This window comes from Dreissena polymorpha, chromosome 4 (genome assembly GCF_020536995.1).
Source record: "Dreissena polymorpha isolate Duluth1 chromosome 4, UMN_Dpol_1.0, whole genome shotgun sequence".
Classification (NCBI taxonomy): Eukaryota; Metazoa; Mollusca; class Bivalvia; order Myida; family Dreissenidae; genus Dreissena; species Dreissena polymorpha.
In genome coordinates, this window is record NC_068358.1 from 53,113,350 (window position 1) to 53,185,438 (window position 72,089).

General features: G+C 35.8%; 2 protein-coding genes across 6 annotated transcripts; both read left to right on the plus strand.

Moving 5' to 3' along the window:
• The first annotated feature begins 3,242 nt into the window (after positions 1 to 3,242).
• On the plus strand, positions 3,243 to 39,512 carry LOC127876090 (histidine--tRNA ligase-like). Of its 5 annotated transcripts, XM_052421009.1 has the most exons (17): positions 3,243 to 3,427; positions 6,151 to 6,206; positions 6,345 to 6,524; positions 10,270 to 10,446; positions 14,075 to 14,161; positions 14,707 to 14,826; positions 18,677 to 18,772; positions 22,063 to 22,188; positions 24,072 to 24,179; positions 27,837 to 27,935; positions 28,906 to 28,999; positions 30,558 to 30,685; positions 30,985 to 31,057; positions 33,457 to 33,647; positions 36,466 to 36,582; positions 38,465 to 38,611; positions 39,211 to 39,512. In XM_052421009.1, the coding sequence occupies exons 4-17, from the start codon at positions 10,354 to 10,356 to the stop codon at positions 39,277 to 39,279; spliced, it is 1,548 nt and encodes a 515-aa protein (XP_052276969.1). In that variant the 5' UTR covers positions 3,243 to 3,427; positions 6,151 to 6,206; positions 6,345 to 6,524; positions 10,270 to 10,353; the 3' UTR covers positions 39,280 to 39,512. The 5 variants fall into 5 exon arrangements, with proteins under 5 accessions (XP_052276969.1, XP_052276967.1, XP_052276970.1 ...); XM_052421007.1 differs by lacking the exon at positions 10,270 to 10,446 and having other exon boundaries at positions 3,245 to 3,427; XM_052421008.1 differs by lacking the exons at positions 3,243 to 3,427; positions 10,270 to 10,446 and having other exon boundaries at positions 6,164 to 6,201.
• An 8,101-nt stretch (positions 39,513 to 47,613) lies between these two features.
• On the plus strand, positions 47,614 to 49,606 carry LOC127876110 (uncharacterized). The gene has a single exon (XM_052421045.1). It carries the CDS (start codon positions 47,802 to 47,804, stop codon positions 48,600 to 48,602), a length of 801 nt encoding a protein of 266 aa, XP_052277005.1. The 5' UTR covers positions 47,614 to 47,801; the 3' UTR covers positions 48,603 to 49,606.
• Positions 49,607 to 72,089: the final 22,483 nt, after the last annotated feature.

The following is a 72,089-nucleotide window of genomic DNA, read 5'->3' on the forward strand; positions in this document are numbered from 1 at the left end:
CAGAGGCTATTCGCTATAAAATCACTCAATGTGTTATGGTCTCATTATGTATCTCCTGACCAGACTGAGAGATGCGCAGCAGAATGGGCTATTTATATGATGGGCGCATATGGAATAAGACCCATTTTTGCATGACGAGGGTCATTACAAATCTCATTGCGAATTGTAAATGACACATTTTAGAACAATGCTTTTCAATACAAAATTGAATTCAAAATAACAAACTTGTCAATAAGGGCAGCCTATCAAGGCGTTCAGGAACGATTTCCAGACGTGCTGACCGAGTACGGAAAACATTGTGGCTGGATAATTAAATTATTTTCCTCTTATCGTGACACTATACTATTTCGGTAATGTTTGTTTTCTCATCTTGAAAGCAAAACTGTTTTTATCGATAGTCAATTATATATTCCCCGGACGATTTAGTAAACGAGTACTGACCCTGAAATTCTGCGAGATGGGTTTTAACGCGTTATTATACCTGGGCCACAATTTGTGTCGTTTGAACATACAGAGAGTAGTCCGGAATTCCTTATACTGAACACTGCTACATCCTTTGCGCTGAGCACGGACACGGTGATGTAGCCCAAGTTCAGAGGTTTTATCTCGAACCAGCCTATGAACTATTCGAAAATATTCACGCGTGTCTGCTGGCGTTATGTAAAAGTCATTGAAGGTGAAAAGCTGGGTAAAACAGCTATGCCGAAAAAGCGCATTAGTGCTCTATACTTATGTTTAGGTCAGAGTTGTTGACACCGTGTGAAGTGCTAGGGTAACAAGTAATGCATAAACAACAAAGTACGGGTCAACAGGGCTGTCTTTATGACTACCTCATTTGTGAGTAAAAAGTATTGCTCGCAGATTTATTTTTTATTTATTTTCATCAATTATCTTATTGTATATTTTGAATTTGTATATGGTGTCAAAAATCAAAAGTTTTGTACAGGGAATTTACATCATGAAATTATATTCTTAGTGAGATAGGTATTCGATATTCCAACAATATTCATTTAATATGACGGTGATTGCAAATTGTCTTTATATTCAGTTCTCATTACCATTGTCATCATACTTTCTATGCTTTCAAAAAGGGACATGTTGTTGTTAGACTTTTGTCTAAGTTATCTCTATAAAATAAATAGGATAATAAAAAGTGCACACACATCTCGACCCGTGCGTTATGACACACACTTTATAAATTTGAATGGCGTGTGTTCATTTCAAACTTGCGATTAATTTTGAAAAATGAGCTGCGTCTTAAATTATGCAATAGCGAACAACGTCAGTGCATTCAGCGCTTCGATTAAGTGTCACGTTGATATTTTATGTTTTCTTTCATTCTGAGCCTGAATTTGTGTTTCCATTTGCACGTTAAATAGTTATAACGATAACTTGCTGGTGCTGCGTTGGCCTTATTTCGTTTTTTATAAGCATCATCGTGCAAATCTTAAATTAACTTCATTCTATTATAATAAGGCGGCTTATGACGTAAGAATCCGACATGACGGTTTTTTTCATGCTTCCTGTAAAGCGTATCAGTAGATGATAGATGTATGCAGACCAATTATTCTCCCAGAAATACCGCTTAATTACCGGGTGATTGGTGGTAACTAAATTTAGATGCCATTAAATCCACTTTCAACATATTTTACAACCTTATATTAAAAGAAAGATATAGATTTGCGAAGCGACTAGTCTCAAAGGCATGGGGAAAGTTTCCATCTTCGATTATGCGTCTCGTGTCAACATAACATGTTTTCTCACAGAGAAATTCAATTGGTGAATCGTTCTTGGTGCGAACAATTTTCGTTTTCAGATGGCATTATTCTTTATCAGAAACGATTGAATGTAAAGTTAAAGTTATATTATATTTTTTTCATTATACATTGCATACTTGATTGTATAAAGTAAGACATATTTACAAAATATATTTGTTAATTTATATATTTAATTTTACCACAAACAAGGTCCACTTAATGTCAAATCATCAATCAATGTTGTTATGCAAAATAAACCTGATGCAATCAAGGTGAGACCAAATGCATATACACAAATAGTCTAAAAGAGAATCATGGCTGAATAATTGCACTTCGCAAGTTCTTTGAAACAAAAACTATATTTCTGTTAAAAACGTAGCTCTCGTTGTCTCTTAGCCATATGCTAGGGTTAAATAAATAATTATGCTAAGACCGGAGATGTAGATATACGATGGCCAGGCAGGAGATTGGGAAGAATGCCGATCTTCGTCATATTTATGAAACTTTGGTTTATGAGTTGCTCTGATATTACATATTTGACTAGATCAGCGAGCTCCGGAAATATAATATAAGAATACAATAATAACGTATTACACAGACGATGCGCTTAAAGGACGCCAGCTATAGCTGTGGAACAATCAGAAATATATAGGAAGATTAAAAGACGAGCTAGAGGTTGCAACCTTAATACCAGTAGGTGAATTAAATCATGAAGTTTTGATACGAAACGATGCACTAAAAAGGACGCCAGCCAGCTAGCTGGTGGAAAAGGGTGCACAATGTAGGCTTCTCGACCAAAGTTGTTATTTCTAAGCCGCGAATTTGCAGATAGAATGTGTTTCTAAAACAATACGCATGCACCTAAATTAACCCATTTATGCCTAGCGTCCTGAAAAAAAGGACATTGCAAACAGCGTAGACCCAGATGAGACGCCGCATAATGCGGCGTCTCATCTGGGTCTGCGCTGTTTACTTAAAGGAATTTCTGTAAGAAATATTCTAAATATAGAAATAAATATACTAGACATCCCTAATTATAGAAATAAATGGATCCAATTTAGAAGGATGGGAGAGTCCACTTGGCATAAATGGGTTAATGAGTATGGTAATGATTGAACAATGACATATTGAGGTAGGTGCTTTGAAAATAACAAAGAAAAGCCACATTCAAGCAAAGCAATTGCATGAGAAGTACACATTAACGATTGATATTGTCTTTGTTACATGAAACAACAAGAACTTTAATGGTTTCGATTTAACTGTATTTCAACTTTGTTTGGTTAACCAATCTAACAAGCACATAAGGAAAAAATTGAGTTAAGTGTAAAGCTTGCGACCCACCAAACATGGACATTTAAGTCACGTATGGGCTGTTTCTAGTCATGCCAGTACTAATATTTGGCCGATATGGGGCTTCGTTATATCGTTTCTGTTTGAAGGGCTGAGGCTTTTAGATAAGAAGCATTGACATTACGAATAATATTGCAAGTCACACGTTTGCTGAAAGCAATATATCTTTGTTAAAACACAACAGCACGGCGTATGTTAGCGGAAATCTTTTAGAAAAGTTTATATTCATCTGTACTGAAATGTAAGAACATCAACAGCGAGTGTTAAGATTAATATTTCTACACAAATTTAATTTCAATCGAATGGCAAAAGGCTTACATGTAGGTAAAACTTTTTTTAAGTAAATTCATGTATTATACTCTCTGCAATCTCAGTTGAGGGCATGCCTGTTTTAACTCAATGAGGCATTTTTATTTACGACTCTCATTGATCTTGATTAATATTTGATATTAATATGCCTGACCATTGGTGGGGACGCAATGGGAATTATTCGATGAACACATTTCTTGTTATATAAAAACAATGGACGGTTAGACTCGAATCTTGAATAGTATTTTAAGTCCGTAAGCAATCGCCCTTTAATTACCACGTAAGGCCACGGCGATTAATAAATGTATTTATTTATTTTTGTGTATATACAGATGTTTAAAAGTTATCATGCTCACAATCTTGCATACGCACCAGGCATGAGTTGCAATTAACCCGTGATTTGGGAAACAGTCCATAGTTCGAATACATGGTAATTAGTAATTGTTCAGGGTTGTCTCGCCATTATCTCTTATAAGAACGTTTCAAACGCGGTATTTGGCTGAAATATAAAACAAGCGTATGCATAATAATATGGCACGAATTGTGCATTGTAGGAACGGCCAAACCATGTTCATACGTCATTTAGTAAGATTAGAAGATCATTCGTCGTTAAGTCTGTTTGCCACTTACACTGCATTTCATATTTTATACGTACAAGAAATGTTTGGTCATACGTGATCGTTGAAAAGCTTGAATAAATGGTAAAAGGGACATAAATGCCACATTCCCTGTAAGTGAACGATAACCGTCGGATAATGAGGTATGTCGACAAACACACAACCATAGTACGACTTTTTACAAACTCTGACAAACTTACATTGCATTACCGGTATGCAATGTTAATATTAATGAACACTTTTTGAAACAGTTAATTGCAAACTAAGAAAACATTTGCAAGAGAGTCGCGACTACTGAAAGTGCATCATTGTGGTTGAAACACGCGCTTCTCATCTAAGCGACCGGGATAAAAACCCACGTCCGACGCACAGGAGGTTGGGCGTTAATCACATGGGACACATGGGGTTTCTTTCGGGTACACAGCCCCCCACCACCACCCCTTTCAGAACACAAACAGAGCACAATACTACACAAAATGTAATGTGTTTCATTAAACAAACTAAATAGGTAAAAATTGCAGCTGCAATTCAAATTTCCGTCCAACTTTCGTTATCTAGTACGTTACTAATAGATGGGAGTGCTGGGCCATCTCTGCTACGTGTTATCTGCAGTTTGCAAACCTGCATCACGATGTGATGTTCTGTAGAGATACATAAAACGTTTGCTATACGACACAACGTTTGCTGATCGTTAATCAAAAGATTTGACAATGTGCATGCCTATATTTGACTCGCCGCGTGAAATGAACCAGATGTGGTGTTTACACCGCGTGGGCGTGAACCTATTATCGTGTCGGAACGGTTGCATCATTGATCATTGCATGCCTTTAAGTTTACTAGGGGTTACATTAGATTTTAAACTAAATTTTGACAAACACATTTCCAACTTATGTAAAAAGGCATCCAGACAATTAAATGTTCTAAAGCGTATAGGTAGGAATCTTTGTAAACTTGGCAAACTTAATATATATTACTCATTCATTCTCTCAAACTTCAATTTCTGCCCATTAACATGGCATTTCTGTGGAGAAATAAAAACTCAAAAAATAGAAAACATACAGAAAAGAGCTCTAAGGTTTATTTATAATGACTATAAGTCTGATTATGAAGGGTTGCTTAGCAAATCAAAACTGCCAAGCTTAAAAATAAGAAGACTAAGACAAATGGCTATTGAAACCTACAAGATAATTAATAAACAGACACCAACATATCTTCATGATCTTATTAAAATTAAAAATAACTCTTACTCTTTTAGGTACACTAATACAGCTGAAATCCCACGGGTAAGAAGTACCAGTTATGGTCTTAAGTCTTTCCGTTCCGCAGCCCCCAGGCTCTGGAACTCGTTACCCCCAGCACTTCAGGGATGTGACGGGACTTAACCAGTTCCGAAGTCTGATAGGCTCGTGGGACGGAGAGGATTGCAGATGTTCTTGCTGTTGTACCTAGTATGGCTTGTATTATATGTTCTTGTTATTTGCTTTTGCCAGTTTAACCCTCAGTTGCTATTTTCAGCAAGTTATATTATTTTGTGCATGAAATTTTTGTATGTTACATATTAATGGCAGTTGCCCAGTGTACTTTCTTTTCATCAGATTTTCAGTTGCTATTTTCAGCATGTTATATTATTTTGTGCATGAAATTTTTGTTTGTTACATATTAATGGCAGTTGCCCAGTGTACTTTCTTTTCATCAGGCATGCAGTAACTTACTCTGCCTCCTTGGGTAATCCGGGACTACAAACTTCGCATTCAACAAACAGTTTCAATGCAACCAACACTATAGCATACCGAGAGCCTCATAAAACTTAAATTGTCTGATCAAAAATAGATCGATCGTGTCAAACAATACTGTGACCCAAAACGCGCGAATCAGCTGATTATAAACTAACATTGAATACATGAGTGGTCAAACCTGAAGGGACTAACTCGTAGCTGTAATCGATAACTAATAGATTTTATGAGAAAATGCTTGAAAACGTAAAATGCTAAATATAATATATTTGGTAAACTGCCAATACACCAAATGCCTTTGGTTGATATAGACTCCAATAACCCGACCCCATTGATTAGGCCTAACCAAAGCAACTATGTACATTCGATTACTTTTTATGCAAGATTCACAAGCAAGGGACGCTACTCTGGTGGATTTTCTGACGAAATTTGGTTGTAAGGTACAATTTTACGTTATTTTTATACACATATCAATGTTATACAGTTCCAACAAACACGCGTTAACTATTCCATCAAATATTTTGCAATGACGATAAATATCTCCTCATTTTGACATTAAATGCAATTATTATTTGTAGCCAACATTTCTCATGGGCGCGGCCATATTGGATTTTTCAACACCGGCGACTGACATATTTTCTCTCTTTTCTTATTAAATACTAAATATGGAAGAAACCCGCGAGCAAATCCAGGAACAGATCAAACATCAAGGAGAATTAGTTCGCAAATTGAAAGCTGACAAGGCAGATAAAGATGTGGTACGTGACCTTTTTATCAAAACATTCAACTTCAAGTTTAAATATTTGGCCTTTATTGAAATGATTCTCGTCTAAGGCTCAATTGGTCATTGCTGACTCAGATACTACTTTAATGTACCTGGGTACTCTTAAGTATACTCAAATATATCCTGGGTAGTGGGTACGGAAAATATACTAACACCAGGGCTTTTCATCAGGAAATTGGGAAGAGGCCCTAGCCTTTCAAATTGGGAATTTCATACGCGATATCTCGGGGCCCTCAATCTATCAAATCTGCGACCGAATTTCAGCCGCAGACCCCCACCTGAAAAGTATACTATTTCCCATTTTACGGGGGAAAAATCCCCTCTGATTTAAATGTTTTTTTTTGTTGTTTTTTTTAAAGATGTGTCTCATGATAATTATATCCAGTGTTTTTTTTCACTTATAGGGGAATGGTGGCGGGGCCCGTCCAAAGGGGAAAAAATGCGTCGTTTTTAGGAAAAGGGGAAAATTAAAAATTCACTTTTTTATATGTAATGATATTTATTATATTAATACACATGTTTTGTATGAATATAATATTCACAGCTGAATGTCTTTGTCCTTTTTCTTAAAATTAAAATATATATCAATGATTTTTTCAACATTTAAGTTTCAGACAGTTCAGCCTTCATGCACTGTCTCAGTTTTCTTAGCCATTTTGAGTCTAATTGATAAAATGGCAATTTTGAGCATTTATTATCAATAAAATGGACCAAATTGGAATGTTTTTATCAACCAATATTGACACAATATAGATACAGCAGGCCTTTTCTTTGCCATTTTTGGGAGAAAAAAAAATTAATGTGAAAAGTCCACTGATTTGGGAAAAACTATTTAAAACAATCTTTATAATTATTCAAAATAATATAATTTATAGCTATATACTTTTTGTGTTGGTATGAAATTAATTTGAGATATATTTATCATGATTATGAGACAGTTCTTTCTTTTCTTTTTTTTAACTTCTGGAGGGGATTTTTTTTACAAAATGGGGAAAAATGTTTACTCTTTTTTGAGGGGAATTGGGCCGAATATCGGCCCTGAAATTGCCATAGAAAAAACACTGATATCTCAATTCTTTTTCAATTTAATCTTGTCAAACATACTTAATTATGAAAACAGAAATGAATATAGTGCAAACATGTATAAATGTTATAGTGAGAGTAAGTAAAAAATCCCCCAAAAAGGGATACGCCGCGAAAATTCCCCCTTATGAGGGTAGCGACCCCCTTTCCCTAAATTGGATTGAGGGCCCTGTAACTGCTCATTTTGGGAAGACCATGTTTTTAAAAGTTTTTGAAACAGGGTCCGTTTCATTGCGCAGAAGTGATAAAAGACACATTGTGGTGCATTCTTTATCATATTAGAGCTCATTGCTTTCAATTTGGGAGATGCTCATTATGTCTAATTAAAAATAAAAAAAAAAAATTTTTTTTTTTTTTTTTTACAATTTGGGAAATTCCTCTATCAATTTTGGGGGAAAATGACCTTATTTTCAATTGGGAAGGGGCTGAAATAAGGGGCCGAATTTCGGCCCCTGTTATATAAGGGTGAAAAGCCCTGAACACGTACCCAGACAATTTGGACTGTACCAGAGCTATCCCCACCAAAAATCCGATGCCGTAAAACATGCTACAAAATACAAAACAAATTCTCTTTGAACAAAATCTGCCTTGACATGCTTTTTTGAGTAGGAGATCCGATATTATTGAGGCCATTTTACAGAATATTGTCATAACTATGATCATAATTAATTTGAAAAAAATAGCCAACAACGACATATTTAGTGTTAGAATTCCCGTGTTAGTTTAAGTATATTTTCCATACCCAGGGTACTTTTAAGTATACTTAAGAGTACCTGGGGTACATTTAAGTAGTAATGGAGCCTACAATGACCTCTCAAGCGTTTCTTAGTATCGCGCAGTAAAGGAATGGCAAAACAGAATTTCTGACTAAGTGCAAACTATTCAATAATGAAAGGTCCCTTCAAGGTCGATGTAATGTTAATGCTTTCAAAGAATATCACATTTAGGAGTCGTGCTCTGAGAAAACAGGGCTTAATTCATGTGCCTCAAGTATCATCCCAGATAAGGTCATGTGCAGTTTGCACAGGCTGATTGGGGACCAGATAAGGTCATGTGCAGTTTGCACAGGCTGATTGGGGATAACACTTTCCTATTTTATCATCCCAGATAAGGTCATGTGCAGTTTGCACAGGCTGATTGGGGATAACACTTTCCTATTTTATCATCCCAGATAAGGTCATGTGCAGTTTGCACAGGCTGATTGGGGATAACACTTTCCTATTTTATCATCCCAGATAAGGTCATGTGCAGTTTGCACAGGCTGATTGGGGATAACACTTTCCTATTTTATCATCCCAGATAAGGTCATGTGCAGTTTGCACAGGCTGATTGGGGATAACACTTTCCTATTTTATCATCCCAGATAAGGTCATGTGCAGTTTGCACAGGCTGATTGGGGATAACACTTTCCTATTTTATGGCATTGTTCATAAACATTAAATTCTAATCCTGGTTTCAAGAGTGGTCTTAGATTAGTTGGCACAGGCTAATTGCCGTAATCGGGTATGATACATGTACTTAAAGCGAGATTATACGATTTTGTAAATATATTTATTAATTTATATAAAATGTGTAATAAAAAATATAAAACATATATTTCAATATAAATTAAAATAAATGTTAAAAAGAACATGTGTTGAAAAATGCGAAATAAGCCAGATATTAAATTCTGAAATCGAAAATGTCTGTGCAGTCGATTTCGCCAGCATGTAAATCATGCATGTACGATGTGAATCTAACTTTAGTTTTAACTGTTTATTTTAAATTCCTGCAACGATATCTATTCATACGACACACAAACACTAACTAAAAAGACGAATGCTTCGGTTATTGTAGGAAAATATTTACAAAATATCTTTGTCACAATCGGCTCGGGCGCTAATTTGTCTTCGCTGCATTTTATGAAATTCGTCTTAAATGTATAATTTTTAACCAGGTTTTCCGAAGGAAAAAACTGGTTATTAGATTGGCGAATGCGGGCGGGCTTGCTGGCGGGCGGGCGGAACAAGCTTGTCCGGGCCATAACTATGTCGTTCATTGTCAGATTTTAAAATCATTTGGCACATTTGTTCACCATCATTGGACAGTGTGTCGCGCGAAATAATTACGTCGATATCTCCAAGGTCAAGGTCACACTTTGAGTTCAAAGGTCAAAAATGGCCATAAATGAGCTTGTCCTGGCCATAACTATGTCATTCATTGTGAGATTTTAAAATCATTTGGCACATTTGTTCACCATCATGGGACGGTGTGTCGCACGAAAGAATCACGTCAATATCTCCAATGTCAAGGTCGCCATGACTAAAAATAGATTTTTTTAAAAAACAAACTTACAAAGGGGGTTAATTTTGTTTGTTCATTTCAAAAGTTCAGTTTGAGTTTTCTCCCTTTATCAGATTTTTTTTTCACAATGAAAACCTGGTTTTGTGACAATTTTGTCCCTTGTTCTTGCCTGCTTTATGTTATTGTAACATTTGTCATCAATATATTACAATTTAACACATATACAAAATTGTATAATCTCGCTTTAAGACACATGCATTAAGCTTGGTTTTTCCAGAGCACACTCAGCACAGCTCATAACCACAGCTGCTATCTTTGTCAAGCAGTTGTATTATTTTTCATTATTTTACCAGATGTGCTGATTGGATTTTCTCTTCATTTGCATATCTACTGTGGCCCCTCCTACATTGATCATCTATATTCTTTCGTTTGATAAAATGGTGTTGCCTTTGTGCTCGTTCCACCGTCAACTGTTACTGTGTCGACGTTTGAAACTATCACCATGGCTGCGCTGTTACTCTGATTCGCAGGTAGGCAAGCTACATGTTTTTAGAAATATAGTCCTTTTAGTAATGCCAAAATTCGATTTTTCATAGGATAGGCAAAAATTAAATTAGTATCAAACATTTTAGATAGTCAAAATTGTACAAAAGCAATATCATATGCTAAATATATTTTATGTTGATAAAACTAAAGGCTTGTTTTGGTTGCCAAAATCTATTGTCTATTGATATTTTTTTTTAATCTTTGATTATAATATGCCACTGTAAACAATAGAATCTCTTCTTTACATGACACATACTGGCAACTTTTGGTGTGTTTTGTATTTGCAAAAAAAAAACAACAGAAAGTGCTTCAAGTTTGTTCTGTAAATTATATGCATTTCATAAAGTGTATATTATTGATGATATTACACATTGGTTTAGACACATTTTAAAACAATGCTTATTTCCTTTGCATGCATTTATTTGTTATGTTTGTTAAAATAATGTATTGATGAAATTGCTAAGAGATTATGTACAGATTTTAAATAAATATTTGACAATACATACCCCACATTGGATTTGAACACGGCAGCTACATAAATCACACACCTTAATGATTATTCACATCGCAACAACATGCATATAGCAAGACTTTAAATGTGCATTTTATTCACATAAAAATGTTACTTTTGATAATACACGGCTGGTGGCGCCCGTGATTAACGGCTATGTTTCAAAGTGTTTTTAAAATGAGACCTATGTATTCTGTACACTTTATAGGCGAACTTTTTATCTAAATTAACCTTATAGGCCTTTGACATGCCCCTTTAAAGAAACTTCCATTTCGCATTTATACAACCAGTTGATGTGTTTTGCAAATATCCATTGAGAATGTTAGCTTATGTGTAACAGCGGAAGTAGCAGTAGAATGGAGACCATACCAATTAAAATGAAATGTGCCATAATTGCAAGTGGTTACTCTTGAAACAGCAAAGCACCATAGTTAATTTGGTGAAAGATATGAGCTTGCTGGGCATATGTTATGTTCCCATATGATGAAATTGTGCCATTAGGAAAAGATAAGGGGCGTGGAGTCTCTGTATGAAAATTTGTGATTTATTATTGGTCAACCATATGCAATTTATAGATTTTTTTCAATATTATAAAATAATATTGGTTTGTGCAGCATTATTATTTTAATTACATATAGTTTAAAGAAAATTGCTTAAATGATGGCTACCTTGTGTGATGATAGTAAGTTGGACATATTACAAATGGATGGATATGGAGACATTCACCATTCAATATGCATAGACTCTGGCGTCAGAGATCCATCTGTAAGTTGTATGTTTAATAAAAAATCTTTTATATATGTTTTATACTGGTCTACTATGTTTTGTTGTTAGTATTAAGGGGTATATGATCATATTTGCTGAAATTAAATTTCAGGAATGCTGTGATGTTGTACTTAGGGTTGAAACAGACTTATGATCATAATCAAAAATGTGTTATATTTCGTACTCATCATAGTATCTTATCAACAAGGCATTGCTATGAAAAAGTTTTTGGCATTTTTGTCATGCCAGCTCCTCTGTTACAAAAATATGATCTTGCTGACTTGATCTCTTTTAAGAAAAAGCCACAAATAATGTTTTTATTTTTTTATTTATGGCATAATTACCAGTAATACTTCTAAATAGTTTTAGCAGCATCTTTAAGCATAATAATACAAATAATTCTCTGCGCCATATTTTCTATGATCACTCGTGAAATAACAAACAATCTTACACTGGCATGAACAAATATCCTTTATTTCTTAAAATTAATCCTTTCACAGCAGTTAAGAAAAATAATTGTTGGGAAGATTTTTATTTGTTGATCTTGCATCGATTGACATTATGATAATGTGTTTTTTAGCTCAGCTGTTTTTGGAGAAAACCCGAGGCGAGGTATTGTCATAGCCAGCTCGTCGTTCCGTCCGCGTCGTGCTAAAACCTTGCCATTTTGCTCTAAAATCCAAACGCTTCCACCTACAACTTTGAAACTTCATATGTAGATGCACCTTGATGAGTTCTACATGCCACACCCATTTTGAGGTCACTAGGTCAAAGGTCAAGGTCACTGTGACCTCTAAAAAAAAATAAAAAAAATTCTGACAAGCTTTTATTCATTCAAAACTGCACCAGTAGCCGAGCGTTGGCACCTGTTATGTGGTGCTCTTGTTTAATACAAAAATTTCTGTTATTCTTGGTAAACAATATAGATTATTGTTAACTGTCAAAATAAAACATTGAATTAACAACTTTGCCATGCAAATTACCCCTTAAAACGTCGGACGCATAATGTTCTTCTCAGTAGCTGCCCGAAGCCAATGTTGCGTTTGCTTGTAGATGTTTGGTTAGTGTAGAGGCAAATTCACATTGAATATATTGTCACACAAAATATAAAAACATGCATTTTGTATCTCATAAAATCTGTGTTACCAGACCACATCTGGTGTTGAAGTTTTAGGTTATGGAATAACTTTATTTTATGTAATATTTGTTGATTTTGAGTATTTAACCCTTTGCATGCTGGGAATTTTGTCGTCTGCTAAAATGTTGTCTGCTGAATTTCTAAAATTAGCATTTTCTTCGATTTTTTTCAAAGAATATTATCAGAATAGCAAACAGTTTGGATCCTGATGAGACGCCACGTTCTGTGGCGTCTCATCTGGATCCAAACTGTTTGCACAGGCCTTCAAAATTCGGTTCCCGCACTGAAAGAGTTAAATGGCTTTAAAAACTTTGATGTGAATTATGGACATTTGTTCTAGGGCTACAAGCTAGTGTATTTGACTCTTTAATACATATTATATATTATGTTATTGCATTTTAAAATATAAAAAATGGATTGTATTGTATTTTACCTTATTGCATATTAACAATACATCATGTTTAAACTATTCACGCTTTAACCAACTCTTATATCTGAGCGGAGGAACTACAGTTATTGGATAAATCATGTAATTGTGTACATAATATTTGTTATGCAGTATTGACACAGTATATAATTAAGTGGGATTATAATTATATGCTTAACGTTTAAACCAAAGTGCAACAAACATAATGTATTCCAAACTGTATGCAATTTTGTGTAAATCATGCCAGTCTCTCTGAACATATTACATAGAATGGAATTATGGTATCATCAGTATGTGTTAATACTGCTTGATTCTATGCTACCCTATGGTATATATTTTTGGAGATAAAACAAAACATTCCTGTTGTTGATAATCACACTAAACACATTAAGCACCGTTGACATGTTGTTTCTTTATTATACATGTAACTTGATTGACAATATCAACATGAATGTTTGACTAAAATACTTCAACAAGGTTTTATATTGGTAAGCTGCAGTTTGTGTTGAGACATTGGATTTTGCAATTGGGGCAAATGCAATATTTTTCAAATGTATAGTAACCAAATAAATTATATATGTAAATTGAATACAGAGCTTTGTGTTGTGACAGATATTTAAACTATTTGGTTGAGATCACTTTTTGAGATTATTGTCGTTTGAGATGCTGATATGAAGTTGATATAACCTGATTCAATAATACTGCTACTGTCTTAAATTTGTATTGTTTATGTGTTTAGTTTCTATTCTTGTCTTATTTCTCTTTGTCTAGATATCTCAAGAAGTGGCCAAGCTGTTGGAGTTGAAGGCAAAACTTGGAGATGAGCCTGCTAAAAAATTTGATCTTAAATGCCCAAAGGTTTGTTAACATGTTCATTCTCTGCAAATTTTAACCTAAGGGCAATATATTGGTTGGTTACATAAAGCGATGATTGCCTGCATGTACATTTACATTCCTTTATTAATTTTGTATAATGATTTGAATAAGATTCATGGAAAAATTATAATTTTATTACTTTAGGAAATGGGTGTGTCTAAGTGTGTGTGATGTTTGCAGATGAATAATTTTATCTAATAGGACAGCACAATTTAACATACATAAAGTGAATGGACTTTACTTTATGTGACAACTTAAGTACTTGTAGATTGTGATTTTAGTCCATTTACAAATGAATTGCGAGCAGTAGTCAAATGTATGAATAAAATATACTTCAGACCTTTCAGTTATAAGTTATCACTAAATAGTACATAAAAACTATGTATACATATGTAACAATATAAAAAATATGATAATTAATTTCCAGCATTTACTTACGCATCTTTTTACCTCTCTTAGATTTTATTCAGAAAGGTCAGGCATTTCCTCAATACAAATTTCTAATGTTTCTCTTGTTGATGTTGCAGGGCACGAGAGACTACAATCCCATTCAAATGGCAATCCGAGAGGGGGTGTTTAACACAATTATAAAGTGCTTTAAACGTCACGGGGCTGAGACCATAGACACACCAGTGTTTGAGTTGAAGGTACCTGCATGAAGGGCATTTATACTGAACACCTTTACTTATGTCAATAATATTTCTTTATCTGAAATATTATAACCATATTATCAACGTAAGTGGAATAACTGTTTGTTACAAGCGCAAGTGCATTTTGTTTGTTACCCTCCAAGGTATTCCTGGTAATGTTAGTGGTTGTAGATTTAATGGATATGGGCTGTGCTCTGTGAAAAAGGGGTTTAATGCTTGTGCTTTATGTGTCGTCCCAGATTTGCCTGTGCAATCCACACTGGCTAATCAGGGACGACACTTTCCGCTTTTTTGATATTTTTAGCTTAAAAAAAGTCTCTTCTTAGCAAAAATCAAGTTTAGACAGAAAGTGTCTTCCCTGATGAGCCTGTGTGGACTGCACAGGCTAATCTGGGACAGTACTTAAGGCACATGCATTAAAATTCTTTCTTACAGAGCATGGCTCATATTATTTCTAAAACAGGAGCTGACATTTGTCATGTTACATCCTGGAGCTAACATTTGTCATGTTACATCCTGGAGCTTACATTTGTCATGTTACATCCTTTAGCTTACATTTGTCATGTTACATCCTGGATCTGTCTATTACGCTGCAGGAGCTTACATTTGTCATGTTACATCCTGGATCTGTCAGGAGCTTACATTTGTCATGTTACATCCTGGATCTGTCTAAAACAGAAGCTTACATTTGTCATGTTACATCCTGGATCTGTCTATTACAGGAGCTTACATTTGTCATGTTACATCATGGATCTGCCTAAAACAGAAGCTTACATTTGTCATGTTACATCCTGGATCTGTCAGGAGCTTACATTTGTCATGTTACATCCTGGATCTGTCTAAAACAGGAGCTTACATTTGTCATGTAACATCCTGGATCTGTCTAAAACAGGAGCTTACATTTGTCATGTTACATCCTGGATCTGTCTAAAACAGGAGCTTACATTTGTCATGTTACATCCTGGATCTGTCTAAAACAGGAGCTGACATTTGTCATGTTACATTCTGGATCTGTCTAAAACAGGAGCTTACATTTGTCATGTTACATCCTGGATCTGTCTAAAACAGGAGCTTACATTTGTCATGTTACATCCTGGATCTGTCCAAAACAGGAGCTTACATGTGTCATGTTACATCCTGGATCTGTCTAAAACAGGAGCTTACATTTGTCATGTTACATCCTGGATCTGTCTAAAACAGGAGCTTACATTTTTCATGTTACATCCTGGACCTGTCTAAAACAGGAGCTTACATTTGTCATGTTACATCCTGGATCTGTCTAAAACAGGAGCTGACATTTGTCATGTTACATCCTGGATCTGTCTAAAACAGGAGCTTACATTTGTCATGTTACATCCTGGATCTGTCTAAAACAGGAGCTCACATTTGTCATGTTACATCCTGGATCTGTCTAAAACAGGAGCTGACATTTGTCATGTTACATCCTGGATCTGTCTAAAACAGGAGCTTACATTTGTCATGTTACATCCTGGATCTGTCTAAAACAGGAGCTTACATTTGTCATGTAACATCCTGGATCTGTCTAAAACAGGAGCTTACATTTGTCATGTTACATCCTGGATCTGTCTAAAACAGGAGCTTACATTTGTCATGTTACATCCTGGATCTGTCTAAAACAGGAGCTTACATTTGTCATGTTACATCCTGGATCTGTCTAAAAAAGGATCTTACATTTGTCATGTTGCATCCTGGATCTGTCTAAAACAGGAGCTGACATTTGTCAGGTTACATCCTGGATCTGTCTAAAACAGGAGCTTACATTTGTCATGTTACATCATGGATCTGTCTAAAACAGGAGCTTACATTTGTCATGTTACATCCTGGATCAGTCTAAAACAGGAGCTGACATTTGTCATGTTACATCCTGGATCTGTCTAAAACAGGAGCTGACATTTGTCATGTTACATCCTGGATCTGTCTAAAACAGGAGCTTACATTTGTCATGTTACATCCTGGATCTGTCTAAAACAGGAGCTTACATTTGTCATGTTACATCCTGGATCAGTCTAAAACAGGAGCTGACATTTGTCATGTTACATCCTGGATCTGTCTAAAACAGGAGCTGACATTTGTCATGTTACATCCTGGATCTGTCTAAAACAGGAGCTTACATTTGTCATGTTACATCCTGGATCTGTCTAAAACAGGAGCTTACATTTGTCATGTTACATCATGGATCTGTCTAAAACAGGAGCTTACATTTGTCATGTTACATCCTGGTTTTGTCTATTACGCTGTTTATGCATTTAACAATGGCCTCATTAATTGCTGTACTTGGTTTATGTTAGTAAGCAACAGTTTACAGGGCCCTCGTTTTGCACCTTTTACCACAGAATATCGTGAGCTTCCCCCTTTTTTCCCCTATTTCAGCTAAAAATTCCCCCCTCCTAATTTTTTTTTTTTTACTTTTATACCTATGTTGCCTGCTGGTATCATGCTACTAACCTTTGATTAAATTTATAACGGGGGTATGTATGTAAATCACATTAAAATATAGTAAGTGTAGGTGTTGAATGGTTGGTGAAAAGATCTTCTAAAATTCCCCTTTTCGCCCAAGACGACGCAAAATTCCCCCCTCTAAGGGCCCCGGCCCCAATTCCCCTAAGTGTAGCAAGGGCCCTGGTTTAGTAGTCCATTTTGATTGCATATTGAAAATATAGTTTTTTAGCACCTGGAAGGGTGATACAGTAGTCTGAATGTTAGTCAGTCTGTCTCGCATGCCATTACTGGAGATGTTTTCCTTAAAACTTGTTTCAAGTCCGTTACGTATTTATTTTAGAAATCTAGTTGTACCATTAAGAATTACAAAATCAAGTTACGAATATTATTTTACATCAGTTTATTTGATTTTTATTAAGTTCTTTTCGCGTATTAAAGATCTTATCGGTACTTATTTAGAATGGTTATTGGGTTTGTTTAATTAAGCGCATTTTTTTCCAATAAAAGCGGCGTGTACAGTCTATCTGTCAAAAAAATGGCTGCGCCCAGAGGACATCCTAAAACACTGCAAAGCGTGCAAAAAAAACACGCTTTACCATACATTACGCAAAGTGAGCCGAAGTTGAATGTTAAGAATGGCATTAAAGAAAAGATATTATATGATGACACCCATTATTATTTATTTTGAGGTCATTTAGAGAAGTTAAGAATTATTTTCCAAAACTTAGTAGTAACGTTAAGAATAAAATGTCAGAGTTAAGAATTCTTTTTGAAAAACTGGTAGTAACATTAAGAATTTCACAAAACCTTATCTGGAGCTCTGATGTTTAAGATGCACTCTAACGATACTGTGGTGTAAATCAGCATTAACATGATGTGCATACTCATTTGTACCTATATTATTGATATTATATAATTATATTGTTAGCACCACCAGTTTTTGAACATCACTAGTATTACATGCATTTCCTCTTAACCCTTGCCCCCAAGTAGAAAACTAAAAATGGCTTTTGCAACCAGCATAAAGCCAGAACAGCCTGCGAGTAACTTGCAGTCTGTTCAGGTTTTATGCTGCTTGCTGCTCATCGGTGACTAAGGTTTGAAAATGATGCCTTTAAAACTTGACTTTAGTAAGAAAGGTATTTGATTAAAGGTAACTTTCTAAGGGACTACAAAACTTAAAGTGTCAAAATACATATCTAAGTGGTAAAGAGTTAACTTAAAACAAGGGTTTTTTAGTAGAAAAAATACATGAGCATCCATTTAAAATGCATTAAATTGTTCTACTTCCATGATGGTATTGAAATACTGTTGAAACAATGATGCAGAAACCCAGTAAGTAATTTGTGTGGCCTGGAGCTTTAATATCTACTGTGATTTGTTTCAGGCCACATTGACTGGGAAGTATGGTGAAGATGCCAAGCTGATCTATGACCTGAAGGACCAAGGGGGAGAACTCTTGTCACTTAGATACGACCTCACAGTATCCTTGGTAACATGAATTGCAACCGGGAAGGCAAAAGTTTAGGGAGCATTCTTTAGATCTCCACCAAAGACCCTTTAAGTAGTGGTTTTACCCAAGAAATGGACTCTAGAGCATTTCAGTGAGCCTTAGGCTTTCGATGCAATTGAGTTGAAATAAATCAGTTTAAACTTGGCAGCTACATTGCACTGGTAAAACGATAAAATTGTATCGTTTTACCATTGAAAACAAAGTTTAAAAGGGGGTATATTTGAGTCAATCTTTCTGTTGGTTTATGTGTCAGTCCACATTTAATTTTATAAAGTTTTAGAATAAACTTCCTCCACATTTCTCAAGGCACTATACTGAAATTTGAAATATGTCAGCATAATAAAGTAGATACATTGTAACAATACACTTCTTATGCTCCAAAAATGAGGTGTTAAGTAACTGCATTGTCTGTCCATCTTGCTGTCTATCAGTTCTGTTTGCTTCTTTTTTTTAGTACAAATCTGGAAGTGTTAAAGGGAGTGAAATAAAACTACCCAGTAAATGTAACTATAGAGGGCTTTAAAGGGAAGTGCAAAGTACAAGGACTATAACACTCTCACTTTTGGTGTTTTCCTTTTTTCTAATTGTGCATTGCATAAATAATATAATCATCATTTAATGATATATATTCAAGGTAATGGTCATAGTATAAAACATAACTCTTTCTTCAAAATGTTCAGAGTTATTGCCCTTTACTAAATTATTTTCTGGGTAACAAAACGCCCTTGAAGTTATTGAATTACAAATTAGTTCATTGATAGAGGACATTAACAGTCACGTGACTCAAATCTTTAATCAGAATTTTTTTGTAAGTTATTCCTCTTTACTTATTATTGACATGATGTGTGTCTTGTGTTGAACATGTTTTTTAAAGTATTTACTGCAGTTAAAGTTACCTTTCATGTAACAGAGTAACTGTTCTTGATTAATTTTACGTTTTCCAATAAATAAGTCAATACAACATTTCTCTTTTCCAATGCTTTGAAGGTTGGAACATTATTTTGGATTAAAATAATGTTTTGTTGTCATCTATCACATACATGTATATCACTTGTTTAATCGCTAGTGGAACATTTAGTAAATTGCTTTTGAAATTAATTGAGCCATGTTCTGAGAAAACTGGGCTTAATGCATGTGTGTAAAGTGTTGTCCCAGATTAGCCTGTGCAGTCCGCACAGGCTAATCAGGGACGACACTTTCCGATTTTATGGTATTTTTAGTTTCAGGGAAGTCCCTCCTTAATACCGAAAATCAAGTTTAGATGGAAAGTGTCGTCCCTAATTAGCCTGTGCTGACTGCACAGGCTAATCTGGGATGACACTTTACGCACATGCATTAAACGCAGTTTTCTCAGAACGCGACTCAATTGACAAAGCAGTGTGGAGGTGTTAGTCGCATTCCTGATAAAGCTCTGGTAACAACATATATATGTAAGGTCATTTTGCACATTAAACTGACTACAAACATTTTGATGTGTAAAAATTTAATATGAATTTGTGTTGCATTGGCTTTATTAAATTGTAATTTTCAGATTTTTAGCTCATCTATTTTTTGAAAAAAAATTATGAGCTATTGTCATCACCTTGGCGTCGGCGTTGGCGTTGGCGTTGGCGTTGGCGTTGGCGTTGGCGTCGGCGTCCGGTTAAGTTTTGCGTTTAGGTCCACTTTTCTCAGAAAGTATCAATGCTATTGCATTCAAACTTGGTACACTTACTTACTATCATGAGGGGACTAGGCAGGCAAAGTTAGATAACTCTGGCGTGCATTTTGACAGAATTATGTGCCCTTTTTGTACTTAAAAAATTGCAAATTTTGGTTAAGTTTTGCGTTTAGTTCCACTTTTCTCAGTAAGTATCAATGCTATTGCATTCAAACTTGGTACACTTACTTACTATCATGAGGGGACTGGGCAGGCAAAGTTAGATAACTCTGGCATGCATTTTGACAGAATTATGTGCCCTTTTTATACTTAGAAAATTGACAATTTTGGTTAAGTTTTGTGTTTAGGTCCATTTTATTCCTTAAGCATCAAAGCTATTGCTTTCATACTTGCAACACTTACTAACTATCATAAGGGGACTGTGCAGGCAAAGTAATGTAACTCTGACTGGCATTTTGACAGAATTATGTGCCCTTTTTATACTTAGAAAATTGAAAATTTGATTAAGTTTTGTGTTTAGGTCCACTTTATTCCTACAGTATCAAAGCTATTGCTTTCATACTTGCAAGATTTATGAACTATCATAAGGGGACGGTGCAGGCAAAGTTATGTAACTCTGACTGGCATTTGGACGGAATTATGGGCCCTTTATACTTAGAAAATTGAAAATTTGGTTAAGATTTATGTTTTGGTCACTTTACCCCTAAAGTATCATAGATATTGCTTTCATACTTGGAACACTCACAAACTATCATAAGGGTACAGTAAAAGGACAAGTTGCATAACTCTGGTTGTCATTGTTACGGAATTATGGCCCTTTTTTGACTTAGTAACTTTTAATATATGGTTAAATTTTGTGTTTCGATCCACTCGAAGTATCAAGGCTATTGCTTTCAAACTTCAAATACTTACATGCTATCATGAGGTTACTGTACCTGGCAACTTGAATTTTACTTTGACCTTTGAATGACCTTGACTCTCAAGGTCAAATTATTAAATTTTGCTAAAATTGCCATAACTTCTTTATTTATGATTAGATTTGATTGATACTTTGATGAAACTACTCTTACCTGACATACCACAATAGACTTCACCCAAACCATCCCCCGTGCCCTCCCCCCCCTCCCCCCCCTCCCCCCCCCCCCCCCCTAATTTTTTTTTTTTTTTTTTTTTTTATAAGATCATCTCACAAATGACCACCACACCCTCACACTATACCCCCACCCCACCCCCCCACCCCCCCCCCCCAAATTTTTTTTTTTGATTTTTTTTTTTTTTTTTTTTTTTTTTTTTTTTTAAGATCATCTCACAAATTATCACCACACCCTCACACTATACCCCCCCCCCCCCCCCCGATTTTTTTTTTTTTTTTTTTTTTTTTTTTCGCTTTTTTTGGAAGATAATGTAATAAATGTCCACAACCCCACACTATACACCCCTCTTCACTCCACTCCTCCCTCCTTTGTGATTGAAAATGAGAGTCCCTTCACCTTTAAAAAGAAAATAGATGAGCGGTCTGCACCCGCAAGGCGGTGCTCTTGTTTTTTTCTGTGCTTGGTAATATGAGTGTTTTTTCTGCTTCCTTAACACACGTGTTCAGGTACCATTTGCCCGTTATTTAGCTATGAACAAAATCAACGCCATAAAACGATATCATATCGCCAAAGTCTACAGACGGGACAACCCTGCCATGACAAGGGGCAGATTTAGGGAGTTCTACCAGTGTGTATGTATCCCTTTTTATTTTCACAAACTCTGTTTTGTATTACTTAGTATTACGCTTTTGAACTTTAAACGAAATATGAGTGATCAAGCCTGTTACAAGCAGTTGCCGTGCAGGCCTTTTAGCTATGCAAATCAATTAATCATGCTGCCCTTTCTTTGAACATGTAGTCTTCAAAAGTTTCATGTTAGAAACAGTCACTGCCACAAAGACACCTTTTGTTAAAATAAGTGAGAATATCAAACAGTTTTGCTTATTGATTGGAAAATACATGCTGTCTATAATAATGTAAATATTGCTATAACACGACCCCGGTGTGCTTGTTACTGTTGTACACATACACTGTCTAAATCATGCACTTCCAGACAAGCACGTTATACAAAATAAAGGAGTTGTCTCATTTGAAAATGGAATTGTTCATTTCAGAAATCATATTCACCCAAAGCCTAATCTAAGTTGCAAATTGGAGTGGGTCAGTGCAATTTTACACACTGCCTTCAATGTATATTAAACAAAGAAAGGTTACAAATTTAAATAAACCAGTTTCATCTGACAAGACTGTGTTTCATGAATTGAAAATATATGAAATATTGGATACCTTATGGCATTTTGTGTTTATTCTGAACCACTGCAAAATACTTTTCCCAAACTAAACTTATAGTTGCCATGGTAATGCTAGTTCAGTACACACTTAGGAACACAGTTAGGGACACACATCAATACACACTTTTATTTTAAAATTCCTGTATATTCACTACAGTACATTAAAGAAAAGATATGAAATGAGACAGGCTCTGGAAAAACAGGCCATAATGCTTGTGCGTAAAGTGTCGCCCCACATAGGTTATTGCAGTCTGCACAGCCGAATCAAGGACAACACTCTCTGCCTATACTTGATTTTCATTTTAAAGAAACTTAATTTGAACAAAAAATTCCATAGAAGCAGAAAGTGTAGACCCTGATAAGCATGTGCTGACTTTACTGGCTTATTAGAAACGAGAGCGCCGATGGCGTTAAAAGCAAAGGTGCAAGATACAGGGAAGAATGGCGTCACGTGGTATAATGTAGTTCGATATCGCCATCTGCGAATTTCTCAAATCAATAATTTCAAACAATTACCGACTATTTAAATAGATAATCTTTCCATTTACATCAGTGTTTGAAACGCTTATGAAAAATAACTACCCAAGCCTTTCAAAATTTAAGCACAGACAGATCTGTATCAAACTATTCTTTTCACAAATGAAAATAGACACAACCCTATTCGTCTGCGTCAAGAATTTGTTGTCAAACTTGTGGTAAGCGTTAGATGCAGATGTGCACAACAGATTGAGTTCTGAATACAGATTTCTGAATGCAGATTTTTATAGAAACTCCTCACAGCAGTTACTTCCCTTGCTTCGCCATGTCAGTAACTTCTAGTATAAGGGAGGCCACTGCGTAGGAGATTGAGATTTATAGTGCAGATAGAATTGTTTTACGAACGAAATTTGTTTTAGGTTATAAGAAGATTTTTTGACATAAAACGGTCTTTGAAAAATTCACTAAAAACGGTGTCAGCAATATTCTTGGAAGAAAACGTTAGAAAAACGTTTCCAAATAAAAATTGTAAGAATGACCATATACTAAATTAAATAGATATTTCGTCTGATTTTTGATCAGGTAAGGCTTCATAAAGGGCAACCAATCGATGTGGATTTTCCGCTTATGGTATATACCATAAGCCTAGGTGTGTAAACGCACCTATGCTAAAAACAATATAATACATGTGCTTTTTGCCTGGTTTTCCAAATATGCAGCTCAAATATTTTACATTCAAAATTCGCAAAAGTTTTTTAGTTGCTTTAGATTTAAGTATTTATATTGATACTGTACTCTGTTGCCAGGATTTTGATATAGCTGGCCAGTATGATCCAATGCTGCCAGATGCAGAGTGTGTAAAGATTGTGGTAGAGATTCTGTCCCAGCTGGAAATTGGCGACTACAAAATACGAGTGAGTGTTGCCAGACAGTTATAGTTAAACAAGTTGAGTTTTAAATAATGGTGATTTATTAACAGTAAATTATTTATTTTTTTAAACCCTGAATCCGTTTTGGTTGGTATTTTTGAAGGTCTTTTTTGGTCTCATAACTTTTCATCTAAATTTCATTGGAAAACATTGATATTTAATTCAAATGCCACTTATTCAAAATATCACTATATCAAACCCATTAATCCAGTCCTAAAGCAAGTTTTTATATTTGTTCATCAGTTATTTGTTCCAAAGTGCTATTTTTAGCTCACCTGAGCAATAGCTATTGTGATCCGGCGTCCGTCCGTCTGTCTGTCTGTCTGTCTGTAAACAATTTGTAAACATCTTCTTCTACTAAACCATTGAGCCAATTTCAACTAAATTTCATGTGGAGCATCCCTAGGTCATGGGACAAAAGAATTGTTAAAAAAAATTTGATCACATAACCAAGATGGCCACCATGACCATATTTGGTAAAAACCTTAAAAAATCTTCTTGTCAGAAACCGCTCATCAGATTTTCAAAAAATTTCACAGGGATGACCTCTGAAGGCTCCCCTGAAAAATTTGTTCAAAGAAATTTGATTCGTCAAAAAACATGGCCGCAGGAGCTCGTTGAACTTTGCATGTTTATTTGTTTTTGCCTATTTTGTGAAAGCTTTCAAAAATCTTCCACATTTTTTGTCCAATCCTTTCCAAATTTGCACAGTGTCTTTATATCAATGAGAACACGAACCCTACAAAAAATGAGCATTATTGGTCCATGAAGTACAGAATTACCTCCCCTTGAATTGAGAAAATGGTGTTTATGCAATAAAGTCCAAATTTTTCATCCAATTCTTTCCAAACTTGTAAGGATTTAGCATGGTTCAAACAAGAGACACAACTACGGTTTATGCATGTTCTTTTTATTACAGATTTGCCTCCCTTTAATTCATTCAAAATCTCATTTTACAGCAGAGATTCCAAATCTGACCTGTAAATGAGCCCCATATTTACTGCCAGTGCTAGGTTACCTTTTCCCATTTGATCATTCTTAAGTATTGGTCTTGTAATGCTGCTACTGCTTCTGCTACTGCTACTGCTACTGCTACTACTACTACTACTACTACTACTACTACTACTACTACTACTACAGGGTTCGACACTAAGGCACGTCCGACAGACATTGTCTAGTAAGATCGGTGGTCGGGCTAGTAAAACTGCTGGCTAGCTTGTCCGACTGGTCGTACATAAAAAAATCTATACTGATTCATATAACTATAACTAACTGCTGTGAAAACCTTTATTTTTAATGTGTAAAATTACTCTCGTATCCGTTATTTACATTAAAACAAAACTAGTGTATTTAAATAAATGCGGAGCATTCACATGATGATTCATCGCTATTTTTAGATGCAAAGGAGAGCTTCCTGCAGAAATTGCTTGTTTCCATTGGTCAAGTTGTCAAGAATATTAATGATTTTCTGCAGTGTCGTAAAACTGTAGAGCATGATTTTACGACTTCTATCGAAAATCGGTATTGTCAATGTAAACATTTTTGCGTAGCAGACAAGAGAATGTAATATAAAGAATGGCTTTGTTCAAGTTCAGATTTTCGTCGGACTAATCAGTTAATAAAAAAGAATTCGACGCTAAAACTGACACGAGCAGTAAATATGAAGAAACACGAAAACGTCAATTTTATCCTAGATGGAAAATCCAGTCAGTTCCCATGGATTGAATTTGACGAAGGAAAGCAAAAAAAGTTTTATTTTATTCTTTTACTCTTTGCATAAAAAAAAATCTGGTGTTCACTGATTATTTACTGCTATTTCCTGATTAAACAGTTACATGACACAATTGTGTTCATTTGCTATGTCATTTGTGGTCTAGTAGACAACAGGTTCAGGCTAGTACATTTTAAGAGGAGCTGTTCCGACAGTCTTGCTGTAAAAAAAGTTAATGTCAAACCCTGTACTACTACTACTACTACTACTACTACTTCTACTACTACTACTACTACTACTTCTACTACTACTACCACTACCACTACTACTACTACTACTACTACTACTACTACTACTACTACTTCTACTACTACTACTTCTACTACTACTACTAGTACCACCACCACCACCACCACCACCACCACCACCACAACCACCACCACCACCACCACTACTACTACTACTACTACTACTTCTACTACTACTACTACTACTACTACTACTACTTCTACTACTACTACTACTTCTACTACTACTACTACTACTACTACTACTACTACTACTACAACTACTATTACTACTACTACTACTACTACTACTACTACTACTACACCACCACCACCACCACCACCACCACCATTCACAGTGACAAAAAACGTATTCACACAATGGCTGCTACTACAACTTATAGCCCATATAGGGGGGCATGCATGTTTTACAAACAGCCCTTGTTTCTATGGGATTTTAACCACAACTGTTCATGTTTATCTCCGACACATATTTTTAGGTCACTGTCATGAAGTGACACGGTGAGCTTATGTGATCGTGTGATGTCCGGCGTCCGTTGTGCGTGCCTGCGTGTGTCCGTGCGTCCGTCCGTCAACAATTTGTTTGTGTAGACAGTAGAGGTCACAGTTTGCATCCAATCTTGATGAAATTTGGTCAAAATGTTTATCTTGATGAAATCTGGTTTGGGATTGTATTTGGGTCATCTGGGGTCAAAAACAAGGTCACTAGGTCAAATAATAGAACAACCTTCTGTAGACAATAGAGGTCACAGTTTTCATCCAATCTTTATGAAATTTGGTCAGAATGTTTATCTTGATGAAATCTGGGTTGGGATTTTATTTGGGTCATCTGGGGTCAAAAACAAGGTCACTAGGTCAAATAATAGAAAAACCTTGTGTAGACATTAGAGATCACAGTTTCCATCCAACCATTATGAAATTTGGTCAGAATTCTTGATGAAATCTGGGTGGGATTGTATTTGGGTCATCTGGGGTAAAAATCTAGGTCAAATAAATAGAAAAACCTTGTGTTGACAATAGAGGTCACAGTTTTCATCCAATATTTATGAACTGTGGTCAGAATGTTTATCTTGATGAAATCTGGATTGGGATTGTATTTGGGTCATCTAGAGTCAGGAACTAGGTCACTAGGTCAAATCATAGAAAAACATTGTGTAGACAATAGAGGTCATAGTTTTCATCTGATCTTAATGAGTCAGGTGAGCGATTCAGGGCCATCATGGCCCTCTTGTTGTAATATAAAAGTCTTTTTTGGCAACTGTTTGTAGAAATAAGTTGATCTTGTCACTTGATCAGCACCAGATTGGCCTTTAGTCATTTCATATCTTGTATTTTAATTGGTATAAAAAAAATCAAATTATATCAATAAAAAGATTGTTTAACTAGTTAATCGTTTTTAACATACCTGTTAACAAGATATAAGAAGTTATATTTTAAAAAAGTTTTTTTTTCAAATCTGAAATAATAGACATAATGGACAATATTGATTGCCATTTTTTGCAATAACTTTTTCCCAAAGTGTATTCTTAACTGAATTTTCTTGTTCAATTATCATTTTAATGTTTGTGCTTATATATCAAAATTCTGCCCAGTTTCAGTGTAAGCCCCTAATTCTTATTCAAGGTCAATCACCGAAAGTTGTTGGATGGAATGTTTGCTGCCTGTGGAGTTCCAGAGGACAAGTTCAGAACCATTTGTTCAGCTGTTGATAAACTTGATAAGGTAGGGACGGACTGGTATAAAAGGATATTAATGACTGAGCTCACCTCAATTTAGGACAATATGAACATGGTAAGCTTTTTTATCACACTTTTACTGTCAGTCATGTTCTTGGCCATCAGTTATTATGTGATCATTTTAGAAGCAAAATAATAAAAAAACTTTCATACAAATAGCCTGAGCATTTTTTAGCTCGCCTGTTTTCGGAGAAAACCTGAGATATTGGCATAGCCAGCTCGTCACCCGCCATCCGCGTTGTGCTAGAGCCTTGACATTTGTCTCTAAAAGTGGTTCCACCTACAACTTTGAAACTTCATATGTAGATGCACCTTGATGACTTCTTCACGTCTCACCCATTTTCGGGTCGCTAAGTAAAAGGTCAAGGTCACTGTGACCTCTAAACAATTTTTTATTCTTACAAGCTTTCATTTATTCAAAACTGCACCTGCAGCAGAGTGTTGGCACCCTTTATGCGGTGCTCTTGTTAAACTTTTAAACTGATTGTGTTTGTACTAATTATTAGTCTCTCTTTGTTTAAAAAAATCATCCAGTGTAATAATCTCGGGTCTCCCCTGTGTAACTATCAACATTTTCTTAAGATAATCAAATATTTTCATCTGCTCTGAATCATCTCGCCACCCTACATGAATATCCGTAGTAATTCAGTATGGGTTTATTCACGAGGCTTAGTGCAGTCAATTGAGGTCAGTGCAAGAGTAGGGTTGTGCAAAAAATTGATCCTTTGCAATATGAGGCCAGCATAGCTCCATACCAGCCTGAGCATTAGCGCTTTAGTCTGAAGTTGCCAATTTGCTGCAGCCACACAAGGTTTCATAGTCTCATACGCAGGCAGCATAGCTCCTTACCAGAATGCGCAGATGTGCAGGCTGGTCGGAAGCTATGCCGGCAGCAAAATGGCATAAGATCCTTTTGCAATGACACTACTCACATTTGCTGTTGTGATTGTTTACAGACGTTCTGGGCCGATGTGAGAGCAGAGATGATTGATGAAAAGGGACTCGACCCCCAGGCAGCTGACAAGATTGGATTCTTTGTGAAATTCAGTGGTAAGGCAGCTGACAAGATTGTATTCTTTGTGAAATTCAGTGGTAAGGCAGCTGACAAGATTGTGTTCTTTGTGAAATTCAGTGGTAAGGCAGATGACAAGATTGGGTTCTTTGTGAAATTCAGTGGTAAGGCAGCTGACAAGATTGGGTTCTTTGTGAAATTCAGTGGTAAGGCAGTTGACAAGATTGGATTCTTTGTGAAATTCAGTGGTAAGGCAGCTGACAAGATTGTGTTCTTTGTGAAATTCAGTGGTAAGGCAGCTGACAAGATTGGGTTCTTTGTGAAATTCATTGGTAAGACAGATGAAGAGATTGAATTCTTTATGAAATTCAGTGGTAAGGCAGGTGACAAGATTGGATTCTTTGTGAAATTCAGTGGTAAAGGAGTTGACAGGATTGGATTCTTTGTGAAATTCAGTGGTAAGGGAGTTGACAAGATCGGGTTGGTAAGGGGACATACATGATAACTCATTGCATATCATACTTGAGCCTCGCTGTGGAATAACGGGGTTTTATTGCATTTGCGTAAATTATTTTACAGATTGGTCTGTGCAATCTTCACAGGGACGAAGCTTTCTGACTAAAGTGCATTTTCTTTTTGAAGGGACGTCCTTCAAACAAAACTACAATACTAGAAGGATAGTGTTGTCCCTGATACGGGACATACACCATTTTTCAGAATTGTTAAGTGTACAGTGCCTTTCTGCCTGCCTGTCTGCCACATTGCCTGTCTCCCTCTCTGCCTGTCTCCCTCCTTGCCTGCCTGTATGTCTCCCTCCCTGCCTGTCTCCCTTCCTGCCTGTTGGTCTTCTTCCATGCCTGTCTGTCTCCCTGCCTGTCTCCCTCCTTGCCTGCCTGTCTCCCTCCCTGCCTGTCTCCCTCCTTGCTGTTGGTCTTCCTCCATGCATGTCTGTCTCCCTGCATGTCCCTCTTCCTCCTTTGCCTGTCTGCCTCCTGCCTGTCTCAGTCTGCCACCGTGCCTGTCTGTCTGTCTCACTCACTGCCTGTATTCCACCCTGCCTCTATGTCTTCCTCCTTGCCTGGCTCCCTCCCTGTCTGCCTATATTCTTCCCTTTCTGCCTGTCTCCCTCCATGCCTTCCTGTCTCTCCCTGCGTGCCTCTGTTCCAGCCTCCCTGCCTGCCTGCTTCCCTACCTGTCTATCTGTCTGCCTCTCTCCCTCCCTGCCTTCCTGTTTCCCTCCATGCCTGTCTCCCTGCCTGTCTGTTTCCACGCCTGCCTGTTTCCCTCCATGCCTGTCTCCATCCCTGCCTGTTTCCCTCCATGCCTGTCTGTTTCCATGCCTGCCATTTTGTCTCCCTCCCTGCTTTCCTTCCATCCTGTATATCTGTCTGCCACCCTTCCTGCCTATCTGCCTATCCCAGTGTATCTGTCGACCTGCCTCGCTTCCTGTCTGCCTTCCTCCTTGTCTGTCTGCCTCCCTTCATGTTTGCCTGTCTGCCAGAAATTTGTCTGAAGGTGTTCTCCTACAATTTGTAAGTGATTTAGCTGTGCGATGTTCCTTCTCTGGTGGTTTATATCTGTACTGCACATGTTCAGGAGGTCTGGATGTGATTGAGGAGCTGTTGAAGGATGCCAGCCTGGCCACTCAGAAGGAGGCAGTGGAGGGACTGCAGGAAATGAAGCTGCTGCTGCAGTATTGTGAAATGTACAAAATAGCAGACAAGGTAGCCAGTGGTCAAATACTTAGGCATTCCTGATGATCATTTATTATAATGCATGATTTTAGGGGATATCCATGTACAATTCAGGTCACACTCCTTTAAAACATAGTAAACAACATATGCATTCAAAACAGTCAACAATTTGTATAACAAGATTTTAAAAAAAAGCCTAAAACCAAGTCTTTCCTGGTTGCATGTTCCATTATCTGTCATATAACTTTATTTCGAAATTTATAACAGTAAAGAAGAATCAGTATGTGTAATTTGGCCTTGTTACAATACCATCTCATGTTTCCTCCCAGGTGGTGTTTGACTTGAGTCTGGCCCGAGGTCTGGACTACTACACAGGGGTGATTTATGAAGCCTGCTTGCAAGGTAAGTCAGATTTGAAGGGTTTGTCATAATGGCTCTGACAGAACTTGCCGGTTAACAGGGGTAAATAACAGTAAGTAATACACAGAAACGAGTCACATCAGTAAAATAAATGCTTCTACCTCTGTAAACATTTAAGAAACTTAGTCAGACAATAATGGATTTTATCCTATTACCATATGAAAATCGATAGTATAACAACGATCGTATAAACTTTATCTTTATACTATCGCTATTTTTATGCCCTCGGTAAGGTGGCATATAGCAGTTGAACTGTCCGTCAGTCAGTATGTCAGTCTGTCCGTCCGTCCGAAAAAATCTTTAACATCGGTCATAACTTTTTAAATATTGAAGATAGCACCTTGATATTTGGCATGCATGTGTATCTCATGGAGCTGCACATTTTGAGTGGTAAAATTTCAAGGTGAACATCATCCTTCAAGGTCTAGAGTCGAAAAAACAAAGTCAAGGGAAGTAATAAGCTTTAAATGGACATAGTTATCTGACCTGCCAACGTATATATTTTTGTTAAATAAATCAAAGCGGCGCAATAGGCAGCATTGTGTTTCTGATAAACACATTGTGGTAAAAGGTCAAGGTCATCCTTAACCGTCTACGGTAAAAAATACAGATTTAAGGGAAGTAATAAGCTGTAAAAAGGGAGAAAATTATTCAATATTGAACATAGCCACTTTATATATTTGGCATGCATGTGTATCTCATGGAGCTGCACATTTTGAATGTTGAATCTACAGTCACGGTAGTGGCTTTTAATTATTTGCTACTAAAAATAGAGATTTGTTACAGACAATTATTTTCAAGGGAAGTAATTTGTATAATTATAAATCTCATATTATATATTTCCTTACCAAGAATTGAAGTTCTTTTCACAGTTACTGTACAGACTTATTATTTTGATTATTTATAACCCAAATGATTGATTTTTCAAAGTTTTTTTTTAAATGATATAATAATAATTTCTTTGATGTTCATTACATACCTGTGGACTTATGTCCATAGATACATGATCAACTCTGGCTATGATCTCTTTTAAACTACAGGCCTTGGTTGTCGGTGATGTCTGACATGGTCATAATTTACTGTGAGACACCCCCACCCCCCCCCCTCCCCCAGTTTGATTGGACAAAATTTAAGGGAAGTAATAACCTTTAAAGGGAGATGATTTCTATACCAAATGATAAATAGAAATTGTATTTCAATGAGGCGCAGTAGGGGGCATTGTTTTTCTGACAAACACATCTTTTGTTAGACCATGGTTTTCTGATCTCTATATTAAGAACACTATATGTTTCAATGTGACGTCATAGCAAATGATGACATTGAAGTAAACAAACACTTTGGAGTCAACATGGAAAACCAGCGCTGTTTCTTTGAATGTTAAAGTATTTTTACTCTTTTTGAACGATAAACGACCACAAAATAATAGGATAAATAGAATATTATGTGAGTGTCGGATAGAGATCAAGTTTATCATGCTCGGCTCGAAACTTTGTAGCGCTCTGCAAGCCTCGCACTACATGTTTCTCAGCCTCGCATGATAAACTTGATCTCTATCCGACACTCACATAATATTCTCTATATATCATAGCCTGCCTTGTTTTTCAATAACTGTTGTTTTCACTTTGATGGTTTCCAATGGATTTTAGTTTGCATTGTCTAATCTGTGGATAATAAGAGGGATAGAGCAGACAATATTTGAGCAAATACATTTGTTCTATTTATTCTGTCTGAAAGTGATTGTTTCATGGAACTAATTTTGTCAAGATAATATAGGTATGTCAGCGTTTTTATTCAATACAATTTTATTTTATTTACTTGGTTTGTACCTGATAACATTTAAGTCATGTTTTACAATAAAGAAGCAAATATTGATCTAAGTAGGTGCTCCATATACTGATAAACAACTAAGATGTGCTTTTCTGGGAAATATGTAAGTCGATGAAAATTAAAGACCAGCGTTGTTTGAGTGACGTACTTGTAAAAAAAGTTCCAATTTCAAGAATGCAATCAAACAAGGCCAGGCTTTTCCCAGAAATTTGTGATCAAATTAAATGACCTCTCTGATATGGCAGAAAAACAGCAAAAATAAGGTATATAATGAGGGTGTTGGAAAAACTTGGCATAATGCATGTGCTCAATGAGTTGTCCTAGATTAGCCTGTGTTGTCCACACAGGCTAATCAGGGACAACACTTGCTGTTTTTATATTGAATGTTTTATTTAAAGGAAGTCTCTCATCAACAAAAATGCAGTTATGCGGTGTCATCCCAGATGAGCCTGTGCAGACTGCACCGACTCATATGGGGCAACACTATACGCACATATATAAGCTCAATTTTCACAGGCTCAAATAAACAATAATTCAGTTGTTCCCTGGTTCAGGTTACACCCATCAGCCGACCAGCCCTGCTAGCGGTCAGGAGGAGGAGTCTGTTACCGTGGGCAGTGTTGCTGGGGGCGGTCGCTATGACAATCTTGTTGGCATGTTTGACGCCAAGGGCAAGAAGGTCCCCTGTGTAGGCGTCAGCATTGGAATTGAGCGAATATTTGCCATCATGGAGCATAAGGCTTTGGTAAGCATTGAAATTAAGCGCATATTTGCAATAACGAAGCATAAGGGTTTGATAAGCATCAGAGTTGAGCATATATTTGCATTAATGAAGCATAAGGCTTTAAAAATCACTGATAAAAATGTGGCATTTGTGGTGTTTATAGTTGTGTATACAAATATTTAGGTCAGGTACTGTTTACAGTCTTTAAATGTTAAGTTATACTCCTTTGGCACACTTATTAACCATTATATGCTGTAGTAGTGTTTTATCTAGAATGTGAAAGAGGCATGGCTTGACTGAAAAATGTTTTTTTTCCCCCTTTGAGTCTGACAAAAAAGTCATGTTGTTTATTAGAATTATGACTTCGAATAATGTTCAGATTTTGTATGGCCCCGGATCGAAAGATCGGGGGTATATTGTTTTTGGCTTCTATGTCTGTCTGTCTGTCTGTCTGTCTGTCATTGTGTCAGTCAGTCATTGTGGTAGTCACAAAACTTTAACCTTGGTTAAACTTTTTTAACTTGTGCAATATTGAAGATAGCAACTTCATATTTGGCATGCACGTGAATCTCATGGAGCTGCACATTTTGAGTGGTGAAAAATATAGGTCAAGGTCATCCTTCAAGGTCAAAGGTCAAATATCATTGTTTTTTTCTTTCTAAAACTTTAACCTTCATTAAAGTTTGGTCATAACTTTGTTAATATTGAACATATCAACTTGATATTTGGCATGCTTGTGTATATCATAAAGCTGCACGTTCTTAGTGGTAAAAGATAAAGGTCATCCTTCAAGGTCAAAGGACATATTTATGGCTTCAAAGTGGCGCAAAAGGGGGCATTGTGTTTCAGAGAAACTCATCTCTTGTTTAGATTAGGAACACTAAAAAATCCATAAAAAATGTGTATCCGAACATTTATGTTAGAATTAATTGCTACTTTATCAAATCCACTCATACTTGAGAGAAATAGTTTTAACAAGAAACGGCGAGGCAGAGGCCGACGCGTATCCCCATGCCGCATGTTTGACCCAGGGGCGCCCCAGGGTTGGTAATGGGGCCATGCATAGTTGAGATTGACCGTATTGTCATAAGAGAAGTTCAGTATCAATTAGAAATGAATCAGTGTAGAAATGAAGAAGTTATAGAAAAAGGCAATTTTGGGTGTGTGTGGCCTATGTGGGTGGAGCGCCTCAGGGTTGGTAATGGGGCCATACATAGTTGAGATTGACCCATTTGTCATAAGAGAAGTTCAGTATCAATTAGAAGTAAATTGGTGTAGAAATGAAGAAATTATAGTAAAAGCCAATTCTGGGTGGGTGTGGCCTAAGAGGGTGGGGCGCCCCAGGGTTGGTTATGGGGCCATGCATAGTTGAGATTGACCGTATTGTCATAAGAGAAGTTCAGTATCAATTAGAAGTGAATTGGTGTAGAAATGAAGAAATTATAGTAAAAGGCAATTCTGGGTGGGTGTGGCCTATGTGGGTGGGGCGCCCCAGGGTTAGTAATGGGGCCATGCATAGTTGAGATTGACCGTATTGTCATAAGAGAAGTTCAGTATCAATTAGAAGTGAATCGGTATAGGAATGAAGAAATTATAGTAAAAGGCAATTTTGGGTGGGTGTGGCCTATGTTGGCGGGGCGCCCCAGGGTTGGTAATGGGGCCATGCATAGTTGAGATTAACCGTATTGTCATAAGAGAAGTTCAGTATCAATTTGAAGTGAATCGGTGTAGAAATGAAGAAATTATAGTAAAAGGCAATTCTGGGTGGGTGTGGTCTATGTGGGCGGGGCGCCCCAGGGTTGGTAATGGGGCCATGCATAGTTGAGATTGACCGTATTGTCATAAGAGAGGTTCAGTATCAATTTGAAGTGAATCGGTGTAGCAATGTAGAAATTATAGTAAAAGGCAATTTTGGGTGGTCATGGTCTATGTGGGCGGGGCGCCCCAGGGTTGGTAATGGGGCCATGCATAGTTTAGGTTGACTGTATTGTCATAAGAGATGTTCAGTATCAATTTGAAGTAAATCGGTGCAGAAATGAAGAATTTAATATGAAATAACATAAAAAATGAGTAAAAATCTCTGACTCGACCCCACCCCAACCCCCATAACTTTTGACCCAGGGGTCAGATCAAAATTCCAAATAGTGCAGGGTCACACATATGCTCATAGCTACCATGTGTGTAAGTTTCAAGGTTCTAGTGCTTATAGTGTAGGAGGAGATAGTGGCCAGGCGGACGGACGGACAGACGGCGTATATAACCACAATATCCGCACGCTTTTTGAAAAGCGTGGGGATAAAAATGAATTTGTTTCAATGAATGTGTTCAAACCTCCAACCATCTTGATAAATGTTCTTCCCTTTGTAAAACAAATCTGTTTTCATTTGTTATCGCACCTTCATCAGTTATCCGCTTGGTATATGATGCATTTTCAAATTGAAAGTTCCCAGTCACGGCCTGTAAGGACAATAATATCAAATAATACAATATGAATGACTCATGGCTCTCATTACCTTTTTGGCAGACCAAAAAAACTGAGCCCTGATAACTTAGATAAAACACTAGTTATGTTTTATATAGTCACGCCTGCTTAGTTTAAGGGCAAACACTACTTAGAGCATTGAAATAGTGGACAATCTTATGGTGGGGTATTTCTGGTTGAATCAGATACTTAAGTATGTTGAAAGGTTTATAATAATTTATTTTTTATCTTTTTCATAAAAAACATACAGATTGAAAAGTATTTGACTAGATCACATAAGGATACTTAAAGAAACACTAGTAATTTGACATTCATATGTGAGAAATGTATGCATTTTGACCTATTTGATGTTACCAGGCAACAAACTTGAAGATTCGAACCACAGAAACAGAGGTTTATGTTGTGTCTGCTCAGAAAAATCTGGTAGAGCACCGTCTGCGTCTCTGTCAGGAACTCTGGGATGCAGACATCAAGGTGAGACTTGGTGCTTTTTTGACAATTTGATTAATGCCTTTCATAAATGAAGTAGAAGTATTTAGATTTAACCAAGTGATTTTAAATTAGCTCAACTGTATTGCATACATGCCAGACGTCCCGATCTCGGCGGGACAGTCCCGATTTTGGGCCCTTTGTCCCGGTGTCCCGATATGAGACGATTTGTCCCGACATTCGTAAATGACGATGTAAGGTCTATAGGTTCCCAATAAAATTCGCTATTTCGCTAACACTTACCACCGCTAATCCCTATATTGCCCCCAATTAACAATCCGATTCTACTTCTCGTGTGCACCAGTGTTGTTTATGACACCTTATCAGCGATTTATCGGCTAATTATTGATTTTATCAGGCATTCACACCATGGTGGTCTTCAAGATAGTGGTCGCTTATTGCTATCGATAGTTGTATTATACATGTAGTGAAATAAATGTTGAAAATGTGTTTGTTTTTGTCTTTGTTTGAAACGGTTTACAAAACAATTGTTTTGTAAAATTAACTCTACGTCATTAATGAGTCTTTTACATTCAATGTTTAGTTCCAAAATAGCGGGAATGGTATTGTTGTCGTAATGTTCCCGATTTTGTACTCTAAAAAGATGAATATTATCTTCGTTGTGTGCTATTGTCTTATTTAATAAAACTGTTGTTGCTATGTTTTAGATTTTATGCTTCATATCAGATGTTTTATGTCTTGAAATAAGTATCAAGAGTTTTTGTTAGTACTATACTGACTACAGTAAAGGTGGAATGATAGATCGTTTTAGGTGTCCTTACAATTTTTTATGGAATGTCCCGCTTTGGACCTAAAAAATTCTGGCATGTAAGCTGTATTGAAATTTCTTGGCTTAAAGAGATACTTTTGAGTCCACCTCCTGGGAAGAACCAGTTCTTAGTGACTTTGGAAATATCTTGTCAACCTTCATAGATTAACCCAGGGCCTCCAGGCTTTAATGATGTGTCCTGTATCATAAGTTCTTAATATATTCTGTTATAATCGATGCAATTGTTTTTATTAAAAAATATGTGCTTTAATTGTCAAAGGGCTGCATGTAATGTACCATATAACACACCTCGCTAAGTTCTATTCACTCATGTAAATGTTATACTGTAAACACATTTAACTTGACCACTGATGTTATTAATTTACGTTTTTTGGCCAAGTGAAAATTTCTTATTGCATTCCCAGATAGTATAGAGAATCAAAAAAAATTTGCTTATTTTGCGTTAAGCATTTTCTTTAATATACACGGAATGGTTAACTTCAACTTTTAAAGCAAGTGAGGTACTCCAAATTGCCCCTAACTTATTTATTTTCTTTAGAGTTACCTCCCCTAGCTCTTGTAATGTTGACTTAACAAAAAAATTGGTTTAAAAGTTAACAATGAAGGAAACATGAAACCCAATCATATTTCTGAATCTTCCAGAAGATACTGTATATAAATTTGTGACAAATTGAATTTCGCATAAAAGAGGATCTAGATGCACAGAACAAATGGATTAATTATGACATTACAATGATTAACAAAAGCAAATAGTGCAGAATGCAAGAGATTTACTTAAAATCCTGTTACAAATGATAGTTGGTAAACAGGAGTATTATATCTTTTCTACTGGTTACTATTAATTGTAACAAAAGCATTCTTCTTCATTATTTCATCGACTTTCATTATCATTTTCCATCATTAATGATTTCATATTTTTATCATGGCTGGAGCCATATCTTATTTAAAACTTTCATCATTTCATTGTATTTCATCTTTTTCATGTAGATGTAGCAATATTTTATTTAAAAAATCTGGTAGCAGAAGGCATATTGTATTACGTGTCATCATTTCATATGATTTCATTCTCTCCCGTAGACGGAGCAGTCGTACAAGAAAAACCCCAAGCCCCTGGACCAGTTCCAGTACTGTGAAAGCAATGGGATCCCTCTGTCTGTAATCATTGGCCAGTCGGAGATAGAGAACAATGAAGTCACACTGAAAAATACCCTCACCCGCGTAGAGGTATGGACTAGCTGCTAGGACATGTATTCATAGTTCCTTTATAAAGAATGCATAAAATAGAGTAACCTTGTCTTAACTAACCTTCTCTAGGAAAACGGGGCTTAATGTGTATAAAGTGTCATACGAGAATAGCCTTTAAAGTCCACACAGGCTAATCAGGGACAACACTTTCCACTTAACCTGGATTTTTACTTAGAAGAGACTACCTTTTAACGAAAAATATTATTAAAGTGGGAAGTGTCTCCACTTAAATCTGGGACATCACTTTAAGCATACGCATTAAGCCCAGTTTTCCTAGAGCGTGACTCAATTATGTTACGTATGGCTAATACATAAGGTTATTACACATATAAAGGCATCATCAAGTCTCACAAATGCCAAATGGTACTAAGTGCTGCTAAAAAGTGGCATAAGAATACAGAATAAGTCGCATGTCATTTATTCTAATTATTTTCTAAAACGAGCAATTTGACATATTCTAACACTTAATAGTGAGGTTAAAGGTATTGTCTTTTCACTTGCCATGTAACATTTGAACACAAATAATAGTAAGTTTCATAAACAAGGTACACCTTGCTTGTTATACTTTCATATTTCAGAGAAAGGTCTCGAGAGATGCGTTAGTACAAGAAATCAAGAAAGAGCTGGCCCAACTCAAGTCACAGTAAGAAGTGGAGGGCCAATAATCAACAGGGCCTATAAGAATCTAGACAGAATCAGCAAAACTTAATCTTTAAGACTCTTTTTTTATTGTTAAAATGGCATTTTGTGTGTCATTTGAGATACCTTAGATGTATGTTGGATGTAATATGTGTCTGTAGAATTTTTCTCTACAGATGTGATCTGATGAGTATATTGTGAATTCTTCTTCTTAAACTGCAATAAATGTCTTGAAAAGAAACCTTTTTCTTTTGAATTATGGGTGTTACATCTTTGTGGTTGAGCTTTTTCGAACTGTGTTAAGTATAGGCAAATGTGGAGATTTGTTTCAATTTTCTGAGTGCTATGGCTGGAAATTTGTCCTAGCCTCGAAAATTAAGTCTCCATAAAGGTGGTCTGTAATTTGTTGATTGATTGGATGCAATAATTCAAATTGTACCTGAAAGTCATACATAAAACAGTATACACTTATTTCATGGATGCGCGGTGAACAGTCAAAACTGTTTCCCAAGGTATCAGGGATGACTTTGGTACTGTTGCCCGAGGCCGATAGGCCGAGGGCAACAGTTCCAAATGTCAGCCCTGATACCGAGGGACAACAGTTTTGACTGTTCACCAAGCATCCATGAAATAAGTGTTTTATTACCTGATCAAATTTCCAACATAGAAATAACAGCAAACTAAATTTTTATTTACACACAACAGTAATCGATAAAATAAATAATTTTGACTGTTTTACTGTAAAATGACGTCATATTTTCGGCGAAATGACGTCATTATTCCAGCAGGCAACAGTTCAAACTGTTGACCGGTCAACAGTTCGATATTCACCGGTAACAGTTTAAAACATTGCAAATTTCTTTTTCTATGAGGAAATAGCAAAAAATAATAAATTATCATTTATATAAGACATCAGGTAATAATACTTACTGTTATTTTCATGCCTATATTTGTGCATCCATCCGTTCAAACATCCTGCAGCTTGTGTTTTAACTACCCGAAACTAATAGGTGGATCTCACTCAAACTTGCACATTTTTATGACCTTTATATATAAATGACTGTGAAGAAAGAATTTTTTACATGACTTGTTTTGGCAGAATTATGGCTGTTGTATTCTGTGTTTTTAACTCCTCTTTTACCTCGGGCTAAAATGTTCACAATTGAATTACTGTATTGGGTACATGATCATAAAGAAACGAACTTTGGTTGCAACCAGTTTTGACTGAATTAGGGCCCTTGGTCTTTTTGGTCACTGTAGAATAATTTATGTATTTGTCTGCGTCCAAACATGTGTTGTTGGGACATCAGTGTGACATGTTTCAAGTTATTGCTTCATGTTTGGCTCCACTTTTGGAAGAAAAATGAGAGAGGTACTACTCGCCCCGGCGTCGGCGTTGGTTTAAGTTTTTTATAAAGTCAAATAACTTTAACACTATCAAAGATAATTAACTCAAACTTGGAATACTTCTTTATGGCAACAAGACAAGTGTGTAGTTCAAGATGCATAACTTAGTCAGCATTATATTATTTTTAGAGTTATGCCCCTTTTTAACTTAGAAGTTCAATAATTTGAGTACTATCAAAGATAATCAATTCAGACTTGGACTTCTTCCTTATGGAGACAAGACACTAGTTTAGGTCTAGCTGGATAACTCTGTCAACAATGTTTTTAAAGTTATGCCCCTTTTTAACTTAGAAGATTTCTTTAAATTTCTAAATCTTGAACACTATCCAAGATATTTAACTCAATCTTGGTTACTTCTTTATGGCAACAAGACAATCGTGTAGGTCAAGGTGCATAACTCTTTATTTTTAAATTATGAGCTTATACAAATGCATCACCTGAGCAGCATCTGGGTTGGTGTTCACTTTAGTTTTGTGTTTAGGTCCACTTTTTTCATTAAGTATCAAAACTATTGCATTCAAACTTGCAACGCTTACTTACTATTATAAGGGGACTGTGCAGGCAAAGTAAAATAACTCTGGCTGGCATTTTGACAGAATTATGTTCCCTTTTTATACTTTGAAAATTTGGTTAAGTTTTGTGTTTAGCTCCACTTTATTCCTAAAGTATTAAAGCTATTGCATTCATAAGTGCACACTAACTTACATAAGGGGACTGTGCAGGCAAAGGTATGTAACTCTGACTGGCATTTTGACAGAATTATGGCCCCTTTTATACTTGGAAAATTGAAATTTTGTTTCAGTTTTGTGTTTTGGTCCACTTTACTCCTAAAGTATCATAGCTATTGCTTTCAGACTTGCTAACTCGTAAAATATCATAAAGGGACTGTACAGGACAAGTTGATTTTACCTAACTTTATTTTTTATTTACTGTCACAAATGCAAATGATGTCTTTCTTGTTACTCTTTTTGCTTCAATATCAAGCATTTATTACTCTATCAAGACTGTGCAAAGTCGAGCATGCTGTCCTACAGACACCTCTTGTTGTTTGTATAACTTTTAGCTCACCTGTCACAAAGTGACATGGTGAGCTTATATGACTGTGTGATGTCCAGTGCCCACATGAGCGTGCGTGCGTGTGCTTGTGTCCTTCAACAATTTGTTTGTGTAGACAGTAGAGGTCACAGTTTTCATCCAATCTATGAAATTTGGTCACAATGTTTATCTTGATGAAATCTGGGTTGGGATTGTATTTGGATCATCTGAGGTCAAAAACTAGGTCACTAGGTCAAATAATAGAAAAACCGTGTGTAGACAATAGAGGTCACAGTTTTCATCCAATTTTTATAAAATTTGATCAGTATGCTTATCTTGATGAAATCTGGGTTCAGATTGTATTTTGATCACCTGGGGTCAAAAACTAGGTCACTAGGTCAAATAATAGAAAAACCTTGTGTAGACAATATAGGTCACAGTTTCATCTAATCTTTATGAAATTTGGTCAGAATGTTTATCTTGATGAAATCTGGGTTGGGATTGTATTTTGTTAGTAAGGTGAGCGATTCAGGTCCATCATTGCCCTCTTGGTTATGTATCTAGGTACGACATAAAAATTGTGAGCACAATAGCCTGGCAGTGCCTTGTATTAAAAAAACACAACAACATTCATTTTAAAATAAAAATACAACATTATAGATGATGTCATAGTAATATTTCAATGTTTTAAGTTGATTATTCACCAAGTAGACTGAGCTACACTTATCACTCAAACCTTCGTGTCCATGTTATTCCGTGGTTAAGGTCTTTATGAAATTTGGTCAGAATGTTTATCTTGATAAAATATGGGTTGGGATTGTATTTTGTTAGTCAGGTGAGCGATTCAGGGCCATCATGGCCCTCTTGGTTATGTATCTAGGGACGACATTAAAATTGTGAGCACAAGAGCCCGGCAGTGCCTTGTATTAAAAAAATACAACATTCATTTTAAAATAAAAATACAACATTATAGATGATGTCATAGTAATATTTCAATGTTTTAAGCTCGATTATTCACCAAGTAGACTGAGCTACACTAATCACTCAAACCTTCGTGTCCATGTTATTCCGTGGTTAAGGTATACATGCAACGTCTCTATTTCACTGTTTCTACTACGTCTCTATTTCACTGTTTCTACTACGTCTCTATTTCACTGTTTCTACTACAGGTATTCAACTGACTCTTGACATTGCCTAAGTTCCATAACTCTAAACTGAAGAGTTTAGGCTTCTGAACTTTTGCGCTCTAAAACTTCAGTTAGAGATGGAGACATTTTGCTGAAATTCCGGGTTTAGGACCGTAACGTCTAGAAAATGTACATCAACTGTCAAATAAGAATAATATTCAGCACGCTGTCTTGGGACAGCTTTCGTTTTACTTTCAGTATGTGTGCTTATATATAAAACACCATTTAAAACCACGGTATATTGCGTTCTTCAAAATGTTATAAACAGAAACAATTTGACTGACTGTAGAATCAAGTTGAATGTATAAAATAAACACAATATCGCAATACAATTAGTGTAGAGGCAGATAGTATCGTTACTTTACACACGCATTGCTATCAATAATTATTTGCATATTACAAAATTAAAGCGGAAAAGGTTAGCGTAAGTTTTCGTAGAAGCAGCAGCAGCAGTGGCTGTTAATGATTTATTAATGGGGCCTTTTCACAGATTTTGGCATGTATTGAAGTATATTTATACATGTAAACATTGCATCTAAAAAGCTCCAGTTAAAAACAATAATAAAATTAAAGAAATACAAAAATTAAACCTCATCTGGGCTCGAACCAATGACCCCTGCGGTAAAAGTCTAACGCATAGACCATTCGGCCATCCGTACTCATACAACGAGTGATGTATTTTATAGGGGCAATCCTCGTAATGTCACAAAATATAACGACAACAACAGAACTCAATTTTTTTCAATCGTTTCGCGTTGCAACGCTTTATAAATGTTAGGTTTTTAAATCGTAAAAAGATGCATATTATTGATATTTTAGAGCATGGTAAATGTTCAGTAATACTGTTTTCTCACAAATACCAAAACTACATCGATAATTTGCGAATCTGAATTTTTATTTTGTCGATATACCAACGCGTGAAAAGGCCCCTAAAACCCCTATAAATTTCTAACTGTCGCGTGCATGCAATTTGATTTTAAATCTATCAATGTTAAAAATCTTGGTTAACAGAGAATATACACGGGCAAAGTGCTTTTTTTACTTTGATTTAAGCTGATCACATGTCTCTGCTAAAATATAAATGCTCAATTTCCAAAGAAATAACATACAACTTATAAAAAAAAGAAAATTGTGTATGTGGGATTTTTGCATACACGGGTCGTACTTGTAATTTTGAAGGACCTTACATAATAAATAAGATTTTTTTCATTATTGTTATTACTCAATTGTCTTGAATTATATTATTTTATTATTTACAATCATATCCTCTACTAAATTTACAAACATTGTTAACAAAAAATGCTAAAAAATATGAGTTTATTGAGTTTGTTTATCCCCAGGGGTAATTTAATTTAGAAGAAAATTCAAATTATGGGTCATCATACAGAAAACATTTTTTGCATGGAAAGCCACCCTAAAAATTTGTAACAAGACCACATATGGTATGAAGTTTATGAAAATAATACTTTTTATGTGTTTTGGAATATTGCCCATTACAGTTGTACTACCTTAAAGCTCGTCATGCATAAGGAATATCCGATGCCATTATTTCTATTTAAATGCTATTGATTGAATGTGTTGCCTGTAAAATTGCAAAGTCTGAAGCCAGTGTCCTAAACATGATTTTGCTATTGAGACATGAGGTGTAAAGGTTATGAAAATTGTGTATGAAATAATATGCAAGAACAACCTTTTAACACTGTAAGAGCAAACGTTAAAAAATCGGAAATTCACAAGGGACTATTTGCATTGCTTCATTTCGGGCTACGTACAGCGTTCTGGACAATGAAGGTTACATAAAACGAACAATCAATATAATCTATGGGCCGTGCTCTGCGAAAAAGGGTTAAATGCATGTGCGTAAAGTGTCGTTTCAGTTTGGCCTGTGGATCGCACAGGCTAACCAGGGACGACACTTCGCTTTTATGATATTTTTCGTTTAAAGAAAGTCTCTTCTTAGAAAAAATATACGAAAGTGCCGTCCCTGATTAGCCTGTGCGGACTAGAACGACACTTAACGCAGATTAATTAACCCACATTTCATAGAGCGAGACACATATGCTATGATCATAGTGTTTAATGGGAACCTGTATGCGTTACGAGTTTAGATTTTTGGATTTCAATTTCATAATCTGCTTACAACAAATACCTTGACACGGACGAAGCAAATTATTATTATTTTTTTATTGTATTTTAATCTGCTCTTGACAAGTATATTGAGACGGATAAACAGTTTTCATGGTCAGTGTCAAAAGTCGATCTGATGGAACGAAGTCCAATCATCAAATATTTCTTGCGTAACGTTATGCGGCGGTAACACTGCATATTTTCATGTTTTAGCGAATGCAATCTTACAGAAACGGATTAATGTATTTATGAACGATTTTCATTAGCGTTATATTATATAATAATTTCATGATTCATTCAGTAACATAGAAACATTACTATTATATTTAGCTTACAAAAACGAAAACTGTTAAAAGTAATTTAATTGTTGCAATACACGCTTTATTGTAAATTTATTACTTTGCTAATTTCAAATAAACAGGAAACAGATCATACATACAGTTTTGTGCAAACAATATTGTTATCTTACCAACCGGTTAATTAACTATTGGGCAAATCAGAATGCTCCAAAGGAGAGCTTCTTTACATAAAAAGCGCTCTGCTGTTGTTTATATATATATATATATATATATATATATATATATATATATATATATATATATATATATATATATATATATATATATATATATGCATATATATATATATATATAAACGCATTGCATTAATGTTCGCATTAATTTATAGTTGTGGTTGCGGGGTAAAATGTATGAAAACTTATTTATAATTGCAAATTGATAATAATTTCCCAAGCACGTCTCTTTAAGTAAAGTGTGCAGACAGAAAAGATGTTCAGGAAGTTGTAATCATGTTTAGTGTTTGTCGTATATAAGATTGTTATTGAATGTACCTATCACGAATACACACGTTTTAATACGAATGGTGCGTATATTATACTATTCTGTTCAAAATAAAAATCTGTATACATTCAACTTGCATGTAAAAATGTCTTCATACGCGATTGCTAGTATTTTATGACAATGTTCAACATTTTGCTAATTTTGCCTGACAACTAATAAACCTATTAACCGTCAAGTAGATGAAAGGCTGTTTTGACGGAAGAAAATGTGGAGATATAAATAAGATCGCATTATTCACGGTTCATATATTAATAATAAAGACAACAATTTAAGACCAGGTGTCATGGTGTCCGAGCAATCTCTGGTAATCGAACAATTCTCATTGAAAGCGAAAATGGTTAACCCGATCTTTGTCTTGTAGAGTTTGCTTGGAGGTCACCATACCGGTCAGGGTGGGGTTCCTCCGGCTACTCCGGCTTACCACCACAACTCAAGACCACACTAAACTGAAAATCTTTTAATAACAACTAAAAGCAAATCAAATTGCAGACGTTATTCAAAACCAAATAATTTTCGTCAGTCAAGTAAGTTAATTACCGGTATGTATGCAAATCAAGCGCCTGTTACAGCTTAGGTTTAAAACTCATCTAAAATTTCATCGTTTTGACCCAACAAGAACATTAAAGAAAACACTGTCGATTTATCCAACAGGTTTAAATAATCGTTCATCTAATCTTCATTTACCACTTGTTTAACTGACATAACTGTTTCAAATTTTAAATACTCATGCTATTTGAACGCATACCTTGCAAGTGATGAATATTTTTTAATTATCAATGTTTAACCCATTTATGCCTAGCGTCTAGAAAAAAGGCATTGGCAAACAGCGTAGATCCAGATGAGACGCCGCATGATGCGGCGTCTCATATGGGTCTGCGTTGTTTGCTTAAAGGAATTTCTTTAAGAAATATTCTAAATATAGAAATAAATATACTAGACTTCCCTAATTTTATAAATAAATTGATCCAATTGATCACCCCCCCCCCCCCCCCCCCTATGATCGAATTGTTGTAAGCACGGTATACCTCGATCGATACAATCCCATACATCTTTATGTATTTGAATTGCAACATCCTTTTAATCAAGCTGCTCATTGAAATTCTTCAGCATTCAAACAGCGTTACCACAGCATTGAACGGACAAAAAATGGGAACACATACCGAACACAGAGGTGTTTTCAATCTGGGATTTGCGGCTTATACTATAATATCGGACGGATGTTATATGGACGGACATAATTGTTGTCGAAGCGTTTATAATGTTATAAATAACGGATTATTGAAGAAATAATTGAATATAACGTGGAGAGCTGTTTTTAATCGCATTATCCACAAATGGCAATAGTTTTCATAATAAGATTTCATTTGCAAAAGTATAAAATAAATGCACTTAGGCATTCTGTCTGTTAGGTAAAGGGTTTTCATATTACTGGAGGTAAAAGTGATTTCGAAGAAGAAAATGAGCTACAAACACGTTCACAGCAATTCAATGTTTCCATCTATCAAAGAATCGCCTCGAACAACAACGCCGACAGAATTGTCGTCTTCCGGCGAAACAGAGAATATAAGCTTCTCCGAGTACATTTCACTTGGAGACATACGCGGGAAACAAGTGAAAGGAAATAAACCAGAAAGACGCATTTCAGTCGAGGATTTGCCTTCCATGCCAAAGGACGCAATTCCAGTAAGGTCTCAACTACATACCAGAAGAAAAACTATAGCGGCTGAGGAACCGTATATTGCATTTGGAGACAAACGTTTCAAACAAATTTTGAAAGGAAATAAACCAGGAAGAAGCATTAAATTCGGGGAATTGCCTTCCATACCAGAGGACAAAAATCCGTTCTTGTCTCAACTACATACACGAAGGACAACTTTAGCGGTTGTAGAACCGTACAATAACACGCGTAAATTTATGAAAAACGCATTAATCGTTGAACAAGGTGTACCTGTAACTAAACATACGTACGAGCACAAGAGGTCATTATCAACAGTCACGAAGGGAGCAAGAAGATTATCTTTGGGATCGCTGGGGTCGAAAATTACAGGCTTGGCTCATGCAAAAAATGCATTTAACCGTTTCAAAAAGCATAGTGCTATCCAACCCGAAAACGATGAGGTGGAAACGTTCGAGATAAAACAACTGCCAGAGAAGCCACGGTTTGCTTCTACCCTTTCACCAGAGGCCCAGTTCGCCATAATGAAGGGTTACGAGGACTTGGTGTACTGGAACCTGTGCAAGCAGTATCCGCAGCACCGTCGTCAGCTGCACCGAACTCAGACACCGCACAGCCCGGTAGTAGTTCGATACTCCGATCCAAGCATAACCGATACCTTTGAGAAAAAGAACTTGTATGATGCTAACTATGATAAAGGCAGAGGCATACCGGTGACTTCTGGTGGTGTTGCTTCAAATTCCGATGAACAATGTGATCAAGCGACGGAGCAAATGACCCTGAGCAACACATCGACGAAGACGAACTCCTTGTCACAGTGTGAAGCAACTTATAACAAGACGCAGACGACGCAGGAGAATTCTAAGCTGATAACGACCTACATGTGTGAAAGTGTTATGCACATTCTGGACGACCTCCGTGAGGAGCAGGGTCTATACCGCCTGTCGCCGAGGCGGCCCGGAATTTCCAGCCTTTCCGAGCCGTACCGAGTTTACAACTCCTGGTCACGTGGATGGAGCAAGGGGTTCGAGAGCGTTTAACATGGACTTGTCAAACGAATTGTCAGGGCGCGTTTTCACCAACTCTTTTGATGTGTTGCTAAATAAGGAAAGACCACTACTTAAGGTCATAAAATTACTTAAGTTTCTGTGTGTATCAAGTATCAACGTATTTAAAATAAGGAGGTCTGTATCTTGCCTACCGGTATATAGGTGTTTGCCTTAAGATACCATGCAGAAATCATAGGATTTCACAAAGAAACATCGATCTGATCATTTAAATCGTAAAAATACAACGTTTTGGAGCCTTTTGGATACTGAGCTGCCCTTTTTAACAAGAAATTTCACAAAATGATTTTATGTATATCTTGTACAATTTTACATTATGTTTATGTATTCTATTTAATAACGAACTTCCGTTCCCGTTCTGCTTAGCGACCCATTTTTTAGACTGGAAATGGACGTTCTGTCGCTTTTGCTGTATTTTACACGTCGGATTGTTATGACTCCTGTATGAACAAATGTTGCTGCAAAAGACGGCGACCAATACCTATGAGTTTTCCTTTCAAATCCATTTAAACATAACAAAAACTAACATTTGAAACGTGTTTTTTTTTCAAAAAAGATATCGAACAATAGATTTCGTAATATTATTTGATTGAAATAAGAGCGTGTCCAAGGGGATTAAAACGTAACACACAGTCTATGTGTTAAGAAATTACGCCATGCTAACAAAGGACTAAGCCCGGATTGTCATAAAAATTGGACAACAAAATATCCTTCGGTACAAATGGCGGAGAAAATTTTATGAACAATACAGAACAAAATATTTTTATTATTTTCGTAGCGCATATAACGGGATCGAGAAGTTCTCCAAGGTCACAGAGTAGGCTTTTCTTCGATTGGGCGGCCGGAATAATTGGAAGTTCGCTTAAACAGAAGTTAACAGATGGTTAGCAATTTTTTATGTACGGTCATAATAACAACTAATTATGAAGCAAAAATGGGTATGCATATAATATTTATTACACATATTTGCAAGTCTATTGTTCGTTGCTATATTCTTTTATGATCCTGATTTTATTTGTCAATAGTGGGTTGCATTCGTTTAGTGTACTAGTGTTCCTTTACTAATTTGTGTTTGTGAGAAAATTGTTTAATTCTGATCAATAATGTATCTGCATTTGTTATTTTGATGTTCAAGTTGATTGTTTATTTGCTTATTGCCATACCATGGATGGGTAAGGATATTGGTGAAGCCCGGCAATCTTCAATCTGACATTTGACAACTGGGAACAGGTTTCCAGAGATTTTGTCAAACAAGGTCAACATGGTGTACCGGAGGCATCTCTCGTTGTTCCTAGGCGTGCGTGATTGCGTTATAGTTGAACATTTTGTATATAAAAATTGTATTATGTGTGTGTAAATGTTTTCCTTTAGGAGTAGTTGAGTGTTCATGTTCATGTGGAAATTGTTTATTCGCATAACGTATGCTTTAAAACGAATAAATGAACAGCGGACCGCCTTCTAAAGAAATGCGTTATGATTGGTTCGGGTTAGTTCTTATTGTAAGAAAATAAAGAACTTATTTAATTTTGGACAGGGGTAGGAAATAATCACTCACGCATATTACAACATTAGTTCAGGAAAACATATATGCACATGTTTAAGTTACCAAACTGATAACCGGCATGTTCTTTAAGTTTTTGTATGAATATTTATTTTTCTTTATTTCTTGAGAAATCGTCATAAAATTATGTTTTGAATAAGTAATTTTGCTTAAAATGCTGAAATAAATAACAATAAAAACAAAAGGATTTGATTCGCCGTTTATGTATAATGTAGGAAAAGTGATATCCATTTTTAACACACTTATGCCTAACGTCTAGAAATCAAAGTACTGGCAGTACTGGTGTGACGATGCTTTTGAAGAGGATGGATAATAAACATCAATTTAAGTTTATCTATATCACCACAATTGTGTATGTTGATACGGACATTTGGGTACGATAAAAAATTTGGGTACGAAAACTTTGGGTACGAAAACAAAAATTGGTACGAAAAAAATTGCGTACGAAACATTTTTGGTACGAAAAAAAGTTAAGGGGTACGGGGAAGTAGTACCCGTGGGTAACTTGACCCATTGAGCGAAACTGGGAGGCGGGTCATATTCTTGTTCATTAAGTATGGCAATACATTCATGATGATTCTCGAAAGTAGGTATGAGCACATAGCCGGACCATGTGAGCTCAATCGTATGAGCACTTGACTATCCGAGTTCGCCCACGAACATATGGATAAGTTAACTAATAGCGAAATGACCTTATACATGTATATGCTGAAATCTAACAATCGAACGAAATATCAAACATGGCATGTACACTTAGGTGGTTGTGTAATTTCTGTTAGAATATCGTATTCAATATGTAAATTTAAAATGATTGTGCCCGCAATTGAGTTTGTTGCCTTGTTTGAGTCTATACGCGCCTAGGCTGCACCCAGTGTGTGTATTTGTGTTTTTCCAAGGTAATGAGTTACCTCCGCACTGAGGCTGCATAATGTTGGGACCCGGAGTGTGTCCAGCACTCCTACCTAATAAGATTAGATTGACGACAGTTGGGACGAATTTTTAATGATAGCTGCAATTTCCAGCTATTTGTTTTGTACTGAAATACTTTTTAATTTTATATATGGTCAAATGCTGCGGGGGGGGGGGGATGAGATTTTCCGGAAAAAAACAACTGTCAGGAATGGTGACCACAAAACATACAAAATATAACATTGCGCCGGGAGCGGGAATCGAACCGGTGTCGTAAAGGTGAAAAAGCGAACGATCTTACCACTGCGCTAGCGGGACGGACAATTACGTTAAGAAATGTTGATTTATCTATATAAATCATATCAGTGCAGCGTTTACAATTTGCAGGTTCGAAATCGTTCGCATTCTTTAGTTTTGTGATCACGTAAAAAGTTTATTTTACATGTTTTTATTCGCAATTTATTTACTAAATGAGAACAAATATCAAACAAAATAGAGAAAATATATAGTTGTTTCATTGGTCCATAAAAATAAAATGGATGTAAAATTACTAATTTGAAATTAACGTTCTGATACACTTATTGAATCTGTTTCCCCAGGATATGCTGTTCTATTAATATTTACCTTTATCAACACGAACGACAACTCTGCTAGGAGAATGTTATCAATGAAAATCAACGAGCAATCTCCTACGCAGTGGCGAATGCCAAGGGAAGTAACTGAAAAATCGAGTTATCTCAATCGGACTGGCTCGGTCTTTTACATAGGTCGCAATTGTGAAGATTTTTTTTACTGGTTATCAAACCTTGGACGCTGCTGTTCCAGCATCGTCAAAAAGGCCTTGGCAAACAGCGTAGATCATGCTGCGTCTCATCAGGGTCTGCGCTGTTTAAAGGAATTTCTGTAAGAAATATTCTAAATATAGAAATAAATATACTAGAAATCCCTAATTTTGGAAATAAATTGATCCAATTTAGAAGGCTTGGAGAGTCCACTAGGCATAAATGTGTTTATGTTGTATCAAATTTCATATGCCGTTATGGTTTTTCATAAAGTCAAACTCAAGTTATCGACAGATCTTTCGAAACAAGGATACCAAGTAGAGTATTTAATCTGTTGACAATAGCCTCATATTCAACCTTGTAACTGACATTCTAACGAGTGATTGGCATAAGTTTGTAACAAAAAACGCCTGAGTTTATTATCTTTAGGTATACATGTGAGTATACATTGTTTTTAGAAACTGACTTGCAGAGATAAAATCATAGTTGAGGCTCCTCATAACAAGAGATGTGTTTGTCAGAAACACAATGCCCCCTATTGCGCCGCTTTGAAATTATTACTTATTTATTTTTTACCTTTGACCTTGAAGGATGACCTTGACCTTGAACTTCCACCACTCAAAATGTGCAGCTTCATGATAACGCCTCTTTGAATTATTATTTTTTGGACCTTTGACCTTGAAGGATGACCTTGACGGATGACCTTGACCTTGAACTTCCACCACTAAAAATGTGCAGCTTCATGAGAACACCGCTTTGAATTTAAATAAAATAATTGACCTTTGACCTTGAAGGATGACCTTGACCTTGAATGATGACCTTGACCTTGAACTTCCACCACTCAAAATGTGCAGCTTCATGAAAACGCCGCTTTATTTATTTATTTATTTGACCTTTGACCTTGAAGGATGACCTTGACCTTAAACTTCCACCACTCAAAATGTGCAGCTTCATGAGAAACACATGCATGCCAAATATCAAGATGCTATCTTCAATATTGAAAAGTTATGGCCAATGTTAAAGTTTTCGGACGGACAGACGCCATATATTTGACATTTGACCTTGAAGGATGACCTTAACCTTCACCTATCACCACCCAAAATGTTCAGCTCCGTGAGATACACATGCATGTTAAATATCAAGTTGCTATCTTCAATAGTGAAAAAGTTATGGCCAATGTTTAAGTTTTTTTCGGACGGACGGACAGACTGACATACACACATACTGACATACTGAATGACGGACAGTTCAACTGCTATATGCCACCCTACCGGGGGCATAAAAATAACTTCCTGGTTAAGTCACCTGAAATTCTATTAACCTTCACTGTAAGAATACAAATTGTTAAATACATTGTTGGGCCACCTGAAATTAATATCTAACGTTTGTCACAGTCATGTTATATGTTGAAATCTTGGTTTAATCCCTGAAATTTGCATCAACCATACTGTCACAGACCCATTAACATGTTCAATTCTTGGTAACACCACTGAAATTTGCATCAATGTTACTGCTACAGAGTCATCGATATAAAGACTTCACTTGCATTTGTTTTCACAATTTTTGGAATTGGGCCAAGGTCCTTATAATTGGAAACAATATTGTGTTGGTGAAAAAAAATCTTATGATATTTGCCTGTAAATCTGAGAGGCACATTTCTTATTTGCTTTGGTGGAAAAAGCATTTTGCCATTAACTTTTATTGTATGTTTAACTAACAAAATGTAAGAACAATAAAAGGCAACAATGTAGCCAATGTGATGGACTACAGAAAAAGATGCCCACTTGTAACTAAAAGAAAATATATTTTCACAAATCTATGCATAAAATATGTTTTATTAAAATGAAAAAGATTTATTGAAAAAAAAAGCCAATCTTTGAAATATTTGGTTAGAGGTCTATCCTATTTTGATCCCCCTCTATACTTTGTGTATCTCAGCTCATTGTTGATGTTTTTAATGTTCTGATTTAATTGATCCAATTGGGAGCCTGTTGCTTGGGTGAAAACAGTACTGGAGTATTTTGTAGCATGATTGGAAAATGTTTTAGAAGCACTGTTTAAGCCTGTTTCTGTTCTTTTTCAACTTTATTATATGCGATTTCACAAGTCTATCACATCATATAAAAAAAGATTACCACTCATAATATACAAGAACTGAGTTCATGTTTTTAAGGCTTTGTCATCATGTAATAAAATTAATGGTTTGTTACAAAAACATCGTGCATCAACAGTTGGGATTCAATGCATTTTCAAATGATGTCATAAGAAATTAATTAAATGAATTCCCAGCAAAACTGTTTATTTCCTGTTTAAACTACAACAGGATGGACAATTGTCTTGGAAGAAAATTGAATATGTTAATAATTCCTCAAGAGAAGTTGCATATTCATGACAAACGACCTTTTCCTTCTTTCCATATTGATCTGGGGAACACAATTTCCAAATAAACAATCTCTGTAATTACTGCCCTGAAAATGTCAAGTTTCAGCAACCAGGAAAACACTCACTAATGCAACTGGATTTACAGGCACACAGGGAGTAATTTTACTGCACTCAGAACTCAAACAATAACTTTTAAGTGTTAAATTCAATTCCAATTAAAGACTTAAACTGATATTGATTGAGGCACACATATGCATCATTCAGAGTCTTATATAAGGCATAAGGCATATTAAACCTTTTACGTGTTATCTAAGTCTGAATTTGAAACTCATATCAGGTCTTAAAATTATCAATTTTTTATTTCAACACAGTTAAATGAAATTGCATCAAAATCCATAGGCTTATACAGACAATTGTTACTCAGAATAAACCCGTGTTTAGTATCTAGTGAACAATATTCAGGCTTGTGAACGGAAAGGTTGCCTAAACAACATAATATTTCAATATGGAGATTCACTAAGCTGCCATACCGACAAATGCCTACAGACACAGGTTTGACACACTGAGGAAAATGTTTTGCAATAAGTAATTTACCGGTATATATTTTGACCTTTAATGACAAATATGACCTCAGGTTTTTTTTCACCATTTTGGGAATGTGGCCAGGACCCTTTGGATTGGGAAATTTTTTATAGCTTTGACCCAGATCTGGATGCGAGATGAAATAAATGTTGAAATCTTATTATTTTTTCTAGAGGTCTTCAATAGGGAATTGGTAGGTCCCATTTGAGAAAAATATGTACCTTTTTCCATTGGGAATGCGGCCCCACATTCAAATGAAAAAAAAACAACACTGGACCATGGACCTTGAAGGTTGTAATATTAAGTGCACAACACAACATCTCATATACAGGTAATCAATAAATTTTAAAATCTTTAAATTCAAATCCAAATTAAGATGTTGATTCGAGGGATCAATGAATTACCCCAGTCTATTGGTAAGGGGCCCATGATTGGCCCCAGTCTATTGAGGAACTATGATCAGCCCAAGTTTATTTGTAAGGATACAATAATCAGCTCCCAGTCTGTTTGGATGACTGTTTTAACTGTTATTATAAATGTCTTTTGAAAACAGTTCTTTATTACCATAAGTTATGTAGTGAAAGCCAAAGCAAAAGGTCTAACAATATCAATAAATGCAAATGAATATATGCAGATGTCAAATTTCAGACTTCTTCATATTCTTGTACTTCGTCGTTGATTTTTAAAGATAAAGTATCAACGATCTCTGAGCAAAACACAATTTGTCCCATCAGGAAGTAATATAAATTATAGCATGTTTACATGTGTACTTTGATATGCAGCAAGTTTACTTTGACATTACATGGTAAAAGGTTTATGACCCAAAATCTGTTTAATCAAAATGCATTCCTAATATATGCCTGTCAGGTAAAGCACTGGGCTTAGTGAGATTTCATGATGGGATCATATTCCAAATACTTGATCTAACTGGCATCTATCATGCATCCATCTAGTATTTATCTTGTCAGAAATCTTGCAGTTTAAGAAAATTAATTAATTTGTTGCAAATACATGTATCAGAGATGAAGCTCAAAATGAGAACTGCAATCCAAATCCAGTATACGGATAATGCCATGAAATCATGAAGGATATATTGTATTGCTAATGTTAACTCTTGAAGGTAGTTGAAAGCATAGGGATCCGGCACACACACAAAAATGTATATGATATATAATATATAGACGGTTGAAAGCGTAGGTTATATTTCAATTTGCTTACCATTCCGTACCATGTTTAACTTGCACCACATCCTTAAGGACCAAATTGGAGGGACAAGTTTTCTAAACAAAACAAAAAACAAGCATAAAGGATCGCAAATTGGCCAACATTTTACTATTGTGCAATCTTGTGTTAACTTGGCTAAAACACTGATCAGTGGCACTGAATGGGTTATTTTAATTTCATATTCAACATATCAAGTGTTTTTATGCTCATGACACAATAATTTTTACATTTTTTTACATAGATCTCTTGTGAAAGTGAGTGGTTCTGTAAAGACTCGTTTTGTGCATCTGTCAATGAATACTTTCATCATTATCTACAGTGATTTCACTGCTATGTCTTAAGAATCAAAACATTAAAATCCTTCATAATTGTATTTACTGTCAAAAATACAATTTATAATACAGCAATAGCTGATATGGGTATTATAAACCCGAGATTACAGTTTAAAAAAATTGCATGTGCTTTACACTCCACCTTTAAAATAATACTTTGGTTGCACAGCTGATATCATGCTATCACAAATGTGTAGAATGTTCAATAATTGTAAAAACAAATAAAAATTGTGCAGTCTGAACAGGCTAATCTGGGACAAAACTTTCTAGATTTTGCTAAGAAGAGACATCCCTTCATTCTTAAATAACATAAAAGCCGAAAGTGATGTAAAATATCAGAAAAAGCGAATTCCTATGTGAAACTCGGGATACGTGGATGTCTTAACATTTTACAGCTTTACAATCACAACATTGCATTCAAAATTTAACAAAAAGACTCCATCCTATAGTGCAAGGCTTATCACATTATTAACCCTTTCCCACTTAGAAGGAAAGTTAAAATGGCCATGTGCAAACAGCATAAAACCAGAACAGCCTGCGAGTAACTCGCAGTTTGTTCAGGTTTTATGCTTATGGCTGCTCATCAGTATCTAAGGTTTAGAGATGAAGCCTTTAAAACTTGAATCTAGTATACTTTCAATTTAACTTTCTAAGGGACTACAAATTCGTCAAAATACGTACATGTATCTAAGTGTGAAAGGGTTAATATCTTAATTTCATCTGAATAATATTTATTGTTCCTGTTTCATGCCTATGTCAGTTTTGTGTTCTAGTTCATGTTGCCATTTTTCAGTTTTAGCAACTATTACCTGTAGTTCATTTTGAACATTACAAAATGCAACTATTAAAAACAAAATTAATCTTCCAAGATGGTGTACTCTACTTATACAAAACTGTTTATTGTATTCAGTCGCCTTCATACGAGATTTGTAAGGAAGTTAAAAATTGCAATTGTGAACCGTGTACACTACAAGCCCAATAACCTATCCTGCACAGTGTACATCATTCTGCAAATACTTCCCTAGAGTGTGATCAAAATAGATGAATATCTTAATACATGTAGATCCTGTTATGGGTACTTTATTGACAATTTCCATGAAACTAACATTTCCTTAACTGAATTTGTTGTTGAAAATGTTAATGAACAGCACTCTGGGAAAACGGGGCTTAATGCATCTGCATAAATTGTAGTTTTTGGTAAATGTCGAGCGAATCACAGACGGCACTCTCCGCTTTTAAGGAAAAAAAAATAAGGAAGTCTTTTCTAAACCAAAATCCAGTGTAGGCACAAAATGTCGTCCCCGATTAGCATGTGTGGACAACAGGCTTATCAGCTTTCAATTTAATCCATTACGATATGAAGTAGTTGTTCACTTCACCTACTAATAACAATATTTTATGAATAACGACCCAGCTTGTTTTTCCTCAATATAAAGTTGGTACCGTAAAACGGCACCATTCCACATTAGACCATTTTTTCCAAATTTAAAAATAAAAAATTCCCAATTCACAAAAAATCCCAATTCGCAGAAAAAAATCGGGGAAGAGTTGCATATGCACATGTTAATCCCTTTTGTCGAAACATGGCAGTCTACACAATAGGTCAGTATACCTGCTAAGCTTGTTTTCACTACACCCAACACTTAATCCAGTTCTGTCCTGATTTTCTGTTTTCTCGGTACTGTATGTATCCATTACAATTACTGCTTCAATAATGAATCATCTCACAGACCGTAACGATAAAGATACAGCATGTATGATTTGAAATTAATTTTGAGGAAACATTTTTTCAAAATCAATTGTGATATAATTTAGTTAAAATGAACCGCACATTTCTTTACGGAAATTAAAAGATTTCAATTGTCTCTACGCTACATAGTTTTTATACAAAAATCAATACAACCACGCTTTCCATGCAGTAATGTTTAGTAGTCTGTTACCAATTTCGTTGTAAAATGAACAAACATCCAAACAAATAACCAGTATTAATTATCACTTGCGCACTTATAAAATTCTGACTTAAAATTGGGGATCAAATATTGTCCAGTGAATAGGTGCCAAATATTGATAACAGCAACGTTTCATTGACGATTGAGTTATACCACAGAACATGAGGCTCCGAGTCATGATTTAGACAGTTGATACTTTGAAGTACAGCTTCAGTTAAACCAGGGCTATAGATAACTTTTGGGGTATATTGGGTAATCAACCCCCTCTTTTTGACAATAGGGTTTTTGTAAATTCAATAATTTTAGCTAAAAATTTCACCCCTACTTTTGAGCTTAATTGGGTTTTTCATACCCGGTTTTTCAACTCAATTGGGTAATTTAGGAATTGACTTAATATATAATATTATAAAAATCTACTTAGTTTACTATATTATTTATACAAATGGAATTACAAAAGGTACCTGTACATAAAACAAACAATTACTGAATTTCTGATCAAAGTTTCATCATTTTTTTCATTTAATAAGACCGAGTTCGTGAAAATCATTGCAAAATTGATGAAGTTATAATGGCTTTTCAAAGCGATGCACCCCGTTCAGGTCACTTTGAGTTGAATATCTTGAAAATGAAAGTAGAAATCGGACAGGTCTACGAATAATTACAATAATACCCCAAAGATTGATAACCGCTGAAAAGACTGTCTTCATTTCTTCATAGGACGGCATATAAACCAGGGATCATATTTTCTCACAACATCAATCGGTCTGTATAAATGGGGAAAAAGTATCCAAAAATTTATATCCGAAATCATGACAAATTACGTTAAAATATATACCATTGATTTTGCCATTCATGAAGTTGGTATAATAAATGTACAAGTAAAATTCCCTTGGGCATTTTTTAACGGAACATACGAGTTTTCTCAACTGGTTTTATCATTTGCTATTTCATTGTTGTTTCGTATGCTGTTTTATCAGACTTTTTTCATTGTTGTTAATATTATTAATCTGTGTAAGTCTATACCGATGTTTTAAATCGTTGTCGACTCGATAATAGCGTACAAACATGCACTGAACCAAACAAATGTCTGTGCGTCGGTTGGCTACTGACAATAACAAAACCAAATAAGTAAGACATAATTTGTGTACGTTATAGTTTGTTGTCAAATAACCCAAGGCCAATAGTTAAGATGCGTAGGGATTAAATCACGAGTGCGATGCACGAGTGATTTGAAACCACACATTTAATTTTCCGGTCGTGGGTTATTCAACAACAAACAATAAAGTATACAAATTATTCTGATTCTAACACGGTTTTTACTAAAGATTTATACAATGTATATTATTTTTCTTGTGTACTATTTTATGTGAAGTTCCGCCCATAAAAATAACTTTTGGCTGTTCTGTCGATCAAATCCGCGACTTTCATTCATAATTTTATAACCGGAATATTACGCTGGTGATGCATCGTCATGTTTTGTTAAGTTACAGCGCGTGCTTTCAGTGTCCGCCCGTAATTATTGCAGAATGACCCATAGACGATTTTCTTCTTTGTTTATAGGAAAGTTTTCACGTGCCTTGTTAGAACCGTTTTTTACTTCCATCTCGGATATTATTAAATTTATACCTGCCACGAATACAATATATGGCAAAGCTACAAGGGCGATGAATTCCCTGTTTTGCATTACAAAAGATATGGACGTGCCAATTAATGTTATGTTCAAGTTGTTTGATGCATATGTCTTGTCAATCCTTAATTATAATTGCGAAGTATGGGGATTTATTACGGCAACTAATATTGAACGTATTCACAGAAAGTTCTGTAAAAGACTGTTAAATGTAAAACTGTCAACAAATTCGATGTCACTGTATGCTGAAGTTGGCCGATTCCCTTTATACATTGGTAGATACCTAAGAATTATAAAATATTTTTTAAAACTGCATCAAAAGAAACAAGGAAAATGTATTCTTACTACTGTCATCAATATGCAAAGATTAGAAATTGAAACACAAAATAACACTGTTAATTGGTCCTCCAAAGTTCGCAAGATATTGAACCAAACAGGATGTACAGATGTATGGTTGTTTCCTGGGTCAGTTATTATTGAAAGCTTTATTCCTTTGTTAAAGACTAGACTCAGAGACCAGTATGTATCTGAGTGGAGAGTTAATGTTGATTCATCAACTTCATTAATACTGTATAAAGAACTTAAACCTGTATTTGAAAGGTCTTTGTATTTAGATGTGATTGACAATAAAAAACATAGAAATATCATTGCTAAAATACGCCTATCATCGCATAATTTGTTAATTGAAACAGGAAGACATTATAGCATTAGCAGAAACGAGAGAAAGTGCGCTTTATGCAATCTAAACGATTAAGAAGATGAATATCACTTTATACTTAAATGTCCGTTTTATTTAGAGGAAAGAACCAAATATATATCATCATACTTCTCAGTTAGACCAAGTATGCACAAATTTTTGACACTTCTGAATAGTAATAATAAAGGAACGCTTAGGAAGTTAGCTATTTACTGTTTAATATGCTTTAAAAAAAGAGATAATTTTATTTTTACCTGACTCAACGTCTATTTTCTCATTTGAGTATATTTTATAATGAACTGAATGCATATATTGTGTTGCCTGTTACCACTGTTTTCGGTACACATGTTGTTTATATGTCAAAATAAGAGCAGTGTTTATATTAACACAAAACACTCTCACACATACTTGTTTTCACCTATCGGATAATTAGTTAACATTTTGGTAAACTTGTATTGTATAATACAAATCTGTTATTAGTTATTTGTGCTTTGATTAGTTATATATTGATTTCGAACAATTTTCACGCATGCATGTATTATTCTGAATCATCACGATGAGCTGTTATATGCTTAAGTGAAATAAAATATTTGTTCTGTTCAAAAAAAAAAAAAAAAAAAAAAAATTAAATTTATAACAGTTTACAGTGTTAACAATACATTACAATCGCAACATATTGATTTGTATCACATGCACGTCCATTCACATTGAATACCGATTATAATTAAACCAGTGCGAGCAGTCACCTTAGCAGACAAAACAGAGAAACCGCTATAACAATGATAACTATCAATAGACACACAATGACCCCGATAATCGATCGATATGTACATCACAGACCTCCTTCATTAATTGACATGACGCCTCTATGATCGCTCCGCCCACTAGAATTGATCCACCAATCAGCGATCGATTAATCGGGCGCACTCGTTAGCAACGACCTGTCCGCCATTTTCTAGACAAGCTACATGTTTAGGTTCACTTTTATTCCAACGAGTTTCTTTCGTTTTCCTCTTTAAAAAAACGATTAAAAATGGTTAAACGGTGTCAATGGGGATAATGTAACTCGGACAATCGATATCCTGAAAGATTAGTTGGTGACATTTAATTTATATCGTTTCCAAAGCCGAAAAGAGATCTTGAGAAGTGTAAGAGATGTATAAATACATGCGGTCGTCACCACGAACAACTGAACGTCAACACTGTCAAAGAATTATAATATATTTTTATCGGATATACTAGCAGATTTAAATAGTTTATGTTATCGATCTGATTATCACATAATATTTCACTTTTTTAAAATACTTTTATCAGCTACTAGGTCAGAAGCGAGGTTCATTTGCATTACTTAAAGAGAAACAAAACCCAGCATGAAGCCTAATTCATGCTGTGTTTTATTACTCTGATAGTAATGCACTTAATTGACATCATACATGTTATTTGAAGGTGACATGTGATATATTATCTTATTAACGGTAAATACACATTTGCACTCATGTGGTGTCACCAATAAACGCTTTTAATCCACACTAAGAGCTCGAATGCCTAGATCTCATTTTTTAAACGAGTTTCGTTTAATTTGTTCGGATTAAAAAACGGAAATGAAATATGGCAAAAACGGTGTAAAAAGGGTTAATGCAACTCTGACATTTGGTATCCAGAAAGATAAGTTAGATGATTTAAATTTAAACCATTTCCAACGCGGCGATGCGGTCTTGACAAGAGCGAGTGGAAGCTTCAAGAATTACCGAGATCCCCTTTATAGAACATTAATTTATTTCACAAACTTGAAATGTCATATAAGCAATAACTAAGCATTAGTAAGTATTTATTATGTCACGTGTGCATGTAAAATAATTGAGAATTTTGGTACCCAATTCGTGTAACTTTACGAAATCCCCGTTAAAAATCGCGTTTCTGTGTGTTTCAGAAACAAGTGAAAACCATTTTTTTTATTATTTCAATAAAGACGTATCGATAAATGCTATTGTAAAAGAGTAATTATTACTGATATTAGTTAACCAATAAATGCGGTAACTTCGGGGAAGTCGGTACTTGCGCGAGCGTCTGATATTGGTAGCCTTATTAATTACTAATAGCCTGACCGTAATCCATTTCGTACAACGCTAATTTGATATCAGACAATGTCCAAACTTACTGTGTTGTTTTTGCGCTTTAAATTATAGTGATTGATAAATGTCCCATAAGCAATGTTTAATATGATTAATATCACTTTTATACGCAATAACATGTGGGATTGAGGTACCCACCCGGCGTCAGAAAGCGCGTAAAACTTCACCGAATTCCCAGTTATAAAGCGCTATTTCGTGTCAAGTACACGGGTAGGGGGAATGTTTCGGTAATAATTTTGCTAATAACACGGGTAAATACCGGTGAAGTGTTAATTTATTGCAAATACCACCATTACACGTAATAACGGGTTCGATTTCGGTAAGCGCGCAAGCGTTTGAGAGCGTGTTTAATGTACCGATTTACCCGTTATAAATAGCTGATGTTCTCTTTAATCGTATATTTTTTGCATTTGCAGAATAACTAAATGGCATCAATCCCTTTACAAGTGTAATATGGTGTTAAACAAGTCCATAAAATCATCCGGAATATCGCGTAAATCTATATGCAGTTTATAGGCAAAGAAGCCATTTTGGTGTTAGCTTGTCTAGGTTTTCTTCCCGCTGAGCCACGTGATTAAGTGGGCGGAGCGATCACTGATAAGGCGTCATGTCAATTTCGGACGCGTCTATAATCCGCTGTTCACAAGTTTTTGATTCTAGGTCTGACGTGCAATAAACCGGTCCTGACTGGTTTAGAGACTGCAGCGAATGGTTTATCACACCTAATCGAGATAAGAATGTCATTAAGGTGTGTTAGCTTGTGCACTGTGTAATCGATTTCATGACATGTGAATTTTAGCAAACAGAATCGGACCGATTTTTTGGGATTTTCAATCGGTCTTTCATGACCCCAATAGGTCTTTCATGACCCCAATCGGTCAAGGACCGACAAAACCAAAAAAATATGATCCCTGATATAAACTATCCGGTAAATTTTTGTACGGCAAATAACCAGTCTAAAAAATACGCCCGGTGTTCGCAAGAATTGCGTTTCATGAGGCAAGTTTTTTAGAATTACGTTTTTAATTTTTTATTTGCGTTTATGTACGCTTTATTTTTAATTTTTTAATTACGTTCTTGGATATTTTAATTGCATAATAACGCAATTACGCTTGTTATCTAAAGCCCTGGTTAAACAAATGTTTAGGTTAATAAACTCATTGTTTAAAGTGTGAAAATCAACAGAATTTTACAGGAAATTTGATGTTAATACGCAACTTATTATTCGCAAATGTTTTTAAAAGTTTTCAGAATAATTAATTAATATCCCAACATGGATGATAATTTTTCCAATTCGACCGTTTCCGGACGGTACCATTTTTAAAGTGCTGACGAAAAGCGCTGCGACTACCAAAAACCTGACCGATAAAGTGACTCCAAAATAACCCTCTCAACCCTTGACTTTCAAACTCTATTTGCAAGACTATAATTAACAAAGCAAACGAAAGCAACCTTTCCACCACTAGGGTATGTGAAGCCACTCTAGCTCCTTCTATCAACAGCTCCAGTCCCTTGCACCAGTTTGCACACTCATCCATGGAGTCGGCTGAAACAAATATGACCAGGGTGCAAATACACAAATACCAAATAGCCAGGTAATTTTTTCCTCCAATAGTAAGTTTTAAAGGTCGAAAAGAATCACCACCAAAATGGATTAATTCACAATGAACTTGAAACTACGTTGAAGTCATTATTATTCATGGGAAAATATTCGAGTCGCGTTCTGAGAAAACTGGGCATAATGCATGTGTGTAAAGTGTTGTCCCAAATTAGGCATGTGCAGTACAGGCTAATCAGGGACGACACTTTACGACTAAACTGGCTTTTGGCTAAGAGACTTCATTTTAACGAAAAATGCCATAAAAGCAGAAAGTGTCGTCCCTGATTAGCCTGTGCAGACTGCACAGGTTATCTGGGACGACACTTTACGCACATGCATTATGCCCAGTCTTCTCACAACACGACTCATTTCATCAACCCTTTACCACTTAGATACGGATTTTTTAAGGCATTTGTAGTCCCATAGAAAGTTACATTTAATTAAAGACTTTTCTTACCGTAATCAATTTAAAGGTTTCGTTCCATCCATAATATACTGACGAGCAGCATACAGCATAAAACCTGAACAGACTGCAAGTTACTCACAGGCTGTTCTGGTAATGCTGTTTGCACATAGCCATTTTCACTTTGCTTCTAAGTGGAAAAGGCTTAAGATCAGAAATCCACAGATTTACATTACATACTCAAAATATACATTTGAGAAACACTCTTGATAATACAGCACTTAATATTGTGAATTTAGGGAAAAGGTTCTGGGTCAATTAGAGAAGAGAAATTTATTTTTAAGCATACATATTTACAACAATTGCATTCACTTTATTTGCTTGTGTATGTTTTTATTATGACATAAACTACATTTATCATCGTTTATGTGCCCTTAATATAGCATCTTTTTGTTTACTATGCAAATTTTGGTTTTGGCCTCCAACCACATGTTAGTGTTTTCACTGGTCAGCCAATATAAGGCCAAAAGACCATCATTAGTGTTAAGTATTTATTTAAATTTGCGGAATGGCACTAAATACTTATCCCAACATTTTCAAAACAGATATGTAATTTGTATTGCTTACAATAATTTCTACCGTACTTGTATTTACATACCAACAACTGACAGTGTACGCAATTTAAAGTCGTTGCCATGGTAAATTACGAAACACTTTTTGTGTCGTCTTGCTTCTTCTGACCACTTGTCAAAATCCTTTGACTTCTTCACTCTTCGTACTTCTTTTATGTCCCGGAAAACGACTGAAGATGATAACATTAACTGTTTGTATACGTCATGCTAGGTTGGCCCTAATCTGTGTTACGTAATTTGCTTTACTTTATATTAGTGTACCTGTCCCTGACTGCATGTGTGTTTGACTAAAAAATAATAATAAAAAAACATAATTATTTTCATAAATATATTGGTATCAATCAAATGTATTAGCAGAGCGCCAGATAAGGGCCGTACACTGCAGCCGTAAATACGGCTTTTAGATGAAGTTTTACGCATTTATTTTTATAAACTGGACATACAATTACGATCTAAATATCCCTTTTACGCATTTACGAAAAAAATCTGGCTATACCGATAATCCCGCGTGATTTGTTGGTCTCTAACCTAACGGCGCTTTTCGTTAATTTAAATTACCGAAAAGTTGCGGACTGGGTTCCGGTATTCGCGTCTATTCTGTCTCGTGATTTCCGGTAACTCGTAAACCCGTCAAAACAATATGTCTGCGCGCAAGGGAAGGCTGGCTTAACCGAAAGCGGTTCAAAACAAGAGGGCCTGAAAGCCCCAAAGTTGCTCACCTGAGATAAAAAGAAATTACATGTTCTTCAACAACAATGTGACTAAATTATTTTTATTCTTTCCAAACATTCATCATTTATACTTAAGCAATAATGCAAACAATACAAGGTTTCGAAAACAATTATACACTTTCATGTCTAAACTTGGTCAACAGTTTGTGTTCAGTATGAGGCAAAGGCCTGTATAAAGCACTAGGATAAACAAACACCCGTGATCACTTTAACTGAATTCACTCAATTCACTTCACTGAACAAATAATTAAGAACTCACTTTCATTGTATTATTCACTTAAGTCTAATGTAAGACACTAAAATAAAAAAATAGTTTAAATCCATTTCTTTGGCTTTGATTAATCATTTATAACTTGCGTTAATAAAGTCCTGTTCTTTATTAAATCACTAACTCAATATTTTCACTTAAAGAAAAAAATACTAATTCACTTTGCCTTAGTAATCATTTATCTAATAATTGCACTAAGTTAAAAGAACTAAACCAACTCCACTAACTTAACATTCCCAGTTAGTGAAACACAGTAAATCATTAATTAAAAATTTTCATTTAGAGAAAAAAAGACTAAGTCACTTTTACTTCGTGAAATTTAAACTTAAAACATTAAACTCACCTCCATGATAAAACTAACAGTTGCTACATTAAACAGGCCTGGCAGATTAGTAATTCACTAACCACAATCTTTCAATTAGTGGACTAACTCTTTCAACTTAGAGCCAGGAGGCCTAGTATTAGTCTTTCACATGTATACATGTATAGATGTTTTGAATGATTAGTTCTTATGGGAGAGGTCAACAATGTGCCAGTCTCCTGATTCTGAAGTGTAGCAGGCATAGTAACATAGGTAAACATCCAATCAAATGAGAGCACTGCTATTCTTAGCATCCAGGTTAAGATAAGCACTGATCAAAGATCATCACTGACCACTGATGTAAACTATCTGCACTTACAGAGAGTTTAAAGCATTTATTCATTTCTTAAGAATTATCATGCAATGAAACTAGTGACCTGAAAATCAATAGGGGTCATCTGCGAGTCATGATCAATGTACCTATGAAGTGTCATGATCCTAGGCTAAAGCGTTCTTGAGTTATTATCCGAAAACAATTTTACTGTTTCGGGTCACCGTGACCTTGACCTTCGACCTAGTGACCTGAAAATCAATATGGGTCATCTGCGAGTCATGATCAATTTACCTATGAAGTTTCATAATCCTAGGCGTAAGCGTTCTTGAGTTATCATCCGGAAACCATTCAACTATTTCGGGTCACCGTGACCTTGACCTTTGACCTAGTGACCTCAAAATCAATAGGGGTCATCTGCGAGTCATGATCAATCTACCCATGAAGTTTCATGATCCTAGGCATATGCGTTCTTGAGTTATCATCGGAAAACCATTTTACTATTTCGGGTCACCGTGACCTTGACCTTTGACCTAGTGACCTCAAAATCAAAAGGGGTCATTTGCGAGTCATGATCAATCTACCCATGAAGTTTCATGATCCTAGGCATATGCGTTCTTAAGTTATCATCCGAAAACCATTTTACTATGTCGGGTCACCGTGACCTTGACCTTTGACCTAGTGACCTCAAAATCAATAGGGGTCATCTGCCAGTCATGATCAATCTACCTATGAAGTTTCATAATCCTAAGAGTATGCGTTCTTGAGTTATCATCCGAAAATCATTTTACTATTTCGGGTCACCGTGACCTTGACCTTTGACCTAGTGACCACAAAATCAATAGGGATCATCTGCGAGTCATGATCTATCTAACGACAAAGTTTCATGATCCTAGGCGTATGCGTTCTTGAGTAATCATCCGGAAACCATTTTACTTTTTCGGGTCACCGTGACCTTGACCTTTGACCTAGTGACCTCAACATCAATAGGGGTCATCTGCGAATCATGATCAATCTACCTATGAAGTTTCATGATCCTAGGTGTAAGCGTTCTTGAGTTATCATCCGGAAACCATTTTACTATTTCGGGTCACCGTGACCTTGGCCTTTGACCTAGTGACCTCAAAATCAATAGGAGTCATCTGCGAGTCATATTCAATGTACCTATGAAGTTTCGTGATCCTAGGCCCAAGCGTTCTTGAGTTATCATCCGGAAACCACCTGGTGGACGGACCGACAGGCCGACAGGCCGACAGACCGACAGACCGACCGACCGACAGACCGACATGTGCAAAGCAATATACAACCCTCTTCTTCGAAGGGGAGCATAATAAAGTGGCTTAAATCTTTCCAAAAAACGTTTTCAATCTCCGGAAAAACAAACAGATCTGGGGCATTTTTCATGCTTCATTTTTTTAGAAATTGCTATTTCCAAAAGTATTAATAAGCCTTTTAATGATTGACATTTGTACTGCTCAATTTAATAAATTGGATGCATTTTAGCCAATTGTGTACATGTTGTTTCTAACATTGGGCTGCTTCACTTAATATACCATTATTGGTAAAATACCATGATTATTTAAGTACATTTGGTACGGAATACCGTTAGGTCCATCGTGGTACGATAACGAGAATGCGACAATACGATGACGACAGTGCGACAATACGATTGCGATAATGCGAGAACGCGATGGCGAGAATGCGAGAACGCGATAGTACGATGACGACAATCTGACAGTGCGTTGACGACAGTGCGACAATACGATGGCGACAGTGCCATAATACGGTGGCGACAATGCGAGAATGCGAGAAAGCGAGAGTACGATGACGAGAATGCGACAATACGATGACGAGAATGCGACAATACGATGACGACAGTACGATATTGCATTGTCGCCATCGAACTATCGCACTGTCGCCATCGTATTGTCGCACTGTCGCATTGTCAGTGTAATGTATAACCACGATGACCCTAACGGAATTCCGTAATACATATGGCGATCATCTGGTCCAGCAAATTAACAATAACTGCAGGTCGAAAACTCAAGTTTTCGGCACGTAATTTTTAATGGAAGAATGAAGTAAATACGTTTACTTATATTATATACTTATAGTACACAATAAACACTCATAAACTGTGCGTATCTTACCAAAATATCAATGAAGTCCGATACAAATGTTTTCTACTTTTAGGAAGCTTTTATCACACAAAAAAATCTATACCTGAATCATTGGTGTACTCTAACACTTTTTGAAAGGAGCCGTCCAACAGATAAAGCATCGTATCGACGCAAAACGATATTTTGAGAAACTACGAGAATTGCTTATATAGATATAAAATACATCAGCTAAAAACATGAGCGTGGATGGTCGAGTGGTCTAGGTGGGAGGCTTTTTACTCCAGGACTCCAGGGGTCAGTGGTTCGAGCCTTGTGAGGTTTACTTTTTTTCCTTTTTTTAAATTGTATTCTTGTTTTTTACAGGAGATTTTTAGTTCAAATGTTTAAATTTATCAATATAAAGCATTTAAAGCATTTAATGACAAGCTTCAATACATGCCAAAATCTGTTGGACGGCCCCTTTAAAGTCACATTTTATGTTTTAAATCATGTGTTAAAACTAGACTCGATGTGTTATCTTATATGATTGTATACAACAAGATTTTTTTAAAGATATTTTTCGTTAATTGCGAACAACAGAGTTCAAAATAGACAACTATAAAATTAGCACTCAAATAAAGTCGGTAAGATCGAACTTGAACTTACGTTCTGTAAACATAGAATATAAGTTATAAACGTTTGATCGCCAGCATCCCCTTTCTATGAGAACTATTTTCTGGCTCATATGTAATAGTGTTTATGTCACAACCGAAATTCTTATTTAAGTGAGTTTGATGGTGTTTGTTCACATGCACTTAACTTATAGCATACAACAGTCAGGATTTTTAGCTCCACTGATCAAAGGGCTTATGTCATGGTCCTGTGTCCGTCGTGTGTGCGTGCGTTAACTTTTCCTTTAAACATCTTCTTCTCCTAAACTACTGGTCCAATTCTGATGACATTTCTCAGGAATGTTTCTAGGGTGAACCTCTTTCAAATTTCTTCAAATTATGTCCCTGGGGTTAAATTTGACCCTGCCCCGGGGGTCACAAAATTGAAAATGTGCTTATATAAGGCCTATTTTGTGAAAACTTTCAAAATCGTCTCGTCCATAACCGTATGGCATAGGGCTATCAAATTTGGTATATAGAGACATCTAATAGTCCTCTAACAAATTTGTTCAAATTATGCCCCTGGGCTCAAATTTGACCCTGCCCCGGGGGTCACAAAATTGAACATATGCTTATATAGGGTCTATTTTGTGAAAACTTTACAAATCTTCACGTCCATAACCATTGGGCCTAGGGCTACCAAATTTGGTTCAAATTATGCCCCTGGGGTCAAGTTTGACCCTGCCCCGAGAGTCACAAAATTGAACATATGCTTATATAAGGCCTTTTATGTAAAAACTTAAAAAATCTTATTGTCCATAACCGTATGGCATAGGGCTACCCAATTTGGTATGTAGTGACATGTAATAGTTCTTTTCTTAGTTTGTTCAAATTATGCCCCTGGGGTCAAATTTGAAACTGCCCCAGGGGTCACAAAATTGAAAAGGGCTTATTTTGTGAAAACTTTACAAATCTTTTTGTCCATAACCATTGGGCCTAGGTCTACCAAATTTGGTGAGTAGTGATATCTTATAGTCCTCTACCAAGTTTGTTCAAATTATGCCCTTTGGGTCAAGTTTGACCCTGCCCCGAGGGTCACAAAATTAAACATATGCTTATATAAGGCCTATTGTCGGAAAACTTAAAAAAATAATCTTTCTGTCCATAACCGTATGGCATAGGGCTACCAAATTTGGTATGTAGTGACATGTAATAGTTCTCTTCTTAGTTTGTTCAAATTATGCCCCGGGGGTCAAATTTGAAACTGCCCCGGGGGTCACAAAATTGAATATATGCTTATAAAGGGCTTATTTTGTGAAAACTTTTAAAATCCTCTTGTCCATAACCATTGGGCCTAGGGCTACCAAATTTGGTATGCAGTGACATCTTATAGTTCTCTGCCACGTTTGTCCAAACTATGCCCCTGGGGTCAAATTTTACCCTGCCCCGGGGAGTCACAAAATTGAACATACGCTTATATGGAGCCTATTTTGTGAAAACTTTAAAAATCTTTTGTCCATTAACATTGGGCCTAGGGCTACCAAATTTGGTATGTAGTGACATCTTATAGTTCTCTACCAAGTTTGTTCAAATTATGCCCCTCGGGTCAAATTTGACCCTGTCCCGGGGGGTCACAAAATTGAACATATGCTTATATTAGGCCTATTTTGTGAAAACTTTAAAGATCTTTCTGTCCATAACCACCGGGCTTAGGGCTATCAAATTTGGTATGTAGTGGCATCTAATAGTCCTCTACCAAATGTGTTCAAATTTTATCCCTGTGGTCAAATTTGACCCTGCCTAGGGGGGTCACAAAATTGAACATATGCTTATATGGGGTCTATTTTGTGAAAATTTCAAAAACTTCTTGTCCCTAACCATTAGGCCTTAGGCGAAACACAATTTGGAATGTAGTGACATTGTATAGTCCTCTACTTAGTTTGTTTAAATTATACCCCAGGGGTCAAATTTGACCTGCCCTGGGGACCACAAAATCGATTATATGCTTATATAGTGCCTATTTTGTGAAAACTTTAAATATCTTCTTGTCCTTAACCATAAGGCAAAGGGCTACACAATTTGGTATGTAGTGACATCTAATAGTTCTCTACCAAGATTGTTCAAATTCTGCCCCTTGGGTCAAATTTGACCCTGCCCGGGGGGTCACAAAACTGAACATACGCTTATATGGGGCCTATTTTGTGAAAACTTTAAAAATCTCTTGTCCATAACCATTGGACCTAGGGCTACCAAATTTGGTATGTAGTGACATCTAATACACCTCTACCAAATTTATTCAAATAATGC

Bases quoted from the DNA above. Each gene is read 5' to 3' on its own strand.
- LOC127876110 (XM_052421045.1), top strand. From the start codon at position 47,802: ATGAAAAACGCATTAATCGTTGAACAAGGTGTACCTGTAACTAAACAT.
- LOC127876090 (XM_052421006.1), top strand. From the start codon at position 11,631: ATGATGGCTACCTTGTGTGATGATAGTAAGTTGGACATATTACAAATG. The intron at 18,773-22,062 runs GTATCCTTGGTA...ACACGTGTTCAG, and splicing joins CACTTAGATACGACCTCACA to GTACCATTTGCCCGTTATTT. The intron at 27,936-28,905 runs GTAGGGACGGAC...GATTGTTTACAG, and splicing joins CTGTTGATAAACTTGATAAG to ACGTTCTGGGCCGATGTGAG.